At 32.7% G+C, this 67,879-nt stretch overlaps 4 protein-coding genes across 4 annotated transcripts; 3 read left to right on the top strand and 1 right to left on the bottom strand.

Annotated features, from left to right (window-relative positions):
* Window positions 1–14,464: 14,464 nt before the first annotated feature.
* LOC148554497 (putative F-box protein At1g60370) lies at window positions 14,465–15,754 on the top strand. The gene is made up of 2 exons (XM_088490348.1): window positions 14,465–14,502; window positions 14,599–15,754. The coding sequence occupies exons 1-2, from the start codon at window positions 14,498–14,500 to the stop codon at window positions 15,752–15,754; spliced, it is 1,161 nt and encodes a 386-aa protein (XP_088346474.1). The 5' UTR covers window positions 14,465–14,497.
* A 19,664-nt stretch (window positions 15,755–35,418) lies between these two features.
* LOC148554496 (uncharacterized) lies at window positions 35,419–45,257 on the bottom strand. Its single transcript, XM_088489629.1, has 3 exons — window positions 44,807–45,257; window positions 41,468–42,600; window positions 35,419–35,804 (listed from the first exon to the last, which is right to left on the bottom strand). The coding sequence occupies exon 2, from the start codon at window positions 42,591–42,593 to the stop codon at window positions 41,676–41,678; it is 918 nt and encodes a 305-aa protein (XP_088345755.1). The 5' UTR covers window positions 42,594–42,600; window positions 44,807–45,257; the 3' UTR covers window positions 35,419–35,804; window positions 41,468–41,675.
* Window positions 45,258–47,604: 2,347 nt separating this feature from the next.
* On the top strand, window positions 47,605–48,114 carry LOC148554495 (uncharacterized). The gene has a single exon (XM_088490347.1). The coding sequence runs from the start codon at window positions 47,605–47,607 to the stop codon at window positions 48,112–48,114; it is 510 nt and encodes a 169-aa protein (XP_088346473.1).
* A 10,523-nt stretch (window positions 48,115–58,637) lies between these two features.
* Window positions 58,638–60,417, top strand: LOC148554494 (uncharacterized). The gene is made up of 3 exons (XM_088489933.1): window positions 58,638–59,397; window positions 59,471–59,880; window positions 59,956–60,417. The coding sequence occupies exons 1-3, from the start codon at window positions 58,638–58,640 to the stop codon at window positions 60,415–60,417; spliced, it is 1,632 nt and encodes a 543-aa protein (XP_088346059.1).
* Window positions 60,418–67,879: the final 7,462 nt, after the last annotated feature.

Below are 67,879 nucleotides of genomic sequence, written 5' to 3'. Positions count from 1 at the left end.
TAAATCTTAATTTGGGCAAATCTATTAACCTTTGCATTGTCCTTTCCAGAGACAACCCTAAATCTGGACTTTTTGGCAGGAAATACTCCATCAACTCGTGTCTCCACATATCTTGGGGCCCCTGTCAATCCCAGTCTTTTAGGCCTTTTTCCAATCCTAGCAGTGCTGCAAATATAAATAAGGCAAGTTCTTAACAGGTTATGGAAGAATATAGTGAAAGGAGGAGAATAAGTGGAAGAATATTACTTAGTCAAATTTGCTGAGGGTTGTGAAGATTCATCAGTATGGTCTACAACACTTGCCCTCTTTAACTGCTCCCAATGTCATGCATCTATATAGGGGTGTTCGCGGTGCAGTTTGGTTCGGTTATTGGAGAAAAAGTCATCCGATCTAATTTTATATTTATTTTTTAGTTCGGTTTGGTTTGATTTTTTTATCAACACCAACCAAACCAAACCAAACCAATTGAAATCGGTTTGATTCGGTTCGATTTTTTCGGTTTTTCAAATAATTCAAAAAAATATCCCAATCTAAACTTCTATCCATACCCTAAAATCAAATACCAGAGCAGAACCCAAATCAAGAACAAATAATAAAAAACTAAAATAACATATGATTAGTAATCACAACCAAAGAAGTAATCAGATCCAAAATCCTAAGCAAAACTCAAAACAGAACATACAATCAAAATAAAGAAGTAATCAGATCCAAAATCCTAAGCAAAACTCAGAACAGAACATACAATCAAAATAAAGAAGTAATCAGATCCAAAACCCTAAATAAAACTCACAACCAAGAACAAATAATCAGTAATCAAAGCTAAAAATCAAAATAACAAATCAGAACGGATACAAGTATCAAATCAGAATCCAAAAACGAAACAACAACAAATAGTCAGATCCAACAAATTTAGAACTGCGATTCAGAGATGCGAAGAGCCAGCAAACTATTATTGAAAACGACGGTGTGGAGGACGACGCTGGGAGGACAATGGGAGGAAGACGATGGGAGCATATGGCGGCTTCTGTGCATGGAGGAGACGGCAGCTTCTGTGCGTGGAGGAAGGGCGGCTTCTGTGCGTGGAGGAAGGGCGGCTTCTGTGCGTGGAGAGGGAATCGCGATGAGGAAGAGAAGGAGAGAAAGGGCCACGCCGAGAAGAGGGAAGAACGAAGAGGAAGGCCACCGCGAGGGTGCTGTCCGGCGACGTCAGGGGATTAGAGGACGACGGCGTGTGAGGGTGGGATGTGGAAGTGGAAAAAAAGAGTGGAGAATGGGGAAGAGGAGAGATTTAGGGTTCATGAGTGGCGCTATATCTTGCTGAAAGGGGGTGGGGTTTGGTTTTTATATAGGGTTTTTTAGTAAACCGGTTCGGTTCGATTTGGTTAGGGTTTTTTCAAATTAAAAACAAAAATCGAACCGAACCGCAAAAAATTGCAAAATATCATTTTTTCGATTTTTTTCGATTTTCGGTTATTCGGTTATCGATTTTTTGGCTTGGTTGGTCGATTTTGTTCGGATTGGATCGGTTTTGAACACCCCTACATCTATATACGTGAGAATTTTTTTCCTCCACAGACATTTCAGTACTAGTTGTCGGTGTGAAAAGTAATTATTCTACGAAACTTTAAACTATTCTACAGCTATACACGGTTGCGCAGTGTTAGAATAGTAGAATAAACTAGAGCAATATGAAAATAACAAATATTTTATACTCATAGACTATTTCAGTCACAAGCTTGCATAACGAACATCTTAGTTTGAAGATAACTCTAACTAACTGCTATAACAATCAAACCCGAGCAGTTGTCATAGCTGCTAAGTGATAACTCTTAGCAGTGAGTTCAACTAGACAATAACCAACTATTTCTAACTGGAAACATTAGGATACAATCTGGTTTCAATTGTAGGTTACTATAATCACACTAATTGAACTCTTGAATAGAGATGCAGAATCCAGGTGCACAGAAAGTAAGCTGAGGAGGAGGTTATTGGGAAAGAACTTACCCTAAGTTTAGACGGTGTCTTTCTTTTAGCCATGGATCTGGATTTTAAAGGCACAGAGCCAATTCCAAGTGAGCTAGGAGGCACGGAACTCGCCGTAGCCACTTTTGCCATCCCTTATTTCAGAGAAGCTCCACCGCCGGCGCCACTGCAACTACTTCACCGACCAAAACACATCGAAGAGACCGTAGATTTAGTAAGAATGCAAGAATTTCAATTAGATTTGAGGAAATTAGAACTCGAACAATCAAATTTTCTGATGTAATTTGGGTGTATGAACTAGGATTAGTTCCCCTTGCCAAGTTGGGTTAGCACTTGGTGAGAATTGAATCTGTGTAGATTCCCCTTCCAAGTTGGGATAGCACTTTGGGGTTGCTAAGTTTTGGTGAAGAAAGCTTAAGGGTAGATACTAGTTGAATTAGGGAGTAATTCAATAAGTATTGGTGTATGTAATCTGAGGATTATAGTGAAAATTCCACCATGGTTTGTGGTGGAGACTGGATGTAGGATTCATGGTACTGAAAATCCAAACCAGGATACATGCTGGCCCCTTTCTCTTCTTCTCTGCTCTTTTAATGTTCTGCGTATGAAATAATTTCAAATAATCTCCTGCAACTTAAGCTTCCACTGCAACAGAGTTTGAAACTCTAAATTTTAAGCTAACTTGATTCAACCCCCCTTCTCAAGTTCATCTAGAACCATCATATATAAATATAAATCCTAGCAACACACAAATATTCAAAATTTTAATAGCAAGAATATTGTTAGATTAGGAATGATTTTATTTAAAAATTTAAAATATATAACAACCTAAATAAACAATAAGTTATAATGTATAAATAAAATTTTAAAATTTTCTAGTGAAGACATCTAAATAAATTCTTCCCAAACTTAATGTATGAACGTCATGTCAGTATAAGAACTTTCCATTTGTAGCTAGGATTTTTTAAACTTGATTAACTATAATTTGAATTAAATTTGCAGAGAATATATATATATATATTATAACAAATATTCAAAGTTTCAAATATAGCAGTTAAATTTAAATTAAATTTGTAAATAAAATAAATATATAAATATATTTAGAATATAAATTCTAACTAACACAAATATTCAAAGTTTCAAACGCAAGAATATTGTTAGATTAGGAATATTATTAGATTAAGAATGATTTTATTTAAAAAGTATTTAAAATTTTAAAATATATAACAACCTAAGCATTTAAGTTATAATTTATAAATAAAATTTTAAAATTTTTAATGACGATACTTAAGTAAAATTTTTTCAAATTCAATGTATATCAGCATAAAAGCTTCTCATTTGTATTACTATTTATATTTATATTATATAAAAGCTTTTCATTTGTATTACTATTTATATTTATATTCATATTTATATTTCTATTTGTAATTGTATTTATATTTATATTACTATAAAGATAAAGATAAAGATAAAAATAAAAATAAAAATTTAATTTAATTTTGAATTATACACACTAACAACCGACTAACTTAACATTATAGATTTTTCAAAAATTAAAGAAATTAATTGTAACTTTGATTTAAATTTGAATTATAAACCCTAACAAACAACTAACTTAACACTATAAAAACCATGGGATATTTATTATCTTTCTATTTAGTTTTTTAAATAAAAGAGTAATGTTATTATAATAAAATTAAAACATAACTACAATTTAAAAATTAAAAATAACAACTTAAGTAAATAATTTATAATTTATAAATAATTTTTTAAATTAGTTCAATAATATTAAAATCTAAATATCTAATAACCTAAAAAATTATATTTAAAAATAACAAAAATAAAATATAATTACAATTTAAAAATTAAAAAGTAACAACCTAAGCAAATAATTTATAATTTATAAATAATCTTTTTAAATTAATTCAATAATTTTATAAACTAAATATCTAATAATCTAAAAAAGTATATTTGAAAATTTAAAAAGTAACAACTTAAGTATATAATTTAATTTATAATTTATAAATAAAATTTTAAAATTTCTAATAACAATACATAAGTAAATAATTTCCAAATTCAATATACGAGTGCCATATCAACATAAGAACTTTCTATTTATATTACTATAAAAATAAAAATTTAATTTAAATTTAAATTATAAACTCTAACAACTAACTAAATTAACACTATAGATTTTTCAAAAATCAAAGAGATTAATTGTAACTTTAATTTAAATTTAAATTATAAACCCTAACAAGTAACAACTAACTAACTTAACACTATAAAAATCATGGATATTTATTATCTTTCTATTTAGTTTTTAAATAAAATTATTATTGTTGTTAAACTACATACGAAAACTTATTATTACCCTTTTTTAAAATAAAAAAAGTAATGTTATTATAAAATTAAAATATATCTTAATTTAAAAATTAAAAAATAATAATCTAAGCAAATAATTTATAATTTATAAATAATTTTTTTAAATTAGTTTAACAATATTAAAATTGAAATATCTAACAACCTAAAAAAGTGCATTTAAAAATAATAAAAATAAAACGTAACTACAATTTAAAAATAAAAAATTAATAACTTAAGTAAATAATTTATAATTTATAAATAACTTTTTTAAATTAATTCAATAATTTTAAAAATTAAATATCTAACAATTTAAGAAAGTTTATTTAAAAAATTAAAAAGCAACTACCTAAGCAAATAATTTATTTTATAATTTATAAATAAAATTTTAAAAATTTCTAATGATGACACCTAAATGAATAATCCCCAAATTTAATATTTGAGTACCATATCAGCATAAGAACTTCCAATTTATATTTATATTACTATTATTATTACTATAAAGATAAAGATAAAAATAAAAATATGTTATTATTTTAATTTAAAATATTTTTTTGATATAAATGTAATATAATATTTATTAAATTATATCACTACTTTTATTTCAAATTAACCTGGTTTATCTAATTTGTTTTTAAGTAAATTTAGAATTGAGTTAAATTTGTTGAGATAGACTCGGTATACACTAGCCTTTGTAGAGGGAATTGAAAGTTTAGTTATCATGTACAATTTGTTAATTTTATTATTTATGATTATTAGTGTCAACAATTAGTCACTGACTCTATTATTGTATTATTTTATATATATATATATATATATATATATAAAATTGTTCCTTATTGTCACGTTTTATGTGTTCATAGATAAGCTTGAGTTTTTCATTCTCCTTTTATATCTAAAATATGATATTGACTATCATTTATAGAAATTAAAGAAGAGACAATACATCAAAGATCAAATATCCTATAAATTAAATTCTCAGTTTGGTTTCGGCTTTTATTCTTCTACTTCATTTAATATTTTGTTTTACAATTTTATAAAAACAAAAGAAAAAATAAAAAGTAGAATTTTATTATTTTTATTATTCTTTTTACAAAATTTTGAAAATAAAAAATATTAAAAGTAAATAATAAAAACGCAAATTAAATACGCAATAATAATGATAAGATACATTCCATTATTCATTCAAAAATTAAAATCAAAAGCTAAAAACTCTAACAGAATTCTCTCTCCTTACTTTTAAATTTTAATGTTATTGACCTTCAATAGTAGTAGTGGAAATGAGCTAAAGAATAATTCGTTCCAGATTCAAAGCCTTTATTCTAAGGATATTTCACAACACAAAGAGACTTTAATTTTGGATCAATAGGGTTCTCAATTATTCAATAAGCAATACGATCATACGATAATATATTGGATTAGAGCTGATACCAATAATAGATTCTCAAAATATTAAAAATTTTGTAAAAATCAGCAAAGTTCACCTTTAAAAGCATCAATTTCGCTTGTTTCAATCACCGGTGGCTGCCTTCTCTCAACAATCATTGCTTGCTAAGTGAGAGTGATGATTAAAATGATTAAATTTTTCTTTCAATGCTTCTTTACACGCTGGGTGAGATAAGTCATGTTTTATTTTTTCATGGATTAACACAAAACAATATCGTGAATTTCTTATTTTTCTTTCTCTGAATTATATTGTGCTTAATGCCAGGAAATACCAAATACGAAGGTCTTGTTTTGCCAGCCTTCCAGTCGATATAATTACTGATATTTTTGTTAGACTTCCCATAAAGTCTGTTCTGATTTGCAGATGTGTTTGCAAGCATTGGAATACATTTATTTCTGATCCAAACTTTGCCAAATTACTCTTTACTTATACACTTCTTGCTCCCATGATCCGACCCTTCCTTTCAAGAATCTTTCACCTGGTTGAATATGACCGAATTGAATGGCATGAAAAGAGAAATAATCCATTTGTGTTTGAGGTTCTGAATCCCAATAGTAGCAACAGCATAAAACTTGATCCTAAATTTGAGATTCCTCTCCCTCATCCTAAATCAATCCTGAGTAATGTGCTTTCTTGTAATGGTCTTTTTTACTTGAGTGATTCAGTGTATATAAACATTTCACTTGTTTGCAACCCAATAAGCGGTGAGTTCATAAAACTTCCAAAAAACCCTCCAATCCTGAAACTCTGCAAGCAAATAAGTTGGGGTTTTGGTTTCCACCCAAAAACAAACCAATACAAAGTAATGAGAATATGTATCTTTAAACATGATCATAGTATAGGTGTTGAAATGCACACACTTGGAGCATCGACATGGATAAATATTGAGGTAGATTATCCCAAGAATTTGATAAATTTGTATAATTATTGTACTTATTTAAATGGGGCATTTCACTGGACTGGTAAGGATGTTGATGGAAATGTCTCAATATGGGCTTTTAATTTTGACACGGAGAGGTTCCAATCCTTCTCTATGGCGCCCATAGATCAAGGTACAAGACTCACCTTATTCGAATTCAGGGGTTCGCTTTGCTTGATATATTTTAATGAGCTGCTTGTCACATTGTGGAGGATGGAAAGATATGGAGTTCGAGAATCATGGACTCCCATTTTTCAGTATTCTGCAAGTTCCAACGAAAATACTAATTCTTTCATAACTACATCTCAATTACATGGTTGCATTGCCTACCATGATCCTGAAAATCAAGAATTTAGGATTTTGTTGACTCCTTGGTATGATGGCAATTTTCAAATAGTTCACCATGTTCCTTCTCTCATTCCATTGAAGGATATTATCATGGGAGATAATGTTTGGGTACAGAGTATTTACTCAAATTGAAGTTTTACTATTTGTTAGTTTTAGAAAAAAAAATATTTATTTCGATATTTTTTTATTAATAGAAAATTTTTGCTTAATTGTTTTAGATTCACGTATGATACTCACATCTTATTTGGTTGCTTAATTATTGTCTCAAACTATATAGTAATGTTTGAAATGTAATTTAAATTAATTCAATTCATTTTGTATTCCTTGTTTTAATTTTATTGGTTTAATCATCTTTGACAAAATAAAATTTTAAATTTTAAATATTAAAAAATAAATTAAAGAACTAATATATATATATTTTTCTATTAAATAATTAATTATTAGAATAGTCAAATTTATTTACAGCAATATAAAAAAAATTGTTTTATGAAATGCAAAATATGTTTTTTTTTATATAAAATGATTAATTAGGAACTAATTTTTAGTATATTTATAACATGATTGAAGAATTATATATTGACTACGACATCGTTTGTAACGTACACATTAAAATTCAAACATAGAATTAATAAAGAATGAGTTACAACAAATTAAGAATAAGAGGATCATTACTAAACCAAGAACTAGGGGTGTGCATGGGTCGGGTGAAATCAGGTTTGATGTGACCCAGACCCGATCCGAAATATATACCTCGCCTATTTGTTAGATTCGAATCCGACCCTAGATCCGATGAAATATATACACTTTCGGGCCACGATTATACTGGGTGAAAACCAGGCCGTTAACATTATATTACCTTGATACCTTCTTGTAAGTTAGCATGTAAAAATATCCAAATTTTCAAGACTCCAATCATTATTTGACATGGTAAAATCCACTTAGAAAAATATAATAAGAACCAACTCTTCTCTAAAATTAAAGCGTATCCATAATCAATACTAATATTGCCTAATAACACCAAATATTTAAATCAATACAAATAACACAAGATTATGCATTAGTCTAAAGTCTTATGCATTTTAAACATAAAATATTAACTTATAGTCTTATATATAATGACTAATAACACAAAATATTAAGGTTTACAACACTTAAATTTCACATAATAATAGCCATCATCCATCACTAATAACACAAAACATTAATTATGTATGATAACCGGGTCACCGGGCCGATTTCGGGTGACCCGAGCTATGGCCCGGATCCGACCCAAAATAATGACCGGGTCTATTTTTTAGACCCATACCCGGCCCTAAACCCAATAAAATCACACCAAATTAATTCTTAAAGTGTTCGGGACCGGGTCGGGTCTTCGGAACCGGGCCGGGCCATGCACACCCTACCAAGAACTAGGCATCAATCTACTGTCCTTCCATGTGTAAGTACATATTAACAAAGGTGTATGTTGATAATTGAGTAACAGTATAATGGTACTGGTGCTGGTGGCCTGGTGCTAATAAGAGATGGCTTATAGTCTACTTTTTTTTTTGTAATAATCTTGACGTAGAAAGAAAAAAAGGTTGTTTAATTTGTTGGCACACACAGATTGATTTACTGGTGTTTAACGAAAATATCAAAAATATTTTGTGATCTCTAGGTGAGTATGGAGTAATTATACCATTTGATCTATAATTTGTTGGCGATTAATTCAATGTTGACACAGATCAGGTTATACATGCTTTTAGTATTTTTCAATTTATTTTGATGATTGTTGCTAATTAGTGCATCTTCTAAATGTGAGTTAGCGTGCTTACTTGTTCCAGTAGTGTGTTCTGTAGAAAAAAATTGTTTTTTACGGTTTGAGTTATGAATTATTAGTGTGTTGCTCAGTTTCCTGCCTGGTGGAAATACAGTGATTAGAGAGAATATAAAAAAGTTGGCGTGTGGTTGGTCAAACTTGATCCAATGAATTGTTGTATTTCATTCATTGTTTCAGTTTGTGGGACTCGTTATATTGTAATAACTTTTTTTTTTTTGTTAAATGTTGCTATTATACATTTATAAAAGCTTATTAATAGTCTGTGTTTTTGTGTTCCCCAGGTGAGAAATAGAATAATCAGGAAGAAAATTCATGTGCATGTAGAGCACGTTATGCCTTCGAGGTGCACTGAGTTCTGCCTCAGGAAGATCAACAATGACAAATTTAAGGCTGAGGCAAAGGCTAATGGACAAAAGATCATTACCAAGAGACAGCCTGAGGGGCCTAAACCTGGATTCATGGTTGAAGGTGCCACATTAGAGACTGTGACTCCCATTCCATATGATGTTGTCAATGATCTTAAAGGAGGGTATTAGGTTGTTGTTTCTTATTTTTTTGGAATTTCCTTATTTGGTTTGGATAGAGTTCTCTTTCCTTTTTGCATTGGAAAGCCATATATTTTTATGAACAATCAAACTCTGAGTTTTGTCTTGTTTATTTAACTCTAAATGCAAGGTTATGTGTTTTTATTCTCTTTAATATGTGCTTTGTTTTCAATTATTTCATATGCTGAGCGCCAAGTGGAGTACCTGTTCTTGATAGTCAAAAGTAATATAACTTCAATTACTATTATGAAATTTAAGAGATAAAATTATAAATAGAGCCTCACAATTGTTGATAACAAAACCTATAAGTTTCTTATGCCAAATTCGTCAATCGTCAAGCATGGCAATCTTCTATATGAACCTGAAGTGGACCTCCGAGCTTGGTTTTAAGCTGTTGTTACAACATGATACTGCTGTTTTAAATTACTAGCAAAATCAACACAGTTGCTAATTTCTAGTTTTCGTAATTGTAATGCTTTAATTTTTTAAACGCGACATAAAAGCAAAATGTAATAATTTTGGAATGGATGCATATGCATCAGGACTATCTTTTCTGGTCATTCCAAGTGCCTAGAGTATCCGATATCTTTCTATAAACATGTAGTTAGGTATTCAATTCATTTCACCAGAAATTCAGAAATCATCCAATTTACCAACAAACATAATTTTTCAACCATAGCAAAAAATCATTCATATTACAGACATTTATCCATTTGCATTAATTTACTAAACTCATCAAATATTCAATCTTAAAATATTTTTAATTTTTAAAACAATCCCCTATCTAGAGAAATCAAATCGGCAGCGACTTTAACGCAATAAATCTCTTTCTCTCTCGGCCCGCAACAGCGGCGGCTGCATCCACAGCTCTGTTTACTTCCGCAACAACAGAAACAATTTTTATTTCAACATGCAATTTCGATAACTCAATCCTAAAACATCAATGCCACGAAATTCTTAATAACATAACAGAATACTAACGACAAGGGTTTTTAAGCAGAAAAACTTACTGCAACAAAGAAACGGAATAGCAACGACCTCTAAACCGATCTGACCGGCAGCTACCTCCAGTGACGGCGGCTACCAAAAGCTCTGTTGGTGGATTTCCGATGACCAGAGGCGCAAGGACACAGCTGTAATGGAAGTCAATGACAACAATATTTCCAGAAGTTAAAGAAAATGGAAATTAGAGGGAAGAACGCCCTTACCGGTAGTGGATCCCGGCGACGCAACCCACAACGACGGCGACGGATGGGTAGTGACGGAGCTCTCACAAAGCTCCCTGTTCTCTCTCCTATTCGCGACCAAGCTCGATGACGGTGGAAGCTCGCACAGCAACGGCGACGGTTCGGTTGAGGGCGACGAGGCTTACCGCTCCACACGACGGTTCAGCAACAGCGGCAGTGGCTCCTCGTCCTCTCTTCCCTTCGCTTTTCCTCTCCCTCAGCTCAGATCAGCAGCGGATTCGACCCCACCAGCGATGGCAAAGGCTCGCGCCGAGGACGACGGCGGCGAGGCTCGAGGCGACGGTGGTGGCTTCGCACAGCAGGGCGGCGTGATGGTGGTACGACGACAACGACAGAACACAGCTCCTCTCCCTTCTCGCGTTCTGTTCAACGACGCTCTCACTCCCTCTTCCCTTCGACGGCGACGGCGAAAAGCACGGCGCTAGGACGCGACGACCTCCCCTCTTCATCTCCTCTGCCGCGTGACTTCTTCATCTTTTTCGACGTCTCCTCCTCCCTGATAGCGACACGACGGCGCAGCGGCAGTGATGCCCGCCGGCGCCGTTTTCCCTCTTCTCTTCTCCTTCTTCTCCTTCTTCTCCATTTATCTTTCCCTTTCTCTTTCTATGTTTCTTTCTTTCTTTCTTTTTGAACGAGAGATGGCACCTTGGAGAGGGTTTAGGGTTAGTGTGCATGTGTTTTTTGAGATGTTAGGGTTAACGTTAAATTTGAGAATATTTAAATTAATTAGGATTTGATAATTTTAATTAAATTAGGGTATAAAGTATTAATTTAAAATTTAATTTAATTTTTAAAATTATTTTTAAAATGTTATTATTTATCAATAATTTATTAATTAATTTTTAATCAATTATTTTAATTATTTAAATTAAATTATATAAAATTTTTATTATTTTATAACTACTAAATTTTATAATTTAAATATAAAAAATTATTTAATAATTATAAAATTAAATAAAATTTTTAATTTAATTATCGAAACTTGATTGAATTATTTTTAATAAAATAATTTTTAAAAATAAAGTCTTTTAATGAATAATTAATTTGAATTAGCTCTTAATAAGATTTTTTAAAAGTTTTGGGTCATACATTCTCTCCACTTTATAAAGATTTTCGTCCTAAAAATTTATTTAGATATAAAAAGTTTCATAGTTTTAACTTATGGTAAAACAGAAAAAAGAGGACATAACGAGGTACAAAAATCTCAAAATAAGCTCAATGGATTTGTGTTAAGATAATATGGGTGGTGTTACTCACTCTTATTCGTTTAACAAATAAAAAATTTTACTGCTTCCAAACTTGCTTATCACTCTATTCTAAAATCATTCGAATATCCAACATTATTTCCAACCTTTTATCTTACATGAAAAAGCTCCTCAACTTCTATCCCTTTCGAATTCTCATATTTATCTACGTTCAACTGTTAACTTTGACTTCCAACAAAGTCAATCAAGATTTTAAACTCACTCATCATCAAGTAGCAGTCTAATCAATCGATCTTATTATTTATCGCGAGTCGTCATCCTACAAGCATTGAGCTACTGAAAAATCGAGCATCCTCTTAATGACATTTCTTTGCCGAACTCGTGTCCTAATTTACGGCTTCTCAAACTTATAAGGTTCACCTCCTTATTCACCAGACATTCCCTGAAGAGCTAACGCATCAGCTTCTATCTCTAGGGACCACGCGTGACATTGGGATAAGCGCGAGTATGTTCAAAGCGATACAAATTTTGAGAAGGAAAAAAATAAACAACAAAGATAAGATTCACATAAATTTGGAAGGAGACGTAAGGTCGCAGCTAGGCAACAATGTACAGGCACAAAGAAATGCTCTAGAAAGAATCATTTCGCATCTTAATGAGAAATATTGAATCTAAAAACTCTAAAAGAGACAAGAAAAGGATAGTGATAAATTAGATTAAAATAAACTGAAATCAAATCAGAGGAGCACAAAGTTTACAAGAATATGAAGGAATGGTTCGAGTCACCAACTAATAAGGATGGTCAAAAGTCATAAAGTGTGCCAGAAAAAAAAATTAAAATGCAAATAGAAAAGAATTTTGATTTCAAAGAACTTCAATAAAAATCATAGAGGAGAACCAAGAAATTGTTACAAAATTCAAAAGAATTAGTAAAAACGTAAATATTGCGTTATATTAAAACAAATTCAAGTCAAACTAGATTATGTAAGATTTATAAAATGAAAAATTAGTTAGGCTAAGGATAAAATATTTTATCAAAAACCTTAAAAGATACTTTAAGTACATAATAAAAAGAATTTGAATAAAAACAACAGCAAGGTTGGTAGGGAATCAAGTTGTAATTCTAAGAAAGAATTTTGAATTTAAGAACTTCGATAAGAATAACAAGAGGAAGAACGGTGCAATCATTTGAACAAATTCTGAACTGAATTGAAAAGAATACTAAAAGTCAATGGTAGCATTCACAAAGAACAGATAAACTAAAAAAAAAATGAATTCATTTTTTCGAAAGAAATACTAAAAGTTTAAATAAAGTATTGCATCAGAATAACTCAAATTAAAATTAAATATGTAAAGTTTATAAAATAAAATTTAATTTTTTTTTTGTGACAAAATAGAACTTAATTGAACTATGAACAAAAATATTTAGATCCTTTAAAAAATTTTAATATTTTTCTAGAGTATACATAATTTTATCAAAATAATCTTATTTTTCATGAGTATATATAATGGTATAAGATAAATTTCATTTTTATTATGAATATCTTTCCTAGCATTTTGAATATTTGTAAACAAAGATAATAATTTATCCATAAACAAAAACCAATTGCAACAAATCCATACACATTCCTCAACAACTTTTCCTATTATTTTACACCCACCTTCACGCATGTTCCCTATTATTTAGCTTCAGTAACCCGCCCTCAATTTTCTTTATCCAAATTACTACCCATTGCACCACTTCTTGGCATAACCGGTACTTCCTTGAAAATCCAAGCAAGCATAACAACCCTATTTAACATGTTTTCTGGTGAGCCTCAGGTTAGTCTATATATTTTTTCACTTGCTATGGTATTTAATTTTAGTTTAGGTTAGTTTATACTTTTTAGTTTTTACTCGTTATGATATTTAATTTAATTTAACATATTTTTAATTTAATTAAAAGATTGGATTTTATATTAGACTTGATGATGATTATATATATAGGTCGAGATGGAGCGTAAGGAAACTATACCTAAATGCATAACTATTTTGTAACAACCCATATCATTCTTAACCTTTTTTATTATTATTGCATACAGTACCTATTATACTCTTATCATTTTATAGTAGATTTAAGTTATTATCATTAAGCTATTTCATTTATTTCATGCATTATATATCTATATATATGAACATAAAATGAGTAAACTTTATTATTATTTTTTTTTACTTTCATTTAGTCTTGTATTAACTCATGTTAGTTTTATATTTTGTTTTTAAAGAAAAAATTTAAAATTTAAAAGGTTTATATAATAATTAAATTTAAAAATAAAATCAAAATCCAACTAATTTGATTTGAAGTTTGAATTACTTCCTAAAAAATTGAAGCAGCCTAAGAACCCTATTGTTTGTGGTTTTTTAAAAAGTTTATTTAAAAGTTTTTTTATAAATTATATTCGTACTTCGTAACTGATTTTCACATTCAACTAGCATAGTTATTATAAAAATCAATAAACTCTCCTTAAAAGCATCAACTTTATTTGCTTCAATCATCAGGTGCTTGTCTTCTCCTAACAATTATTGCCACGTGAGAGTGATGGAAAAATTGATCAAATCTCTCTTCCAATGCTTCTTTACACGACGAATGAGGTAAGTTATATTTTGTTTTTCTATGGAGTAACACAAAATAGCACCGAGAATTTTTCCTTTCTCATTTTTTTAAATTGTTTTATACTTAATTGTCAGGAAATCTCAAATACGAAAGTCTTGTTTTGCCAGTCTTCCGGTGGATGTAATTACTGACATCTTTGTCAGACTTCCTATAAAATCTGTTCTCATTTGTAGATGTGTTTGCAAGCATTGGAACACATTTATTTCTGATCCAAATTTTGCCAAGTTACTCTTTACTTATACACCTCCTGCTATCATGATCCGACGGCGCTGTTATTCAAGAATCTTTCATCTTGTTGAATATGACCGAATTGAATGGCATGAAAGGAGAAACAATCTATTCTGCCTCAGTTTGTTTGAAGTCCTGGAACCCAATAATAATAGCAGCATAAAACTTGATCCTAAATTTGAGATTTTTCTCCCTAATCCCAAATCAACTCAGAGTAGAAGAGTTCCTCCTCTTCATGTGCGTTCTTGTAATGGTCTTTTTTTCATGAGTTCTTCAAAGGAAAGTGACTTTTCATTTGTTTGCAACCCAATAACAGGTGAGTTCGTAAGACTTCCAAAACAACCTCCAATCTTGACACCCTGCGAGCAAATATATTGGAGTTTTGGTTTTCACCCAAAAACAAACCAATACAAGGCAATGAGAATCCATATTTTTAAACAAGATCATCGTATGGTTATTGAAATGCACACAGTTGGAACATCGACATGGATAAATATTGAGGTAGATTATCCCAAGTATTTGACACATGTGTTCAAACATCCTACTTATTTTAATGGGGCACTTCATTGGATTTGTAGAGATGCTGATAGAAATGCCTCAATATGGGCTTTCGATTTTGACACAGAACAGTTCCAATTCTTTTCTAACACGCCCAAGGGTCAAAGCAAAGGCACAATATTAAAATTTAGGGATTCTCTTTGCTTCATAGATTTTAATGATCAGCTTATTTCAATGTGGATGATGAAAAGATATGGAGTTGGAGAATCTTGGATTCCCATTTTCCAGTATTCCGTAATCACAGCTCAGTTACCTGGTTGCATGGCGTACCTTGATCGTGAAAATCAAGAGTTTATGATTTTTGGGACTCCTTGGCATGATTTCAAGGTTCATGGCAAGTTTCAAGTGCTTGGCCATGTTCCTACCCTTATCCCACTGAAAAATATTATCATCGGAGATAATGTGGAGGTGCAGAATATTTATTCATTGGATAATCCAAATTGAGGAGTTTTACTATTTGTTAGTTGTATTTGATTTTTCTTTATTAATAGCAAATTTCTGCCTCATTGCTTTAGATTCACATTATAATATTCACATCTTATTTGGTTGCTTAATTATTGTTTTAGTTATTTAATAGTAAAATTTTTTTCTAAACTATTATAATTTAAAATATAATTTAAATTAATTCAATTTAATTTATAATCACTGTCCTAATTTTATTGGTTTAATCACCTTTCACGAAAAAAAATTTTGAATATTAAAAAAATAAAGAACTAATTTAAATTCACAAACTAATTTTTTTAAAAAAAAGCAATTTAATGTTTTTACAAAATATTTTTTTACAACAATGCACTCTCTACACTAAAAATCAATTTTTATGTATTTGTATATGTAGATACATTTTTTTTATTAAATAATCAGTTATCAAAATAATCAAATTTATTTACGAACATTATGATGAAATTATTTTATAAAATGTAAAATTTGTATTTTAATATAAAATAGTTAATTAGAGATTGATTTTTAGTATATTGATAGCATGATTATATAATTATATGTTGACCGCCATTATTATAAGATTAAAATATAAAATATAAAAATGTTAGATGCACAATAAAATTTGATCACCAAATTAATTATCATATATTTATATATAATATAATATATATATAAATATGTTGTTCAACTCATTTTTAATGCATATTATATATATATATTATAAATAATTTTTTTAAACTGATTTTTTATAAACTAATTAATTAAATTTTATTTTATTAGGCTGTTCTAGGATTTGGATCCTTTGACAACTTTTAATATTTTTTTAGAGTATACCTAATTTTATCAAAATAATCATATTTTTAATGAATATATATAATGGTATAAGATAAATTTTATTTTTATTAGAATACCTTTACTAGCATTTGGATATTTGTAAACAAAGATAATAATTTATCCATAAACAAAAACCAATTGCAACAAATCCATACACATTCCTCAACAACTTTTCCTACCTTCACGCATGTTCCCTATTCTTTAGCTTCAGTAACCCGCCCTCAATTTTCCTTGTTGGCGCACAATCCTTTATCCAAATTACTACCCATTGCACCACTTCTATCTTGGCATAACCGGCACTTCCTTGAAAATCCAAGCAGGCATAACAACCCTATTTAACATGTTTTCTGGTGAGCCTCAGGTTAGTATATATATTTTTTTACTTGCTATGGTATTAATTTTAGTTTAGGTTAGTTTATACTTTTTACTCGTTATGATATTTAATTTAATTTAACATATTTTTAATTTAATTAAAAGATTGGATTTTATATTAGACTTGATGATGATGATATATATAGGTCGAGATGGAGCGTAAGGAAACTATACCTAAATGCATAACTATTTTGTAACAACCGATATCACTCTTAACCTTTTTTTTTTATTATTGCATACAGTATCTATTATACCCTTATCACTTTATAGTAGATTTAAGTTATTATCATTAAGCTGTTTCATTTATTTCATGCATTATATATCTATATTTATAAAACATAAAATGAGTAAACTTGAATTTTTTTGTTTACTTTTATTTAGTCTTGTATTAACTCATGTTAGTTTTATATTTTTTTAAAGAAAAAATTTAAAATTTAAAAGATTTATATAATAATTAAATTTAAAAATAAAATCAAAATTAAGTAATTTGATTTGAAGTTTGAATTACTTCCTAAAAAATCGAAGCAGCCTAAGAATCGTATTGTTTGTGGTTTTTTAAAAAGTTTATTTAAAAGTTTTTTTACAAATTATATTCGTACTTCGTAACTAATTTTTACATTCAACTAGCATAGTTGTTATAAAAATTGAAAGCATCAACTTTATTTGCTTCAATCATTAAGTGTTTGTCTTCTCCCAACAATCATTGCCACGTGAGAATGATGGAAAAATTGATCAAATCTCTCTTCCAATGCTTCTTTGTACGACGGGTGAGGTAAGTTATATTTTGTTTTTCCATGGAGTAACACAAAATAATACCGAGAATTTTTTCTTTCTCTTTCTCTAAATTATTTTATACTTAATTGTCAGAAAATCTCAAATACAAAGGTCTTGTTTTGCCAACCTTCCGATCGATATAATTATTGACATCTTTGTCAGACTTCTCATAAAATCTATTCTTATTTGTAGATGTATTTGCAAGTATTGGAACACATTTATTTCTGATACAAATTTTGCTAAGTTACTCTTTACTTATACACCTCCTACTATGATGATCGGACGCTGGAATTCAAGAATCTTTCATCTTGTTGAATATGACCGAATTGAATGGCATGAAAAGAGAAATAATCTATTCTGCCTCAGTTTGTTTGAAGTCCTGAAACCCAATAATAGTAGCAGTATAAAATTTGATCCTAAATTTGAGATTTTTCTCCCTAATCCCAAATCAATTCAGAGTAGAAGAGTTCCTCTTCATGTGCGTTCTTGTAATGGTCTTTTTTTCATGAGTTCTTTAAAGGAAGGTGACTTTTCATTTGTTTCCAACCCAATAACAGGTGAGTTCATAAGACTTCCAAAACAACCTCCAATCTTGACACCCTGCGAGCAAATATCTTGGTGTTTTGGTTTTTACCCAAAAACAAACCAATACAAGGTAATGAGAATCCATATCTTTAAACATGATCATCGGATGGTTGTTGAAATGCACACAGTTGGAACATCGACATGGATAAATATTGAGGTAGATTATCCCAAGTATTTGACACATGTGTTCAAACATCCTACTTATTTTGATGGGGCACTTCATTAGATTTGTAGAGATGGTGATAGAAATTACTCAATATGGGCTTTCGATTTTGACACAGAGCAGTTCCAATTCTTCTCTTACACGCCCAAGAGTCAAGATAAAGGCACCATATTAAAATTTAGGGGTTCTCTTTGCTTCATGTATTTTAATGAGCTACTTATCTCAATGTGGACGATGAAAAGATATAGAGTTGGAGAATCTTGGACTCCCATTTTCCAGTATTCCATAATCATATCTCAGTTATCTAGTTGCATGGCCTACCTTGATCGTGAAAATCAAGAATTTATTATTTTTGGGACTCCTTGGTATGATTTCAAGATTCATGGCAAGTTTCAAGTGCTTGGCCATGTTCCTACCCTTATTCCACTGGAAAACATTATCATCGGAGATAATGTGGAGGTGCAGAATATTTATTCATTGGATAAAAAAAAATCTTTTAAATTGAGTTTTATTTTTTGTTAGTTGTAAAAAAAATCTTTTATTTTGATTTTTTTTATTAACAGTAAATTTATGCTTAATTGTTTTAGATTCACACTATAATGCTCACATCTTATTTTGGTTGCTTAATTATTGTTTCTAGTTACTCAATAGTGTTTGCAAATTTGTTAGTAAAATTCTTTTTTTTAAACTATTATAATTTAAAATATAATTTAAATTAATTCAATGTAACTTGTAATTTCTGTTTTAATTTTATTGGTTTAATCATCTTTAACGAAATAAAATTTTAAATTTTAAAAAATAAAAAACTAAATAATTAAGTTACTAGGATAATCAAATTTATTTACAGCAATATAAAAGAATGTTTTATAAAATGCAAAATATGTATTTGTATATAAAATGGTTAATTAGAGACTAATTTTTAATATATTTATAATTTGATTGAATAATTATATATTAACTACTATCGTTTACTACATGCACATTAAAATTCAATCATCGAATTAATAAAGAATGAGGTACAAGAAATTAAGAGTAAGAGATTCATTACTAAATCAAGAACTAGGCATCAATCTACTATCCTTCCATATTAAGTACATACTCCATAATAATCTGATTTATATAGCTAGATACATATTATTGTAATAATTGTATTATACCGAGTCAAAATAATTAAAAGAAATTAACGAAGATGTATCTTGATAATTGAGTACCAGAATAATAGTACTGGTCGATGCTAATAAGAGATGGCTTAAAGTCAATCATTTTTTGTTAATAATCTTGAAAATTAAGGAAACAGCTAATTAAGCTAGTGTTATAAATAATTTGAGTATGGTTAAATTTTTTTTTTTTTGTTAAACAAGGATTACTAATCACTAACGAAAATGTGGCACGCAACCTAGGCCTAAGGCTCTCAAGTGAAGATGAAAAGGATGAATAAAAGGAAAGCCCTTTGGTAGTGTTTGAAAGAGAAATTCTTACTGAAAAATAAAAATTAGAAGATTGAAATTGAAATAAATTTTTGTATTGCGTTTGGTGTAAAATGAATAAAATTGAATTATGTTTTAATATCCTATTTGATTTGAAATAAAAGTAGAGACCGAAATACATAAAATGACTAAATTACTTTTATTATTTTAAATAAAAAATACAAAAAAAAAAAGAACAGAATCTTAGTTTCTCTTTCTTTTTTTCCTTCTCCATCTCTTTCGTTTAGGGCTGGCAATGGGTAGGATAAGGCAGGGTTTAGATTCTATCCTAATCTTACTCGCGAGTTGAAAACTTTCTTAAAACTCTACTCTACCCTACCTACGGATTGAGAATCTCTCAACCCTAACCCTACTCGACCCGCACCCTAAAGTTCTAAACCCTACCCTACTTGCAAAAACAAAATTTTTTTTAAATAAATATAAAATTCAACCATTCCGAATTTCATATATATTAATAAAATAGAAAATAAAAAACTAAGTTCAAATTAAAAATAATAAAATATTAAAAAAATCCAACATAAAATTACAAATAATATGATCATCAACTAACTTAGTGATTATTTCAAGTTTTTATAAGAAGATTGTGAGTACAAGACTCACTTTCTTCACTACATACATAACTTTTACATATATATTATATAATATATTAAGGGTTCGGGTGGGGTAGGGTAGGGTATTTCCTAAACCCGTACCCTACCCTACCCGCAGGCAAATTTGCATCACCCTACCCGGAACGGGTCAGATAGACAACCCTATCCGAACGGGTTGGTCTGGATTGAGTAGGCGCAGGTAGGGTATATATTGTCAACCCTACTTTCGCCTTTCTCATTTTCGAATTTCAGTGGTTCTCCGTCGTATCACCCCATCTCGTCGGTGCCACTCTCCTCCTTGGCATCGACTTCACCTCCGACGATGAGGAAGCCCACAAAAAATCAACACCAACAGTAATAATTACAGCAAACCAGCAAGAATCACAATAATAACTACACCTAAATCAACTTTATAATTACAATCACAACAACAGCAAAATAGAACATTAATTAGCTTATCAAAATTTTAAAACCTAAATCAACTTTATTATTAAAATTATAGCAAATTGGCAAATTAATTAATTGGATGAAGAAGGCAAGAAATTGTGAATGAGAAAATTGGAAAAGAGGGAACAAGGACTCACAATCACTAACCACATCGAGGAGCAGCCACAGGAGGCGAGATGGCGACGTCGACAAGAAAAAACAGCAATAGCAAGGGCAAGAGATGACAATGACGCACGAACCTGGGCAAGTCGCTGGCTACTTTTTCTTGACTGAGCTGTCGACGATGAGGCCACAAAAGTTGCAACACACGACCACGAGATTGTGGTGGTCCTGACGGCAGCGATAAGACAGTGTCTTCCGTTAGGGCTCTTTGATGGTGATACAGACTCCTGAGCTACACCACGCTGGTTCTGTGCGTCCCTGGTTCTCAGTGGAGGGGTGGTTGGCTATGAAGGAAATGTGCTAGATGGAGGCTAGCGATGATGATGATGATGATGATGATGATGATGGTGATGATGATGATGATGATGAGTGACCGTGTGTTGAAAGAGGGAGTGAAATGTGTTATTAAAATTTTAGTCTCTGTTGTCATATAAAATTTCAGTCTCATATGTTCCTATCTTTTGGAGATATTAAGGTAGCGTTTGTTTTGAGGTACTGAGACAGAGACTGAGAGACTGAGACTCAGTATCATGTTTGTTAGTTCAGAGACTTACTAAAATTTCTGTCTCTATATCAAAAATTTCAGTATTTCAGTACCTCCAAAAAGTAAAGACACAGGGGACTAAAATTTTTAGAGATGGAGACTGAAACTTTAATAACATTTTATACCTAAAATACCCTCATTTTAATTAATTAATTTCAATTTTATCCTTTGTGCAAATTAAATTAGAGTTTCATTTTTATTTCAATTTTTGTTTTCTATTTTGCACCAAACAGAATACTGAGATTTATTTCAATCTCTATCTCTTAGTTTCTATCTCTTAGTCTCAGTCTTTTCGTCTCTGTCTCTCCATCAAACGCTACCTAAAATACTGAAATTTTAAAGACGAAGACTGAAATTTTAATACTAATCTTTAAACCAGTAAATATAATATTGAATTTTACTTCTCCAATTTTCGTCTCAATATCTCAAAAACAAATGCTACCTTTAACATTAGATTTAGGGATCTTACAGTTATTATCATTCGATATATTATTTAGACCAATTCTAATACTTAAATATCTTAAAAATATATTATTAACATATAAATAATATTTTTTAAATTATTTAAATTTTTTAATATAAATAATTTAATATTATATGGGCCAAAAAAATTAAAAAATAAAATTAATATTTCTTCTAAAAATGATTATCATCAAAATTATAAATACATGATAAAAACTTAGAATACATTAAAATAGTATCATAATAAAAATAATTCAAACATTAAATTAATAGTATAAATTTATTAAGTGAATAATTCTTAATCATAATACACTGCATTATAGATATATGTAATATATTATATTAGAAATAATTGAAGTTTTACTAAATATGAATTAAAGCTTTTAAAAAATAATAGTTTATATTCACCAATGTTATTACCATTCTATTTGTTACTTGAACCAGCTCTACTATTGTTATGAATATCAGAATGTTTAAAAAGTAATATATTATTAGTATGAGATTAATATATTTTAAATTTTACAAAAAAATTAAGTAATTTTTTATATAAATCATAGCTACTAAGAATAATAAAAGTATAATAATTAAAACATAGATCTAAACGAAAAATTATTACTTATAGATTACAACATTATATATTACCATAGTAACCTCGTATTTGGTTTTTGTACCATTAACTAGTGTATGTTCCCGTACTCTATACGGGATAATACATAAAATCAAGCACGAATATATCGGAGAGCGAGTGGAGGTCTCGGACCCCAACTTTTTTTTAAAAAAAATTAATAGTAATAAGTCATTAAGTATGATTTAATTTTTTAAAAAATTTATTTAATATTTAGTCTAGTATAAATAAAAGTCTAGTCCAACCTAAATATTAATGATTTCTAATATCTAAAAACTAAAAAGTAAGTAATAATATTAAATTTTTTTTAAAAAGATATTATTACTAATACTTTTTACTTAAATAAAATCTTTCAAATTCCATAAAGTGGATTCTTTTTCTTCTTGTGACCGTCCTTCTTGATTTGTTTGGTATTAATTTTTTCTGTTTCAACTGAGAATTTATTTAGTTATGAATATTATGAAGAATAACTCAGAAACAAAATTAAAGATGAATGTCTTACTAATTGTCTTTTAATTATATTGAAAAGAAACCTCATAACTCTCGTCATCGTCGTTGCTGAGCCCATCGCGTCTACCCCTTCATAACTCTCATCTTCTTTCACAGCTCATGTCGCCATCGCTGCTTATCCCGTTACCATTGCTGTTGAGTCCGTCGCCATCTTTCTCCTGTCGAGTCCCTTTTCTCTAGGTAAATCTCTCTCTCTCTCTCTCTCTCTCTCTTCTCTCTCTCTCTCTCTCTTATTGTGAGTCTGTTAAGTTCTTCTCTTCTTCTTCTACAGACTCATCACGTAGTTGCCGTCGCTATAAGCCCGAGCATTGCCGTTGCAGTTTCATCTGAGTCTGTCATCGGATAAAATAAAATTTTTATTTAAGTTGGACCAGTTGAAAATAGGCATACATGAGATCATTTTTGCATGTAATTTTTGAATTTTCTCATATAAATTTGATCTATGTGGTTGAGTATTTTAGTATGGCGATCATTGTAGTTTCGTTGCGACATTAATGTGATAAAAACTGTGGTAATTTCATAACTAATATATGAGACAGACCAGATTATTAAAGTAATCAGGAAAATAACATTCAGATGTGTGCATAAAATTTATAAGATTTGATTATCTCAGGAAAATATATATGTATAGTCCAAGTAGAAGATTGTTAGGAAATTATTATCTACTTAATATACTAAAACTGGGTTTTCTCCCAACTAATGAAGGTGACGTGTCGATCTCTCATGACTCCATTTTTCCTCCAAAATGAACTTTCCTATTCTCTATTCTAAATTATTTTATAAAAAATATATTTATTATAATTATATTATAATTAATATTTAATGAATAATACATAATTATACTAATTTATGAACATATCTTTATTTTTAGAAAGTACTATTTTCATGTAATTAAAGCACTCTTCTCTCTTCTAAAATTATTTTTAGAAAAATATCTTTATTATAATTATATTACAATTAGCATTTAATAAATAATGCATGATTATACTAATTTAGAAAAATATCTTTATTTTTAAAAAGTGCTATTCTCGTGTAATGAAAGCACTATTCTCTCTTCTAAAATTATTTTTAGAAAAATATCTTTATTATAATTATATTACATTAACATTTAACGAATAATACATAATTATACCAATTTAGAAAAATATCTTTATTATAATTATATAAAATAATCTACTTAATATTCTAAAATTGGATTTTTCTCAACTAATGAAAGTAAGGTGTCAATTTCTCATGAATTTATTTTCTTTTCAAAATAAAGGCACTATTCTCTCTTCTAAATTTATTTTAAAAAATATCTTTATTAGAATTATATTACAATTCGCATTTAATGAATAATGCATAATTATACTGATTTAAAAAATATCTTAATTATAATTATATAAAAAGTTAAACATAAATTTATAATTCTAATTGCTATAAATATGATACTAACTTCATAGTGGTAAATTGATATTGCAATAATTAATTTTTATAATTATTTTTGTACTACTAAAGGCTACATATAGTGTTTCTTTGTGGTTAGTGAGTCTAAATCTAAGAATCAAAGCATTTTTTTTCTAATCTGTTATTCTTTTTTGATTGGGTAATTGTTTCTAAGGAGCTTTGTAAGTCAAGTTCAAGTCATATCCCATCTACGTTTGTCCAAAAATATTTGAAGTGGAGCATATAATGAGATCTAATTTTCTCAATTTAAGTTCAATTTTGAAAAATTCGTGCCAACCTTGAAGATGCAATTCAAAGATTGGTACTATATTTAAATTTTTTTCTCTTAAGCTTTTTGTATTAAAAATAATTTTATAACATATTGTATTTTTTGAAAAACTACCGGTCTTTTGGTGCATTAATGCAATGCCATTGAAGAGAATAAAAGTCAATTTAATTTGACAATTTTAACAAAAAGATAGTCTGAATTTGTACCGATTCTAAGTATTCGATCTTATGATGTTATTTCGGTTGGTTGTTACGAGAATGACTCTAATCTATACGTATCTAAGGATTAGAATAGAATAGATTAAATATTATTTAAATAATTTAGTTCTAATATTGGTAGTTGATTAAATTAGTTTTAGAGAAATTTAAATTGTTGTCTCCATTTATATATTATGACTATTCTTTATGGATATGTTATTTTTTAAATTTTTAATATGATTTTTTTAAGTTTGTTTTCTTTTTTGATATATGTATCACCTTTTTTTTTGTATTTCAGATTAGTAATGCAATTATTAAGAGAAATGTAATTCATCAATAAATTAGAATGATTAAAAGTTTAATTAAGATTAACTAACATCTGTTTTGGACACAAGATTGATTAATTAAAATTAAGGCGCGAAAAAGGAAAAAGAGTCACAATACGTGATTTTGCTTTCTTGCTAATATATAAAAATACGTGAAAGAAAAAATTAAAATATCACCATTTAAAAAAAATTGTTAATCATACATATGAAAATGGATTGAGGAATATGCATGGATATAAAAAATAAAAAATTATTACTTGATTGTAGAATAAAAGATAATCATATATATATATATATATATATATATAAACAAATATTTAGAATTATTTAACAAAATTAATATATATGTATAGATAAATAAAGAAATTATTATAATTTATAAAAAGTACACATACGATGATATTAATAATAAAAAATAAAAAAATTATTGAATGATTGTAGACTCAAAAAAATTTAATTATGATAAAAAAAATTAATTAATATATACGATTTAAATATATTTACATACAATTAATATATATATATATATATATATATATATATATATATATATATATATATATATACTACATAAAGAAGTATTTAGAATTATTTAAAATAATAAATATATTATAAAAATAAAAAAATTATTAACTAAACAATTGATATATATATACATATAAATAAATATGGAAATTAGTATGATTTATGAATATTATTACGCATACGATGGTATTAATTGTAGGCTAAAAAAATTATTTATAATCAAAAGATCAAAAAATAATTAATATATGTGACTTGATATATGTGTACTTAAATAAGGAAAGATTTAAAATTATTTAAACAAAATAAATAAATATATCCTACGAATAAAAAAATCATTGACTAGTCGATTAATATATACTGGTAGTATAAATAAAAAACCATTAAATAAAAAAGAAATAGTATGTTTTCAATTTTGGGAATAAAACGTAAATAATTATAATATAATAATTTGTTTAATTATTAATATTTATAATTGTTATTTTGAATCATAAATTTAGAGAAAAAAAAGTAGATTAACAAAAACGATTAATAATTATATTAGAGTTGATACACATAACACTAGATTAAGAAAAAATAAACGCAATTACTACAATTTAAATTAATTTTAATAAAATAATTTAAAATTATAATTTCAAACTTATCATGTACATAGTATGAATTATTGAACAATTTATTATCATATACATGGCACAGATTATTAAACAATTTCTCATGTGTTTTTTTTCAAAATAAAAATACTATTTTTACTTATAATTATTATTCTTTATCAACTCTTTCATTTAAACGCTAATATTATTTATTAATTTTTTTATTTTTATTCCTCACATTTATTAAAATTTCTTTTTCAATAATTTAGGTATTAATTGTTGTTATTTAATTAACTTATTTTAGGTATTTACTTATTAAAATTTTAAGTATTAATTATATATCAATTACGGTATTAAGACTTTGAACATAATTTCAATTTAATTTTGGACAATATCAAAAATAAATAAATATATATATATATATATATATATATATATATATATATATATATATATATATATATGATATTTTAGGTATTAATTATTATTATCTATTAACTTATTTTAGGTTTTTAATTATTAAAATATTAGATATTAATTATATTCTATTTACCATGTTAAGTCTTTAGACATAATCCCAATTTAATTTTAGACAATGTAAGAAGCAAAAATATATATATATATATATATATATATATATATATATATATATATATATATATATATATAATATTAAATTAGAAGAGTAGATTTTAATTTTACATAAAATAATATAATAGATATAGAGTATGAATAAATTTACTTGACAAATATAATTATTCATAGTATGATATTTTATTACGATAACATATCTTTGTGCATTGACTCCCTATATAGCAATATATATATATATATATGAGGAGTGCTACACATACAAGTCTTTTTGACTTACAAGTCTTATAAGTTACTAGGCTTTTTAATGCGTTATTCAACGTTTCTATTTTCAAGGCACTACCAGAACGGCTTCTTCTATTCTTCTTCCTCTTCCTCTTCCTCTTCCTCTTCCTCTTCCTCTTCTTCTTCTTCTTCGTTTTTTTTTTCAATTTTCATGGTTTCTGAAATTAAGCTTTGAAATCGTTTTGAAGAAGAAGAAACAGCAGAAGATGAGGAGAAAGAGAAAGAGTTCTGAATTATGCAACGAATTTTGGGTGTATTTTTCGTAATCCTTTGGGTGTATTTTTGTAATCCTTTTGAAGATAATGGAACTTCAGAAATATACCCAAACGATTACAGAAGTACACCCAAAATGATTACAGAAATACACCCAAAGGATTACAGAAATACACCCAAACGGTTATAGGAATTCACCCAAACGATTATAGAAATACACCCAAACGATTACAGAAAATACATCCAAAGGATTTAAAGAAATACACCCAAAATTCGTTGAAGTACATCTTATGCATAATTCAGAACTCTTTCTCCTCCTTATCTTCTGATGCTTCTTCTTCTTCAAAAACGATTTCACCATGAAAAATCGAAAAAAAAAAAGAGAAAACAGAGAGAAAAGAACGTAAATGAAGAAGAAGAGGAAGACGAGGAAGAAGAACATGCAGAAATGAAAGAAAAGAAGAAGAACGTGCAGCAAGAAGAAGAAGAAGGAGAAAGAGAAGGCAAGAAACGAAAGAAAAGAAGAAGGAGAAGACGAAGAGGAAGAAGAATGGTTCGAAGCGCGTTTTGAGCGTTTGTTTTAATTGAACTTGTAAAGCTTACAAGCTTTAATCGCTTGTATGCGAAGAATTACTCATATATATATATATATATATATAGTTTGTTATTTTTCCATTACATGATATATTTATTATTATATTTATTATTACATGACATAAAATGAAAAAAAAAACATGGGAACATTCTAAACATGACTACCACTAATCTTTTTTTCTTTAATTTTTAAATATATTATTTATTTTATTTATTTAGAGTAATAACTAAATTTATTATAACTATAGTAAAATTATCTTTAAACTATTAGTATATATATATAATAAGCAGTAAATTTTCTTTCATGTTTATTATTTAAAAAATTTATAATTTTTACATAGTCTTTATTCTATTTTTTTCCATACCTAATGATTATTGACTATGATCCTATTAATAGTATCACTTATAGTATATTATACGAAGAGAAGGTATGAAAAATAAAGACAAGAATTATAAGGCTATAAAAAATTCCATTCAAGTTTGACAAGAATAAGACGGTTTACATAGAAATAGTTCTAATAGATGATAAGATTCATTGATTCATTTACTAGATTTTTTCAAGTAATGCTAAGTTCAATTTATAAATAGAGTTTAATTTTGATGCACTGACAGTGTAAAGCGTTTTACATAGTCGTGCAATCACATCCGTTCTTTTGGATGACCATTCACGCGGTCAATGTGAAATGTATTTATTTTTATTGATGTATCATTACGTAATTGAATACACGTGTAAAACTACTTTACACTGTCAGTGCATCAAAATTAAATTCTTATAAATATTTGTAGTTCATATTTTAAGTTAATTTTATAAGTACACCATTTCACAAGTCAAAGACAATTCTTTTTAATAGCTTTGTAAATGCTAATAGTTTTTATATTTAATTTATTTTGCAATACGATAAAATTCATTGTTCAATCATGTCAAAGACAATTCTTTTTAATAGCTTTGTAAATGCTAATAGCTTTTATATTTAATTTGTTTTGCAATACGATAAAATTCAATGTTCAATCAAGAATTATTTGACAAAAATATTTGAGAATGAATTGGTAGAAAGGAAAGTCTACGTCTTCTCAAATTTTGAGATCGAGAAATCAAGCGAAATATATCTTCTGATTGTACACACGTGCAAAATATCTTTTAAGATGGAGTCAGGTATAGTACATTTGGTCGATGATCGTAAAATTCTGGATAATCATTTTAATTTGCTTGCTCATGCTGATATATTGAAACAAACAAATGAACGATTCTACTTATTTGATACGTAATTAATTTATATTAATCCACACAAAATTATTTTCCTTTTGATTTTAAGTTTTGCCAAAAAATTGTATAATAGCATCATTTTATCGATAACAAAAATTTTAACAGTTTATTTATGAAAATATTTGAAATTGTATTGTGACTTTTTTTTAAAGGTATATCCTTTTATTAATATACTATTGTTAGTTTTATCGTTTAATATAAAATAAATCAGTAAATTCTTTTTATTTTATACACGTTTAAAGTTATAATTTCTTATATTATTCACTCATTTGTCCTTAATTTGGTACTTTTAATTCATTTTTTTGTTCAATTAGATGTTATTAGATTCTTGATTAGAAAATAAAAACGCATATCATGGTCAAAAATAGAGAGAAGTGACCAGTACATTATGATTGATCTTCATGATTTGCAGTATGTAAAATTTTAATATGAATATTTCTTTAGGTTATAATTATGTGTTGTGATGCAAATTTTTTTTCTTTATATATTACTACTTACTCCCTTAATTCTCGCTTTCATTCAAAAATGAGAAAAAAATAAGATATACACTATGAGATCAATTTACAATCCAATTACTTGATCATCTATGTGATCACCAAGCAACCAAATACATAATTTATTCTCTAATTTATAAAATTTAACAAAGGCATTGGTAAACATATTGGTTTCGCATTTATTTATATATTTTATTTATTTATGTTATATTTGTAATTATATTATATCTATTTTTATCAATATATTTTTTTAAAAAATATCGTTAGTGTTAGCACATTGTGTATTAAATAAATTAAATGATAGAAATACGTAACTATTTTCTTTTTCAGTCAAGATTAAGTAAAATACTGTAATTTAGACTTACAATATCAACATATTAATAGCAAAATGAAGAAAAAAAAATGTAATATTATATCAAAAAAAAATTTAAATCATAATTGTAATTTATGATTGAAATCATAATTTAAATATTTTAAACGGAATAATTTCATTTAGAGAATTCATAATTCAAACATAATTTTTATACACTTAATAGCTACATTCGAGTTAATACATTTAATACTATATTTAAAGAAACACGAATAATGCACATCATATTATTTATTTATTAATTAAATTATTACAATTCAAATTAATTTTAATAGAATAATTTAAAATTAAAATTTCAGTTTTATCACGTGCATGGTACGGGTTATTACACTTGTTTCTTAATATATTTATGGGCAATACATATATTAATTATAATCGCAAATAAAGTAATTTCACATTAAATGACTTATATAACGGTGATCTCATTTATTGTCATAAATATTGAATTAAATAAGTCATTATTATTTTTGATTTGGATAAATGAGATTATAACCAAAGATACTATTTTATTTGAGTTTTAGGGTTTAATGAGTGTCACACTCAAATATAAATAATGACTTCAGGATTTTGGTCTCTAACACATCAAACTCACCTCCGTAACTCTTTTTCCACAATGGAGTTGTGATTCAGCCCTACCAGAGATGTAGAAGTTTTGGTTGACGAAGATCAAAGAAACGCAAGAGTCAAGCTCTCTGATCTCAATCATGCTCTCAAATGAAGGGACGCTTCTGCGCTCTCAGTTATATTTCTTAATAATTTAACATGGATGATCTTGAGGTTGAAAAATCCTAAAATTTTCAGATAAAATAAAATTTTTATTCAATCAAATAATGATAAATAATTTTTATTAAATTATATTATATTAATGTGATCATTGGATGATAAAGAATGCTAGAAAAAATAAATAAATAATATTTTAAGAGTTTAAAAATATTAAATTGTCATTTCAATTTACTTTTTTTAATCAATGACAATAAATATATTGAATTAATTAAATTTTTACAAAAAATTATATACCTAAAATTATTTCATTTTTTCAAAAATCTTTTGAATATACAATGGTTCCATGAGAGGTTGACTATTGAAAATTGAATATAATATTTTTAAATTTATATTTTCAATAAAAAAATGTACTTAATTCTATCTAAAATAATTCTATATTCACTATTACTTATCCATCTAAATAATTCTAACATTGATAGAATATTATTTTTAGATACAAAAAATTTAAAATATATTTATTCTATTTCAAAAATCAATATTCATATTTAACTTAGAATTTTAAAAAAATATGGCAAAAAATATTATATTTTTTAGTTAAAAAAGTAAAATATCCATAAATATATTTTTGTACTTTAGCTTTAGATTTTTTTTTTAAAAAAATTGACAAGTTAATGGGATCAAATCATATGTCTATAACATATATAAGAATGTATATTACACATAAATAAAATTGAAGTTGGGGTTCGAACCCCCTCATCAAGAAAAAACATGATACTCACAACCACCAAGTTGTTAAGTTTGTTATCAAAATATATATATATATATATATATATATATATATATCTTTCAGTAAATAATTTACTTTAATTTAACTCATTCATTCTTAAATTAATTATATTTTTTATTTAACAATAATTATAAATTCACTTATTTTTTATAATTATATAATATCTATTAATATTATTTTTCAATAAATACTTGTATTATATAATAGTATAATAGATATAAACTAATTAATAAATTATTAAAATTCGAAAATAATAGTTATTTTAATATAAAAATAAAATAAAAATATTTATGATAGAGTAAAATTAACAAAATACTTATTGTTCCTATTTCATCTTGTTTTAGAATAGCTATATATTTTTAAAATGTTAGTAAAAATATGTATTTTAAATTTTAATTTTAAATTTTTGACTATATTTTATTTTTTATTTACATAGGACCGGATCAATCGGTTCAACCAGTGACCCACCGGTTGAACCAATGACCTAGTGACCTAATGACCTAACCGGTTCGATCACCGGTTCGGTTCTGACAACTATACTCACAAGGAAGTATTTCTATCCTAATACCACTACCACTTCTAACCCAAACATTAGAACCCAACATTTCAACAGCTTCCCTGTCACTAAATTGCGAAGCATAACCCCTAACCCTAGCATCAACCCAGCCATAGAGGTCACCTTCACTGACACCAGCTTTTTCCTCTTCCATGCAACAAAATCAAGAAAATCAAATAAGAAAGAAAGAAGAAGCAGAAGCACAGATTAATACTCACCTTTTTTGCTCATTTTTTCATAAACAAAGAATTCCCAAATAACAAAAACCAAAGGTTGCAAGCACGTTTATTACAAATGACTAGAGTAGTTACATATGAAGCGTTACTTTTCAATCTCAGCCATCAAAGAGACCCACGATCAAAATTCCTTCAATCACACGGTCAAGGGCACCTTGAAATTCGCAGCGCAAATCAAATCAATCATTCATTAAAGTGCGAAGAACAAAGCAAAAATTAAATGCAGCAAACATTTCAAATCGATGCACAGAACTAAGTCGAGTTTGGGGGCTGCAGGACACGGACGCAACAACAAATCCATGGCCGAGGTATATGACACTACCAATAAAAAAACTCGCCTTTGTCCTGTCCAAACCAAGGCAAGCTTGGGGCTATGATACGTAACCAATACTTCGGCCACCCACAAAGCCCAGAACGAAAACGATAAGGTCGGGCCCGCATACTTGAATATAAGAAACGTGTTCAACAAAATCTGATCACCTAAAATAGAACACAATAACCAACCTACAACTTCGAACTTATCCGCAACAAACAAGTGAAACAACACCTATAAAACCAAGTACATATCCTCGGCTAAGGATCAGGTTCTACTTTCAGTTTTATATTCGCTTGATATACTCACTAAAACTCCTTATTGACTTGAGCGTCGGAGTATCTTTTGCAAGTATTCCCACCACGGTGTTCAGTTCTGGCCAACGTATAGCTCTCCCTCTCTCACGGAACCCTGCTCGGAGTCGCTATAGCTCGGCCGCCCCAGTGCACGGACGAATCAATTACTATTCTATCATTTGTCTCTAAAATAATGATAATGTTCTCCTAAACACGTATTTCCTGAACAGCTATCACTAACAACCCTATTTAACATGTTTTGTGGTGAGCCGCAAGTTAGTTTATATTTTAACTTGTTATAATATTTAATTTTGGTTTAGGTTAGTTTATATTTTTACTTGTTATGATATTTAATTTAATTTAATCTATTTTTTATTTGTTTAGTATATTTTTATTTAGATAAAGGATTCGTATCTGACACAGTTGGATGAGAATCCATATCTTTAAACATGATCATCGGATGGTTGTTGAAATGCACACAGTTGGAACATCGACATGGATAAATATTGAGGTAGATTATCCCAAGTATTTGACACATGTGTTCAAACATCCTACTTATTTTAATGGGGCACTTCATTGGATTTGTAGAGATGCTGATAGAAATGCCTCAATATGGGCTTTCGATTTTGACACAGAACAGTTCCAATTTTTTTCTAACACGCCCAAGGGTCAAAGCAAAGGCACAATATTAAAATTCAGGGATTCTCTTTGCTTCATAGATTTTAATGAACTGCTTATCTCACCGTGGATATGAAAAAATATGGAGTTGGAGAATCTTGGATTCCCATTTTTCAGTATTCCGTAATCACAGCTCAGTTACCTGGTTGCATGGCGTACCTTGATCGTGAAAATCAAGAGTTTATGATTTTTGGGACTCCTTGGCATGATTTCAAGGTTCATGGCAAGTTTCAAGTGCTTGGCCATGTTCCTACCCTTATCCCACTGAAAAATATTATCGGAGATAATGTGGAGGTGCAGAATATTTACTCATTGGATAATCCAAATTGAGGAGTTTTACTGTTTGTTAGTTGTAGATTTTTTTTATTAATAGCAAATTTCTGCCTCATTGCTTTAGATTCACATTATAATATTCACATCTTATCTGGTTGCTTAATTATTGTTTCTAGTTATTTAATAGTAAATTTTTTTTCTAAACTATTATAATTTAAAATATAATTTAAATTAATTCAATTTAATTTATAATCACTGTCCTAATTTTATTGGTTTAATCACCTTTCACGAAACAAAATTTTGAATATTAAAAAAATAAAGAACTAATTTAAATTCACAAACTAATTTTTTTAAAAAAAAGCAATTTAATGTTTTTACAAAATATTTTTTTACAACAATGCACTCTCTACACTAAAAATCAATTTTTATGTATTTGTATATGTAGATACATTTTTTTTTATTAAATAATCAGTTATCAAAATAATCAAATTTATTTACGAACATTATGATGAAATTATTTTATAAAATGTAAAATTTGTATTTTAATATAAGATAGTTAATTAGAGATTGATCTTTAGTATATTGATAGCATGATTATATAATTATATGTTGACCGCCATTATTATAAGATTAAAATATAAAATATAAAAATGTTAGATGCACAATAAAATTTGATCACCAAATTAATTACCATATATTTATATATATATATATATAATATGCATTAAAAATGAGTTTAAATGAGTTGAACAATATATATATATATATATATATATATATATATATATATAATAAATAATTTTTTTAAATTGATTTTTTATAAATTGAATTTTTATAAACTAATTAATTAAATTTTATTTTATTAGGCTGTTTTAGGATTTGGATCCTTTGACAACTTTTAATATTTTCTTAGAGTATACATAATTTTATCAAAATAATCATATTTTTAATGAATATATATAATGTAACACCCTACCACACAAAGCTTTACGCTTAAGTCGTAAAACAAAGGTGATGTGGTATTACGACCTCTAAAATAAAATAAGTACATATAATAGCAGAAGAGTTATAATATGCTAGGAGCCTTGAAGGATAGGGAAAATAAAAATCGCGAGATAAAAGCGCAACGCTCAAGGAACGAGTTAACTTGCATGCTAAGAAAACTGTAACTGTCAAACATAAGATAACAGAAGTAGGAATAGAGTGCCAAAGATACAAAATATCAAGCTCCTAACTCAGCCTGCGAAGTCAAGACTGGCCAGAGAATATTTACACATATATATACATACATATCCAAAACCCAAAAGTACATATACACAATCCTGCCTCTCCATAAACCTCTAAGAGGATCAAAAAGAATAAGTCATGCGGAGAGAAAACTAAGTACATATATATATATATCATAGCATAACAAAATATCCCAGTAACCACTCCGCTTCAAGAGTCCAGACGCCTAACGAGATGCCTCTCGACCTGCATCTGAAAATTAACAACATAGTATGGAATGTGAACCAGAGGTTCTCAGTATGGTAAAGGTGCCACACACATAATATATAAGGTCCTGGGAATGCCAGAGGCAATCCTAGAACGCCGACACTCAGATTGTAGAGCTTAAAGTATTAAACAGAAGCCATAAAAGGTGGTTTCCTAGAAATATTTAATCCTAACTTAACTTAACCTTAAATCTAAATCCTATACTGCCATTCCTCCATACCTCCAATTCCATCATGCATTTTCACAGACAAATAAACAGATAAAGGCAAACACAAGAAAGTTACAACTACTGCAGGTAACAAATACACATTTAGCATGGCAAATACAGATAGGCACACCCAATTAGAGCACAAGCAAGTAATTCAAGTAATATGCATATGATGCATGCCTGTCCTATGGCTGATGAGGCTCATCTGTCGGTTATCCAGCCAACCCGACAAGTCTGAATTGTCCTTAGACTGTCCCCCGACGTGCATCCCCAAGAGTCTATGCATAGATTTTTCTCAAATAATCTATATTGCTCAATGGGGGTAACATTCCCGGGAATTTATATAGTGCCCGGTCACACTTACGTCGTAGGGTCAACAGAGTATCGAGTTTTCAACCTGGTACACGTGGTGGCAAGCCACGGCACTTAATCCAGGGAATCTCGTATCTCAGATTATTCAAATTCATAAGCCATATAAATAATTCAATTATAATTCATCAACATCCACATCATTCCCAATTGCATCTCATTCATCATCATACATTAAACATATTCAATCCTTATCCTTCATTATATCACCTCCCATTCCATCCATCAATAGTTTCAATTCAAAGCATAATTCATTCTTTTCTAAGAATCAAACTTCAAACTTAAAACATACTCACTATCTTAATAACTCAAAATCAAACCATATAACCCTTAAATCTAAATCTCTTTTAAATAATCATCTAAATAAAATCTCTAATTTTTTATAAAATTTCGGCAGCATCTCCTCTAAAACTCAGACTTTGCCACCCTTTTCGGGTCCAAACCTGCTTTCTTTTCAATTCAACATACCCTTCCTCATCATCATAACAATCACCACAATAAATCTACTTCAAATCAACAATTAAACTCATACAATATTCAAATCCAACAACCAAAATTCAACTAAGGATCATAGTTCACAAATCCTAGGCTTTTAACACAAAATACCTCATTATCACAACAACCTCCACAATAGTTATACCTCAAATCAATAATTCACCAAATCATTAGTTAATCAACAATAACATTCAACCATAATTCTCTCCAAATTAACATAACAACATTCACCATCCAAAATTAAAAACTAATTATCCAATAAACTTCAACCAAATATATTCATCGATAAATTACTAAACATTAAACATACACCTGCATTCCAACTTATCCAATGGTCATCTAGCCTAAGTTTTCACAGAACATTATATATTAAATGCAAGAAACCTAAACCATACCTTAGCCGATTTCCACGTAACGACCAAAGCTATTTATTCAAAACCAAAACAGCCCCTCAAAACTCAACTAATCCGCTTCCTCCAAGTTCCAGTATTCACAATTTCAAGCTCCAATTATTTATTTTCAACCTAATACACATTCATAATACATATATACCCAATTTAATACTCAAAGCTCAAATTTAATGAAATTAAAATAGAATTATCATATCCTCACCTTACCCAAGCTTCACATAAGCAAGAGTGAACGTTTCTCTCAAGCTAATTGGATCCTAAAACATCAGAAATCAAAGAAATTCAATATTCCCACTTAAAATTCGAAAATTGGGGGAAGATGAAGCTGAGAGTGAAATAGCAAGTTACCTATGAAATTGTTCCGGTAGAAATGTAGAGCTCGACGCGGTGAACGCGTGGCCGCAAACGGTGCGGCGATCGGAGCTCGAACGGAGGAGTTACGGGAAATTGAATTTCACGTAAACGAATTTCTCTTCTTCTCTTCCCTGGGAGGCTTGCTGCGTCGCTGAGGGAAATGAAGAGAAAATGAGCCCGTGGCTCTTTTTAATGGGCTGGTCCGGTTGAACCGACAGCCCGGTTCGGGTCCGATTCAACCGGTTCGGTCCTTTCGGTCCATTCTTGGACCGTTTTCTTCAAAATTAGTGTCAAAATTCTCGTTTCGATGAGCTCTACCCTATTTTGATATAATATTTGCATTTCTAATCCTCCTTATTAAAAAATAATTTATTAACTAATTATCTACTAATTTAACCGGGGTTTACATTCTACCCACCTAATAAAGAATTTTGCCCTCAAAATTCAAATATAGTTACCTGAAAAGAGATGTGGATAGTCCTTTCGCATATCTGATTCGAGTTCCCAGGTATGTTCCTCGATACCAGCTCGTCTCCAAGCTACTTTTACCAATGATACTTCCCTTCCTCGTAATCGTTTAACACTGGTGTCATCAATCCTCACCGGAATTACTGGGAGTGTTAGATCTTCTCTCACTTGGATTGGTTCTGGTTCTAGAACATGACTTGCGTCAGGATTATACTTCCGAAGCTGTGACACATGGAACACATCGTGCAAATTCGAAAGGTATGGCGGTAAGGCAATTCTATAAGCCACTGGTCCAATTCTTTTCAGAATCTCAAACGGTCCAATATAACGGGGATTCAGTTTCTTGGTCTTAATAGCTCTTCCCACTCCAGTGGTTGGTGTAACTTTCAAAAAGACATGTTCTCCTTCTTCGAACTCCAAAGGCTTTCGCCTCTGGTCAGCATAGCTCTTTTGGCGGCTTTGGGCTATAAGCATTCGACTACGAATCTTCTTTATCTGCTCAGTCGTTTCGGCTATCATCTCAGGCCCTAATAAACTCCTTTCTCCAGTTTCATACCAACACAATGGAGATTGACATTTCCTGCCATACAGAGCCTCATATGGAGCCATTCCGATGCTCGCATGATAGCTATTATTATAAGCAAACTCTACTAATGGCATATACCGGTCCCAGCTCGCCTGTTGGTCCAAAACACAAGCTCTTAGCATATCTTCCAAGGTCTGAATAGTTCTTTCTGACTGACCATCTGTCTGAGGGTGATACGCAGTACTCAAGCTTAACTGAGTCCCAAATGCACGCTGAAAAGCTCCCCAGAACCTTGATGTGAAACGAGGATCTCTGTCAGATATGATAGTAGAAGGCACACCATGCAACCTGACAATCTCTTTGATATACATTCGAGCCAATTCCTCCATTGTGCAACTTATTCGGATAGGAAGAAAGTGAGCTGATTTTGTCAGTCGATCCACAACCACCCAAATAGCGTCACAACCAGATCGGGTTCTAGGCAAACCTATCACAAAATCCATTGCGATACTCTCCCATTTCCATTGTGGAATCTCCAAAGGCTGAAGGGTCCCTGATGGTCTCTGATGCTCAATCTTAACCTTCTGACACGTTAAACATTTAGATACATGCAATGCCACATCATTCTTCATACCTGGCCACCAGAACATCGCTTTCAGATCCTGATACATTTTAGTGCTCCCTGGGTGAATTGAAAACCCGCTCTTGTGAGCTTCCTTCAAGATACTTTGTCGTAGGTCTCCAACATCAGGCACAATAATCCGGTTCTTGAACCTCCATAAACCATCCTGACCTTTTGACATTCTCCATTGTTTTCCCTGTTCAACTGCTGGTAATACCTTACGTAACGCTTCACTATCTTGATGAGCCTTCAGAAGTTTTGATTTAAAATCACTTGAAATCTGTAACTGACTCAAACACAAAATTCCAAATTCTTCTCTAACTCCCAAATTCAAACCTTGAAATGCCTTTAGTAACTCTTCCTCCCATAGCATCATCCAAGCTGCATATAAAGACTTCCGACTCAAAGCGTCCGCCACAACGTTCGCTTTTCCTGGATGATAATTCAATTCAAAATCATAATCTTTCAGAAGCTCCATCCACCTCCTCTGACGCATATTCAACTCTTTCTGCTCAAAAAGATACTTCAAACTCTTATGGTCTGAGAAAACATGAAACTTAACGCCATAGAGGTAGTGCCTCCAAATCTTTAAAGCAAACACAACAGCAGCAAGTTCTAAATCATGTGTCGGGTAGTTCATCTCATGCGGCCTTAACTGCCGTGAGGCGTATGCTACAACATTCTGGTGCTGCATCAAAACACACCCCAACCCTTTCAGAGATGCATCACAATACACTTCAAACGATTCACTTGGTTCAGGTAATACCAATACAGGTGCAGTAGTCAACCTGTGCTTCAATGCCTGGAAACTCTCTTCACATCCCGGAGTCCAGATAAAAGGTGTATCCTTCCTAGTCAACTTAGTTAAAGGTAAGGCGAGCTGTGAAAATCCCTTAATGAATCTGCGATAATACCCTGCCAAACCTAAGAAACTCCTGATCTCTGTCACTGAAGTTGGTCGCTCCCAATTCATCACTGCTTCCACCTTAGCAGGATCCACAGCTACCCCCTGCTTACTCACCACGTGGCCAAGAAACTTCACTTCACTCTTCCAGAACTCACATTTAGATAGCTTAGCATATAACTTCCTGTCTCTCAGAATTTGCAGCACAGTTCGCAAATGATCAGCATGTTCCTCTTCAGTCTTAGAATAAACAAGAATGTCATCAATGAAGACAATAACAAACTTGTCCAGATACGGTCGAAAAATCCTGTTCATATAATCCATAAATACTGCCGGGGCATTAGTTAACCCGAAAGACATCACTGTATACTCATAATGACCATAACGGGTTTTGAAAGCAGTTTTCGGAATATCCTCGTCTCTAACCCTTATCTGATGATATCCGGATCGCAGGTCAATCTTAGAAAACACACTGGCACCCTGTAGCTGATCCATTAGATCATCGATTCTAGGCAACGGATATTTATTCTTCACAGTGATCTTATTCAATTGCCGATAATCGACACACAGCCGCATACTCCCATCCTTCTTCTTTACCAGTAACACTGGCGCTCCCCACGGAGAAACACTTGGTCGGATAAAATGCTTACCCAACAGATCTTCCAGCTGAGCTTTCAGTTCAGCCATTTCTAAAGGCGACATCCTATAAGGAGTAATTGAAATTGGACCGGATCCAGGTACCAACTCAATTGCAAATTCAACCTCTCGGTTAGGTGGGAATTCATTAATATCATCCGGAAACACATTTGGAAATTCACATACAACCGGAATTTGCTCTAAACTCTGATCATCACCTGATACTCCCGCAGTTAATAACATAATACCCTGACATTCGGTTCCAGAACAGTTTACTATCATAGAGTTCAAATAGTAACTATTCACCACAACCGGTGCTTCTGACCCTTCTGGCATAAACTGTACTGACTTCTCAGAACAATCAAGCAAAACATGATTCTTGGATAACCAATCCAATCCCAAAATGAGATCAAGACCAGTCATAGGCAAACAAATCAAATCATGCACAAATTCACGCTGTTGTACTCGAAAAGGAACTTGTGGACATTCTATCCTAGTCACCATAGCTTCATGAGTAGCATTATATACTTTCAAATCATAACCTAGAACCACCATTCTCAATCCTAATTCATGGGCCTTTTCAAATGCAATAAATGAATGACTTGCTCCTGAATCAAATAAAGCATTTAAGATTTTACCAGCTATTTCACAATTACCTCTAATCAGTGTCTCAGATCCCTCAGCACCAATAGTAGAAGTAGTGTATACTCTCCCCGGCTGTTGCACCCTACCAGTCTCATACTTCTTCTTCTCAGGGCAATTACTGGCTATATGCCCGGGATGTCCACAGGAATAGCACACTCCAAGTCCTAATCTACACGGAACTCCAGGATGATATTTTCCACACTTCTGACAATTCAGATCCTACTGTGGCTGCTTCCCAAACCTTTTTCCTTGATTAGCAGTAATATTCGGCCTTCTATAATTACCCTGACCCTGAGTCTGCTGCAGAACAAAGCCTCCACGCTTGAAATTCCTACCTCTCGGAGCAAAGTTCCTCCCTGTAGGCCTCTGAAAAGGCATCCTCAAACTCCCTTTCTCTGCTGCCGCCTTCCTCACACAATCCTCAGCCACCCTACTCTTATTCACCAATTCAGAAAATACCCTGATCTCCATTGGGGCAACGAAGCTCAGAATATCGCTCCGAAGACCTCCCTCATATTTAATACACTTCCATTCAGCAAAATCTTCAGGCGCACCTTGACAGATACGAGAAAAGCGACATAACTCCTCAAATTTGCTGGTATACTCAGCAACAGTCATTTGTCCCTGCTTTAACTGCATTAATTCAAGTTCCTTGGCATTTCTAGCTGAATTAGGAAAGTATTTTTTATAGAACTCTGTCCGGAAAACCTCCCAAGGAATCGCAGCACCATCAGGCTGCAGGATACGTCGTGTTCCCTGCCACCAATACTGAGCTTCACCTTGCAACTGATAAGTCCCAAATTCAACCCATTGCTCTTCAGGAACCTGTTGTGCCTGTAACGCCCTTTCCATAGCCTGAATCCAATTATCTGCATCAGTTGGATTTGAGGTTCCCCTAAAAGTCGGAGGGCGAACTTTCAGAAATGTAGCAAGTGTCATAGGACCGTCCTCATCATTATTGTTCCCATGATTACCCTGATTTATCTGATTACCCAGTGCCTCAGCTGTTGCCTGCATAGCTGCAGCCATATTTCCCAAGGCAGCCATAAAGTCTACTGGATCAGTCCCTGTGGGTACAGGAGTAACGGTGCCTGTCCTACCTCTACCTCGCCCGCGACCGCGTCCGCGAGTCGACATCTGGTCCCTATACACACCAAACAAGTGATATTAAGTTGATCAGTCTCAATATCGCAGGTCTAATGCTTTAAGTTCCAAATGCATGCTCACAAACGTTTATACCATATATATCAATCAGATATCCTAATAGCACATAAACACATATACAGAGAATGCACAGAAGCACAATCAGTCCATCTTTCAGGCTCTATAGGAACGAACTGCTCTGATACCATAATGTAACACCCTACCACACAAAGCTTTACGCTTAAGTCGTAAAACAAAGGTGATGTGGTATTACGACCTCTAAAATAAAATAAGTACATATAATAGCAGAAGAGTTATAATATGCTAGGAGCCTTGAAGGATAGGGAAAATAAAAATCGCGAGATAAAAGCGCAACGCTCAAGGAACGAGTTAACTTGCATGCTAAGAAAACTGTAACTGTCAAACATAAGATAACAGAAGTAGGAATAGAGTGCCAAAGATACAAAATATCAAGCTCCTAACTCAGCCTGCGAAGTCAAGACTGGCCGGAGAATATTTACACATATATATACATACATATCCAAAACCCAAAAGTACATATACACAATCCTGCCTCTCCATAAACCTCTAAGAGGATCAAAAAGAATAAGTCATGCGGAGAGAAAACTAAGTACATATATATATATCATAGCATAACAAAATATCCCAGTAACCACTCCACTTCAAGAGTCCAGACGCCTAACGAGATGCCTCTCGACCTGCATCTAAAAATTAACAACATAGTATGGAATGAGAACCAGAGGTTCTCAGTATGGTAAAGGTGCCACACACATAATATATAAGGTCCTGGGAATGCCAGAGGCAATCCTAGAACGCCGACACTCAGATTGTAGAGCTTAAAGTATTAAACAGAAGCCATAAAAGGTGGTTTCCTAGAAATATTTAATCCTAACTTAACTTAACCTTAAATCTAAGTCCTATACTGCCATTCCTCCATACCTCCAATTCCATCATGCATTTTCACAGACAAATAAACAGATAAAGGCAAACACAAGAAAGTTACAACTACTGCAGGTAACAAATACACATTTAGCATGGCAAATACAGATAGGCACACCCAATTAGAGCACAAGCAAGTAATTAAAGTAATATGCATATGATGCATGCCTGTCCTATGGCTGATGAGGCTCATCTGTCGGTTATCCAGCCAACCCGACAAGTCTGAATTGTCCTTAGACTGTCCCCCGACGTGCATCCCCAAGAGTCTATGCATAGATTTTTCTCAAATAATCAATATTGCTCAATGGGGATAACATTCCCGGGAATTTATATAGTGCCCGGTCACACTTACGTCGTAGGGTCAACAGAGTATCGAGTTTTCAACCTGGTACACGTGGTGGCAAGCCACGGCACTTAATCCAGGGAATCTCGTATCTCAGATTATTCAAATTCATAAGCCATATAAATAATTCAATTATAATTCATCAACATCCACATCATTCCCAATTGCATCTCATTCATCATCATACATTAAACATATTCAATCCTTATCCTTCATTATATCACCTCCCATTCCATCCATCAATAGTTTCAATTCAAAGCATAATTCATTCTTTTCTAAGAATCAAACTTCAAACTTAAAACATACTCACTATCTTAATAACTCAAAATCAAACCATATAACCCTTAAATCTAAATCTCTTTTAAATAATCATCTAAATAAAATCTCTAATTTTTTATAAAATTTCGGCAGCATCTCCTCTAAAACTCAGACTTTGCCACCCTTTTCGGGTCCAAACCTGCTTTCTTTTCAATTCAACATACCCTTCCTCATCATCATAACAATCACCACAATAAATCTACTTCAAATCAACAATTAAACTCATACAATATTCAAATCCAACAACCAAAATTCAACTAAGGATCATAGTTCACAAATCCTAGGCTTTTAACACAAAATACCTCATTATCACAACAACCTCCACAATAGTTATACCTCAAATCAATAATTCACCAAATCATTAGTTAATCAACAATAACATTCAACCATAATTCTCTCCAAATTAACATAACAACATTCACCATCCAAAATTAAAAACTAATTATCCAATAAACTTCAACCAAATATATTCATCGATAAATTACTAAACATTAAACATACACCTGCATTCCAACTTATCCAATGGTCATCTAGCCTAAGTTTTCACAGAACATTATATATTAAATGCAAGAAACCTAAACCATACCTTAGCCGATTTCCACGTAACGACCAAAGCTATTTATTCAAAACCAAAACAGCCCCTCAAAACTCAACTAATCCGCTTCCTCCAAGTTCCAGTATTCACAATTTCAAGCTCCAATTATTTATTTTCAACCTAATACACATTCATAATACATATATACCCAATTTAATACTCAAAGCTCAAATTTAATGAAATTAAAATAGAATTATCATATCCTCACCTTACCCAAGCTTCACATAAGCAAGAGTGAACGTTTCTCTCAAGCTAATTGGATCCTAAAACATCAGAAATCAAAGAAATTCAATATTCCCACTTAAAATTCGAAAATTGGGGGAAGATGAAGCTGAGAGTGAAATAGCAAGTTACCTATGAAATTGTTCCGGTAGAAATGTAGAGCTCGACGCGGTGAACGCGTGGCCGCAAACGGTGCGGCGATCGGAGCTCGAACGGAGGAGTTACGGGAAATTGAATTTCACGTAAACGAATTTCTCTTCTTCTCTTCCCTGGGAGGCTTGCTGCGTCGCTGAGGGAAATGAAGAGAAAATGAGCCCGTGGCTCTTTTTAATGGGCTGGTCCGGTTGAACCGACAGCCCGGTTCGGGTCCGGTTCAACCGGTTCGGTCCTTTCGGTCCATTCTTGGACCGTTTTCTTCAAAATTAGTGTCAAAATTCTCGTTTCGATGAGCTCTACCCTATTTTGATATAATATTCGCATTTCTAATCCTCCTTATTAAAAAATAATTTATTAACTAATTATCTACTAATTTAACCGGGGTTTACATATAATGGTATAAGATAAATTTTATTTTTATTAGAATACCTTTACTAGCATTTGGATATTTGTAAACAAAGATAATAATTTATCCATAAACAAAAACCAATTGCAACAAATCCATACACATTCCTCAACAACTTTTCCTACCTTCACGCATGTTCCCTACTCTTTAGCTTCAGTAACCCGCCCTCAATTTTCTTTGTTGGCGCACATTCCTTGATCCAAATTGCTACCAGTACCCATTGCACCACTTCTTGGCATGACCGGTACTTCCTTGAAAATCGAAGCAAGCATAGAGCCTCAGGTTAGTCTATATATTTTTTTACTTGTTATAGTATTTAATGTTAGTTTAGGTTAGTTTATACTTTTTACTTGTTATGAATTTAATTTAATTTAATATTTTTAATTTAATTAAAAGATGTATATATATATATATATATATATATATACATCCAGATGGAGCGTAAGGAAACTATATACCTATTATACCCTTATCACTTTATAGTAGATTTAAGTTATTATCTTTAAGCTGTTTCATTTATTTCATGCATTATATATATGAACATAAAAGGAGTAAACTTGATTTTTTTTACTTTTATTTAGTCTTGTATTAACTCATGTTAGTTTTATATTTTTTTTAAAGAAAAAATTGAAAATTTAAAAGGATTATATAATAATTAAATTAAAAATAAAATCAAAATCAAGTAGTCTGGTTTGAAGTTTGAATTACTTCCTAAAAAATCCAAGCAGCCTAAGAATCCTATTTAACATACTTTTTTGAATTTTATATTTATAGGTTTAGGTTTATGATTAGATTTTCTCTCAAATAATTTTTTTTTTTTAAATTAGGAATGAAATTCGAATATGCAACTTCTATATAAATATGGGAAGATTATGTTATTTGAGGTAAAATAATTTTTTTCTATCCAATTTTATTTTATTTTTATTTTGATTTACTTCATTGTTTTTATTTTAGTGTTTGGCATTTGTATATATCCTTGATCTAAGGTTAGTCCAATCTTATTCTTATTTGATTAATGAAAACAGAAAATAATGTGGCCGATGCTATTGTTTGTGGTTTTTTAAAAAGTTTATTTAAAAGTTTCTTACAAATTATATTCGGAATTCGTAACTGATTTTCACATTTAACTAGCATGGTTACGTTGTTATAAAAATCAATACACTCCCCTTGAAAGCATCAACTTTACTTGCTTCAATCATCAGGTGCTGCCTGCCTTCTCCTAACAATCATTGCCACGTGAGAGTGATTGGAAAAATGATCAAATCTCTCTTCCAATGCTTCTTTGCACGACGGGTGAGGTAACCTATATTTTGTTTCTCCATGGAGTAACACAAAACAACACCGAGAATTTCTCCTTTCTCTTTCTCTAAAATATTTTATACTTAATTGTCAGGAAATCTCAAATACGAAGGTCTTATTTTGCCAGTCTTCCGGTCGATATAATTACTGACATCTTTGTCAGACTTCCCATAAAATTTGTTCTCATTTGTAGATGTGTTTGCAAGCATTGGAATACATTCATTTCTAATCCAAATTTTGCCAAATTACTCTTTACTTATACACCTCCTGCTATCATGATCCGACGCTGAAATTCAAGAGTCTTTCATCTTGTTGAATATGGCCGAATTGAATGGCATGAAAGGAGAAACAATCTATTCTGCCTCAGTTTATTTGAGGTCCTGAAACCCAATAATAGTAGCAGCATAAAACTTGATCCTAAATTTGAGATTTCTCTCCCTAATCCCAAATCAATTCAGAATAGAAGAGTTCTTCTTCATGTGCATTCTTGTAATGGTCTTTTTTTCATGACTTCTTCAAAGGAAAGTGACTTTTTATTTGTTTGCAACCCAATAACAAGTGAGTTCATAAGACTTGCAAAACAACCTCCAATCTTGACACCCTGCGAGCAAATATATTAGAGTTTTGGTTTTCACCCAAAAACAAACCAATACAAAGCAATGAGAATCCATATCTTTAAACAAGATCATCGTATGTGGTTGTTGAAATGCACACAGTTGGAACATCGACATGGATAAATATTGAGCTAGATTATCCTAAGAATTTGACATATTTGTTCAAACATCCTACTTATTTTAATGGGGCACTTCATTGGATTGGTAGAAATGTTGATAGAAATCACTCAATATGGGCTTTCGATTTTGACACAGAGCAGTTCCAATTCTTCTCTGACGCGCCCAAGGGTCAAGGTACAGGCGCCATATTAGAATTCAAGGGTTCTCTTTACTTCATGTATTTTAATGAGCTGCTTATCTCAACGTGGATGATGAAAAGATATGGAATTGGAGAATCTTGGACTCTCATTTTTCAATATTCCATAACCACATCTCAATTACCTGGTTGCATGGCCTACCTTGATCGTGTAAATCAAGAATTTATGATTTTTGGGACTCCTTGGTATGATTTCAAGGTTCATGGCAAGTTTCAAGTTGTTGGCCATGTTCCTACCCTTATGCCACTGAAAAACATTATCATCGGAGATAATGTGGAGGTGTAGAATAATTACTCATTGGATAATTCAAATTGAGTTCTACTCTTATATTTGATTTTTTTTTATTAACAGCAAATTTATGCTTAATTGTTTTAAATTCACACTATAATGCTCACATTTTATTTTGGTTGCTTAATTATTGTTTTTAGTTATTCAATAGTGTTTGCAAAACTGTTAGTAAAATTTTTTTTCCTAAATTATTATAATTTGAAATATAATTTAAATTAATTCAATGTCATTTGTAATTTGTAATTCCTATTTTAATTTTATTAGTTTAATCATCTTGAATGAAATAAAATTTTAAATTTTAAAAAATAAAAAACTAAATAATTAAGTTACTAGAATAATCATATTTGTTTACAACAATATAAAAAAATGTTTTATAAAATGTAAAATATGTATTTGTATATAAAATAGTTAATTAGCGACTAATTTTTAATATATTTATAACATGATTGAATAATTATATATTAATTACTGTCATTTACTACATGCACATTAAAATTCAATCATCAAATTAATAAAGAATGAGGTACAAGAAATTAATAGTAAGAGATTTATTACTAAATCAAGAACTAGGCATCAATCTACTATCCTTCCATATTAAGTACATACTCCATAATAATCTGATTTATATAGCTAGATACATATTAATAATATTATTGTAATAATTGCATTATACCGAGTCAAAATAATTAAAAGAAATTAACGAAGATGTATCTTGATAATTGAGTACCAGAATAATAGTACTGGTCGGTGCTAATAAGAGATGGCTTAAAGTCAATCATTTTTTGTTAACAATCTTGAAAATTAAGGAAACAGCTAATTAAGCTAGTGTTATAAATAATTTGAGTATGATTTAAATTTTTTTTTTTGGTTAAACAAGGATTACTAATCACTAACGAGAATGTGGCACGCAACCTAGGCCTAAGGCTCTCAAGTGAAGATGAAAAGGATGAATAAAAGGAAAGCGCTTTAGTAGTGTTTTAGGAAATTGAGACTGAAATAAATTTTTGTATTGTGTTTGACGTAAAATAAACAGAATTGAGTTATGCTTTAATATTTTATTTGATTTAAAATAAGAGGACTGCTACACATTTAAGTTTTTTTGGTTTACAAGTCTTACAAGTTGGCACAAGTCCAACAAAACATACGCATTACACTCCCACATTCAAGAGTAAATAAACGCACGTTATTCAACCACTTCCTGTTTCCAAAACGCACTACTCGCCATGTATTATGAACGACTCTTTTCTTTCTTCCTCCATGAAAACGAGGTTCTTGCCAAATTTGAAGATAATAGAACTTCAGAAATACATCCAAACGATTACAGACCCAAAGGATTACAGAAATACACCCAAACGGTTACAGGAATTCACCCAAACGATTATAGAAATGCACCCAAAGAATTACAAAACTACACCCAAAGGATTTAAGAAATACACCCAAAATTCGTTGAAGTACACCTTATGCATAATTTAGAACTCTTTCTCTTTCTCCTCCCCATCTTCTGCTTCTTCTTCTTCAAAAACGATTTCAGAGCTTGATATAAAAAAAACAATGGAAATCGAGAATAACGAAGAAAGAAAACAGAGAGAAAAACACGTAAATGAAGAAGGAGAAAGAGAAGGCAAGAAACGAAAGAAAAGAAGAAGAGGAAGAAGAACGTACAGTAAGAAGAAGAATGTGTAGTGAAAACGTGCAGTACAATTCGAAGCGCGTTAATATAAATGACTTGTAAAAGACTTGTATAAAAAAACACTTGTATGTGGAGAATTATTCTTAAAATAAAAGTAGAGATTGAAAAACATAAAATGACTAAACTATCTTTATTATTTTAAATTAAAAATATACAAAAAAAAGAGAATAGAATCCTAGTTCCCCTCTCCCTTTTTTCTTCCCCATCTCTTTCGCTTAGGGTTGGCAATGGGTAGGGTAAGGTAGGGTTTATATTTTACCCTAATCTTACCCGCGGGTTGAAAACTTTCTCAAAACTCTATCTTACCCTATCTGCGGATTCAGAATCTCTCAACCCTAACCCTACCCGCATCCTAAAGTTCTAAACCTTACCCTACCCGCAGAAACAAAAAAAAAAAATTCAAATAAATATAAAATTCAACCGTTCCAAATTTCATACATATTAATAAAATAAAAAATAAAAAACTAAGTTCAAATTAAAAACAATAAAATCTTAAAAAATTTAACATACAAATAATATGATCATCAACTAATTTAGTGATTATTTCAAGTTTTTATAAGATTGTGAGTACAAGACTCAATTTCTTCACTGCATACATAACTTTTACATATATATTATATAATATATTAAGAATTCGGATGGGATAGAATAAGGTATTCCCTAAACCCGTACCCTACCCTACCCTAAGGCAAATTTACACCCTATCCTGTTCTACCCAAAGCGGGTAGGGTAGACAACCCTACCCGAACGAGTTAGTCCGGATTGGATACGCGCGGGTAGGATATATATTGCCAGCCCTACTTTTACCTTTCTCATTTTCGAATTCCAGTAGTTCTCCATCGTGCCACCCCATCTCGTTGGTACCACTCCCCTCCTTGGCATCGACTTCACCTCCGACGATGAGGAAGCCCACCAAAAATCAACTGCAACAGTAATAATTACAGCAAACCAGCAACAATAGCAGCAACAATCACAACAACAACTACACCTAAATCAACTTTATAATTACAATCACAACTATAGCAAAATAGAAAATTAATTAGCTTATCAAAATTTCAAAACCTAAATAAACTTTATTATTAAAATTATAACAAACTGGCAAATTAATTAATTGGGTGAAGAATTGGCAAGAAACTGTGAATGAGAAGATTGGAAAAGAGGGAACAAAGACTCACAATCGCTAACCACATCGAGGAGCAGCCACGGGAGGCGAGATGGCGACGTCGACGAGCAAACAACAGCAATAGCAAGGGCAAGAAGAGACGACAATGACGCACGAACCTGGGCGAGTCGCTGGCTACTTTTGTTTGACTGAGCTGGCGACAATGAGGACATAAAAGTTGCAGCACACGAACCACGAGGTTGTGGTGGTCCTGACGGCAGCGACAAGACAGCGTCTTCCGCTAGGGCTCTTCGATGGTGATACAGACTCCTGAGCTGCACCACGCTGGTTTTGTGCGTCACTGGTTCTCAGTGGAGGGGTGGTTGGCTATGAAGGAAAGGTGGCAGATGGAGGCTAGCCATGATGATGATGATGATGATGATGATGATGATGATGATGATGAGTGACGGTGTGTTGAAAGAGGGAGTGAAAGAAGAAGAAAGTGTGAAAGGTGTGATAATTAAAGGCATTTTAAGAATAAAATATTATTAAAATTTTAGTTTCTATCATATTAAATTTTAGTATCATATGTTCCTATTTTTTGAAGATATTAAAATATTGAAATTTTAAAAACAGAAACTGAAATTTAATATTAATCTTTGAACTAATAAATATGATATTAAATTTTATTTCTCCAATTTTGGTCTCAGTATCTCCAAAACAAACGCTACCTTTAACATTAGATTTTGTATAAGCTAAGACGCATTAGAATTCTTTAATTTGTTTATTATTATAGCTAGTTTCAAAATCCTCGATAAGGATCTCTTTTCACCTATATATATATATGGGTATGTATGTGTGCATGATTCTATTTACATTATATTGCATGACAAAGAAATATTATTAGCTGCAATATGGCTGGTTATTAGGTAATAATTGTAAAAAGAAATATTCAAGTTCATGCAATGTTAAATTGTTATTAGTTGAATATGAAATGATACACAGAATTAATAATTAAATAGAGGATCTTCTGTCTTTTTTTCCTTGCCAAGTTAGTTTTTGCTTAATTAAACCATTATATACGACTGATTAATCACGTAAATGACATGTATTGCTAGAAAAATGTACATACATATTATCTTTTTTATTAGAAAGAATGCAAGCTCTTATAAAAAATGTAGCAGAGGTGGAAATTCTGCTATAGAAATAGAAAAAGAGAAGTATAGAGAAGAGTACTTTGTATATATTGAGATAATCAGAGATGCAGTAATTAGAATTGAAATATCTATCTATCTTTTCTAACTTGCAGTGTGTGAGCAAGCATATTTATACATGAGTTTTGGAGGCCTTAATCCTCAAGAAAGCACCTAACAATATAATTGAATTGTATAATAACTTGAGACTTGGCTTTCTTGATTTTCTTGAATTATGTCTAACCACATTTCGTTTTGTCTAGTTTATTGTGATGCTTAACACCTCCCCCCCCCCTTCTCTCTCTCAAACTTAGGGTGATTTGAGGAACTACTCTGAGTTTGAATCTGAAATTGTAAAATAGAATATAGGAGAGGGACTTGGTTAAAATGTCAGCTATTTATGAATCTGCTGGTATATAAACAACATGCAACTGTCCTTTGTGTACTCGATCTTGGACATAATGCAGGTCAATTTTGAAATGCTTGCTTTGGTTATGAAGAATTACGTTTGGCAAAAACCATGATAGAACTCAAATTGTCACAGAAAATAGTGGGAGCTACTGGTTGAGAGATTCCTAGCTCAGTCAGCAATTTTTGAATCCATAAAACTTCTGCTTCTGCATCTGCCATAGTGCCAAGCATCTAAATTCAGCTTACAGCAATTTGTTTTTCTGCTGCACCAAAAAACTGGATTGTTTACAAGAAGAACGCAATAACCACTAGTTGAGTGACGATTCTCAATGTCATTGGCCCAATCAGCATCTGCAAACACATAAACACGAAAATAAACTCATTTAGTAAAGAGAAGACCATGACTGTGAGCACCGAAGAGGTATCGAAGTATGAGTTTGAGAGCTTTGAAGTGATGTTGCTTAAGATCCTTCATAAATTGACTAACTTTCACAGAAAAAGCAATTTTTGGATGAGTCAGGATTGCATATTGCAATCCTCCTATTAATGATCTGTAGAGACTAGGATCTTCAAAGTTATCACTGCCTTGAGAAACAAGTTTGAGTGAAGACAGCATGGGAGTTGAAACTGGTTTGGAGCTGTTCATGCCTGCACGCTTTAGAATATCTAAGATGTATTTCAATTGAGATAAATGAAGATCCCTAGAGGGTAGTTGGTTAAATTCAAGACCAAGGAAATAACGCAAGCCACCTAAATCCTTTAAAAAGAATTTGGAATGCAATTGAGTAATTAGATTTTCAATTTCATTTTTATCATTTCCAGTTATAACAATATCATCTACATAAGCAAGAAGGTAAGTGGTAAAGGAATTAGTAACACTAATGAACAAAGAGGTATCAGCTTTAGTGTTTTTAAAACCAAAAATAAAAAAAAGTAGAGTTGAGTTTTGCAAATCATGCACGTGGAGCCTACTTCAAACCATAGATAGCTTTGTGCAATTTGCAAATTGAATTTGAATGACCAATCTCAAAGCCAGGGGGTTGAAGCATGTATACATTCTTATCTAAAATACCATTTAAAAACGCATTGTTAAAATCAAATTGGCCCAAAGGCCAACCCTTAGAAACAGTCATGGTTAGAACAATCCTAATGGTAGAGGGTCTAATAGCAGGACTATAGATTTGTGTAAAATCGATTCCTTCGATTTGGTGGCACTCTTTATTGAAAATACTACACGTTTGATTTCATCCTCACTAACCAGTTTTGCCCAATTCTGATTGGTGGTGGCTGAAACCTTTCTTTTAAGCGCTCCGAACTCATCTGATGGGTCCCGTGATAGAACCATCGTGAAGAGCTCCTTAAAATACCGTTTAGCTCTCTCTCCAATGGCCTCGGATGTAGTACACTAATTACCTTCTTCATCTTCAAGTTGCCATATTTTATTCTTCCTATTCCGCTGCTGGTTTTTTGAGTGAAAGAAAGGGGGTATTTTGATCACCCCATTTCAACCAACTCACTCGTGATTTTTCCTTCCAGAAGCGTTCCTCTTGAAGATAAGCATCAGTTAAATCCTCTTTCAGCACTAATATTTCTTCTTTGTCTGCTGTCCTCGATGAACTTTTCAGCATCTCCAACCTGTTTTCAATTCTTTCCATGGCCTTCCTAGCATTTCCAGCACCAGTTGCTTGCCAAGAGACTAGCTCCGACCTGCATTTTTTTAATTTTTGGAACAATTGAAAGATAATAGTACCTTCAAATGTCATTGCCTAAGTGTCCTTAACTATTCTATCAACTGATTTTACCCCACACCACCTTTTTTGAAATCGGAACCTTCTCTTACATTTTGTATGTGCTGAATTAGTAGAGAGGAGCAAAGGTCGATGATCAGAGCCCTTGTCTTCCATATGTGTAACAGTCGTCATAGGGTATTCATGTCGGGTTTTGGGAGATATTAGAGCCCAGTCTAACCTTTTTCTAACTAATCTCTCTTTACAACTCCGATTCCACCATGTGAATTTCTCCCATATGTAACCCATGTCATCAAGTTTTCTTCACTATAGAAATTGATGAAATTCTCAATTGACTAAGCTGGTTTTTCTCTCTCCCTCTCCCCCCTCCTCTTTCTCATGTGCTGCCATGATAGCGTTATAATCCCCAATAGCTAAGTATCTTTTTCCTAGTTGTGAAATCAGCTGAAAAATCTCCTCATATTGACTGGACCAGATCCTATCTGAGTTATGAAAATGAACACCTAGCACTTTTTAGACTGTTTGATTCTCCTGCTCTTCTATTGTAAAATAAATGTAGAAATCTACTTTACTTTTGACCTCCACCTGCATCTTTCCTTCCATGCCAACGCCAAACCCTTGGATAACCCAATAGGATCAATACAATCATACTCATTAAACCTTCACCTTCTCAATCTTTCCTCCAAAAACGAGGTTTGATGTTTGGTTTCACACAAGAACATAACCTCGGAAGAATTAGATTTCTGAATCTCTTTTATGTTGTGAATTACCAGAAATTTTCCCAATCCCAGCAGTTCCACAGTAACATTCTCATGGCTCTGTGGGTGTCTTTGATGGAATGGCACCCTGTCCCCAATCAGCATTCACCAGATCAGCCCCCTTTTGTTCATCCAGAAAACCTCCTCCCTCGCACTCCTCAGTCCTCCTTTTCACTCCAATGACACTATTGTTGTTCTCACCTAGTTGAGGGTTCCTTGCTAGGTGTTTATTCTTTGGTTTCTTCTTTTTATTTCCAAAGTTTTCTTCTGTTGCACCCATTTGGAAACCATCAAACTTTACCATCTTTCCTTTTGCATCTCGTTCAGGGGTGGACATGACATTGTTTTTGTTTACTGTGGAAGTCAGCGTAGTCTTATCTCATTGTTGGCTTCGGTCAGTAGTATTTTGAAGAGCAACACTCTCCACATTTGTATCGAACTCTGAATCTTATTCCTGTCTGAGATTGATAGTTTAGCAAAATTATGTAAAAGACTTACTGCGGTTGGTCTCTTACCAAATTGATAAGCTCTTCCCTTGCTTCTTTCAGAGTTTGGATTGTTGTTCTCCTTGGCTTCTTCTACTCTCGAGTCCATGCTTGTTGCCTTCAGATCACTCCTCCACCTCATGTGGCTTGATCCGAAAACCTTCAGGATGGTTCCAAATTACAGTAAAGGCTCCTTCCAATGTTCCAATGCCCAAACCTTTATCCGCAACAATTCGCCCTATCAAACTTCTTGAGCAGTCCTCCAAACCCTCCTTAACATCCTCTTCCTCCGCTATCACCAAGTCCTCCTCCACGTTAACAGGTGGATTCAGATCTCTCTATTCCTCGTTTTCTTTTGTAGACGTTGTGTAGTCACTCACTATTTTTCTAGATCACAAAATTGACTTTTCATGCACTAGGATTCACACACACTCAAATACAAAATTCTAGCTGGGCACAATTCTATTTGTATTTGTATTATTGTTATTATAAAGATAAAGATATAATTAAATATTAGGAAATAAAAAGTACAATAGAAAATATTTTTTTTTTAAATATATATACTAATATGAATTTTTTTTTATTATTACTCAACATAGAAAAGAAAAATCTTCATATTTATTTATCTCGTATTTCAACAATATTATAGTTGGCTTTGCAAATGAACAAATTTAACCAAATTTTATTTTATGGGTGTTTTTTTAAGATTCGGATCATTTGAAAACTTGGTGTTTTTTTAGAATGTGCATAATTTTATCACAGTAATCTTATTTTACATGGATATAACCTATGAAGCACGGATTCTCCTATGGTGCCGGCATATCCGTGTCGGACACGAATCCGACACCGACACTCGACGGATACTTCAAACGAGCGTATCGGTGACATGTCTTCTTGCGGTGTAGAATTTTGGTGAAGCTGTCACGAATCCGAACGAGTCCGATCCAATTTAGAGCTGAAAATTTGGTATATGTTCGTACTAATCTCCGACTTTTATCTAGAATGAGTGAAGATTATAAAAAAGGAGATACCAGCATGTGGGACTTCAGAGTTGATGACAACAGTCCAGATCTGAGTGAAGTTTTGTATTTATCTTTAGATGAACCAAACATAGAAGCTGTGGTATTTGCGGATGATGGACTTGGAGGAGAAGACATTGATACATTTTCTGTTAGCGAGATGGCAAGAGTAGATTAAAATTTTTTATTTTTTTAATAATTACATAATTTTTAGACTTTTTTATGCAACTATATTTCCTCTTATATTTACAATATGATATTTTATTAATTTAATATATTATTTAAATTTTAATTCACAACTTATCCTAAACGTGTCGTATCCAATTTTTTATAAAAAGAACGTGTCGGCGTATCCGTGTCGTGTCGTGTCCGTATCGCGTGTCGTAACGGTGCTTCCTAGGATATAACGGTATAAAGTAAATTTCCTCCTTAACATCCTTCTTGAGCAGTCTCTTGTTATTTTTTGTCTTTCAAAAAAAGATATTAAGATATATATGGCTGAGACCGAGCATAAATAACCAAGTATGCAGCAATATAAGGAAACTCTCCCTAGCTTCATAACTGCCTGGTAACAATCGGTACGGCGCTTAATCTTTTTCTATTATTGCAGTACCTATTATACCCTTATCACTGTATAATAGATCTAAGTTGTCATCGTTACGTTGTTTCATTTATTTCATATCTTATATATTTGTTTGAGTGCTATTAAGTTAAAAGAAAAAAAAATTAATAAAAAATAATTTTTTTAATATATTTGATAAATTTTTAACAGTAAAAATAAAAATATTTAAAAAATATTTTTTTTGAAAAGTTATAATTTATATTTTTTTATTTTTTTTTTAAATATTTTTTATGTAATAAATAAACAAAAACTTTTATACTATTATATCTAAATATAATTGATAAATAAAAAGATTTTTTTACATGAGATATTCAAATATAAAACTACTTTTATCTTTTTAAAAGATATTTTAAAAAAAAAACTCAAAAAAATATCTTTCTTAAAAATTCACACACATATATATATATATATATATATATATATATTTTAAGGAAAAATTGAAAATTTAAAAGGTTTATATAATTTAAATTAAATTTAAAAATAAAATCAAACAAATTAAAATCAAGTAATTTGAAGTTTGAATTGAAGTAATACTTCCTTGAAAATCGAAACAAGCTTAACAACCCTATTCAATATGTTTTTCGGCCAGCCTCAGTTTAGGTTAGTTTATGATCTTGCCTGGGAAATAGGTCGGCTTCAACTCCTCGAGATCAGCCGAGCTATATGCTATGAGGTTAAACGTCCGCTCCTCTGGGTCCGAGTTCCTTATGTTCGTTGTAGATGTGAGAGTGCGAGCAATACAAAGGGGGTGGAGTGTACTTGCAAAGACACTCCAATGCTTAAGTCAGTTATGATGTCCAGTTCAGAATTGTTTCTTAAAAAATACACTTTACCTTTCTTTTATAGATATATGTTCGTCCGTTACATTCTAGGTGATAAAATTGATTTCGTAACCGATTTTACCTTTCCGTTTGGGACGTCGGTTATGATAATATTAATGCCACCGAGTTATAGCTCATAAGGGCCGAGCAATAACGGCAAATGGCGAGTTATGGTGATGGACAGTAACGGTTATGAGATCGAGTTATAGCTCGTATTAATGGTGACCATATCATAGCCCCCAAGCTTAGCCTGAAGAAAGTTTTTTAATGAAGCAGGTTGAGCTTTTGTAATGAGTTATAACTCGGTAAAGTGGGTTACTGAGTGAGCCCCCAGTTCAACGTACTTCATTAAAGTAACTTCCCATCTGCGCCACGTGGGAAATTGTGTGCGCTTTTTATTCAGGAGAGAGAAGGAGTGGGTGCTTCATTAATGTGTTGATGGTTTCCAATGCCTCTTTCGTCGTTTGGTGTGACTGAGGTAGGTTTGATATTTGGAACGTTCTTGGTTGCGATTAATTTTTTCTGCTGATTGAAATTTTGGGCATTTTTGGTTTTCTGCTTCTTGTCTGGAGGATGAGCAAGAGAGGTATGGTCACGCTTGTGTTCTTCTAATTCGTTTCTTCTCTCATCTTCTTTGTATTTCTTGGTTGCATGTTTGTTTACTGTTTCTGATGGGATTTGAGAAGGAGAAGAAAGGTGAAATAGACTGGTCTTATGACTGGGTTGGGGATGACGTGAGGTCTCGGGTGTCATTGTTCTATGATGAAGCTGTTGTTAAGGAGGTGGATGCTAGTAGGGTGGTGAGGCAGGATTCTGGGATTGGGGTTGAGTTACTGCCCTGTAGTGTTAATGATAGGGTTTATCACCGGGGCAGTGATTTTGAATTTTTCTATATGCACAGCTGCGTTCTTGAGGAGTTGAGAGTTAGATTACCTTTCACTGATTTCGAATGTCAGGTCTTGAGGCAGTTAAACTGCGCTCCGTCGCAGCTTCATCCAAATGGGTGGGCGTTTCTCCGTTCGTTTGAAATTTTAATGGAGTTTCTGGAAGTCGTGCCTTCTGTTGATCTTTTCTTTTCTTTATTTCAAGCCAAAGGGGTGTGGAAAGGTGGTTGGATAAACTTCAATAGCACCCCTGATTTTGGCATTTTCAAATTGTACAAATCTTCTTTTAAAGATTTTAAAGAGATGTATTTAAAGGTTAGGGCTTTGGAAAAAGATTTTCCATTTTTCGTGGATGAAAATCTGGCTGAGAGGTTCCCGTTGTATTGGTGCTCGGAACCTCAGAATATCCTCGGTCCTGAGGTTATCTCCCCGAGGAATGTTTGTGTGATTGAGTTTCTTGTTGAAAATATCGGTCGAGGAGACCTGATTTCAATGTATGAGCTTCTGAAGTGGGAAGAGGATAAAGATGCTGTGGTAGCCTATTTGGGTGAGTTATAGGGTTTTTCCTAAGGTGTTTATTGCTTCTTGTCGTATTTCTGATGTGTTTGTTGTTTTCGCAGGTGGTAAATATCCTGGTGTTTCAGCTGCGTCTCTGAGGACGCGCTTCAAGAATAAGAATCTGGAGAAGGAGGTATCGTCGTCTAATGCTGAGAAAGTTGCTGGTGTTGGCGAGGTTACTCAGCCTCGTCAAGGTCGGAGGAAGGTGATTGCGAAGAAGAGAAAGAAGTCCGACCTTGTTGATTTGTCAGATGATTCTGATGATAAGGAAATAGGGGTTCCTCTGGAAGAGATACATGCCTTTATGGGCAATCAAAAAAGGCTTCATGAAATTTCGGAACAAAGTGAGGCATTTTCGGTGTGGGGAAAGGAGTATCCGTATATGGCTGTGGTGGACGAGTATTGCCAGTCGTCGGCTGATGTTACTCTTGCAAAGGAAGTCGGGGACATGGCTATTGGGCAATATATGCAGGTAATGACTTTTAATGGTTTTTCCTTACTCTTCCTCTGGGAGTCTTATGGATTGTGGTGTTATTTCTTTCTTCAGGTTGTTGGCCTTCATCTTGCAAGTCTTGGGCGTAGCCAAGAGTTGAAAAATAAGAGGGTTGTTGCAGAGAAAGGAGAGGTTTCTGTTTTGAAGGAGGAGTTGGTGAAGAGTAAGAGTGTTGCTGCTGAGCTTCAAGGCCGTTTGACTGAGACCGAGAAGTTGTTGAAGGAGACTAAAGAAAGTTATGCTAGAGATGTGGAAGATTTGAAGAAAAAGGAAAGTGATTTGGTGAACATACAAACTCGTTTGATTGAGGTTACTGCTCAATTTAAGGAGATGGAGAAGAAAAAGGCGGATGAGATATTAGATTCGTTTGTTGAAGGTTTTGAAAGGGCGAGGTTACAAGTTAAGTTTTTGGTTCCAGATGCCGATCTCTCTGGCATGGATCCTGGAAAGATAGTTCGAGATGGTCAACTGATCGAAGATGATGGAGATGCAGAAGATGAAGCCGATAATGTTTAATGTGTTTTGTTAGAAACGTATTTGAATTTATTTTGCATATGTGATAGTTGGTTTGTTTTGTTTGAACTTTGTTGAATTTGACTTGTTTGAATTTTGAATGTGGTGCTTTTTATAAAAGCTGTTTGTTATTCGTCGGAAAGTGTTCCGAGCTTATTGGTATTTTTGTTGGTGTTGTTATCTGATAATGGCAGGTTGTAGCTTAGACGTGTATTGGGCTTTGTCTGAGCTGTATTGATAGAATTATATTTGATTGACAATATTAGTCGTATAGTTATCTGATAAAGAAGATAATATTTGTCTCCTACATATTCGGAGTTTTTATGAACCTTTTGAATACAAAGGTGCAGGTAGGCTAGCCTCGTTAAAACCTCTCCAAGCAAAACCCTTTGGGATAAAATCTTGGTAGTAGAAAAAAGAGTACAAGCCTGTCCCTGTCTTTTAACTATAAAATTTCTTTAAGGAGGATACATTCCATGTATTAGGCATGAGTTTACCATCTAGTGATTCTAGCTTGTATGCTCCTTGACCGAGTACTTTTGATATTCGGTATGGGCCGTCCCAATTGGCTGCGAGCTTTTCATGTGTTGGTGGTTTCCGAGCAGTTTCGGTTTTGCGGAGGACTAAGTCTCCTTTGACGAATGATCTGCTTCTGACTGACTTGTTGTACTATCGAGCAATTGCTTGCTGTGCTGCGCGTTGCTTCAAGGCGGCGATGTCTCTGATTTCTTTGATGATGTCCAGCTCGGATCTCCGAGCTTCGTCTTGGTTGTTGATGCAAGTTCGGATTGAGTTCTGGGAGATCTCCAGAGGGATCATGGCTTCCGATCCGTATACCAGCCTGAATGGCGTTTCTTTTGTTGATGTTTGTGGGGTGGTGTTGTATCCCCAAAGGACTTCAGGTATTAGTTCGGCCCAGAGTCCTTTGGCGTCATCTAGTTTCTTCTTTAGTGCATGCAGGATGACCTTATTTGCGGCCTCAGCTAGTCCGTTCGTTTGAGGGTGTTCAACAGAGGCGAAGTATTGGTTTATTTTGAGATTTTGCAAGAAAGATTGAAACTTTTGGTCGACAAACTGGCGACCGTTGTCAGTTGTGATATGTTGAGGTATGCCGAAACGGAAAATAATGTTTTTCCAAACGAAGGAAATCATTTGTTGAGATGTTATTCTTGCTAAAGGTTGGGCTTCCACCCATTTAGAGAAATAATCAATGCCGACAATAAGAAATTTTACCTGGCCCGGTGCCGTAGGGAACGGCCCGAGTATATCCAAACCCCATTGGTTAAATGGCCAGCTGATTTCTGAATGATGCATTTGCTCGGCAGGTATGTGTATCAGTGGTGCGTGTCTTTGGCAATTCTGGCATGACCTGATTTTTTGTTGGCTGTCCTGTTTCAACGTCGGCCAGAAGAATCCAGCTCGGAGGATCTTTGATGCTAGGCTCCGAGCTCCTGTATGTGTGCCACAGATTCCTTCATGTGTTTCTACTAATGCTATGTCAGCTTCTGACTTGTTGAGGCATTTGAGTAGGGGGCGAGTATATCCTCGTCGATACAATGTTCTGTTGAGTATTGTGAAGGAAGATGCTTGCCGTCGGAACCTTTTATCGTTTTCTACCCCTTCTGGTATATTACCTGTTTGTAAATAGTGTATAAAGTTGTCCCTCCAATCTTTTACCTGTGTAACACTTAACACATTTGTCAGAGTAACAGTGGGTGATGTTATTGTGAACTGTTGCAGTGTGGATAACTCGGATTGTGTACTGCCGAGTTTAGATAAGATATCTGCCCTTTGATTTTGTTCACGTGGTATATGTTCTATTTCAAATTTGACAAATTTTTTTTGATAATTTTTTTACTAATAGCAGGTATTTAGAGAGTAGAGGATCTTTTACCTGAAAAAGGTCGTTTACCTGCTGTACTACTAGCAAAGAATCACAATATACCTTGATCGTCGAGATTTGGAGATCTAAACAGAGTCGGAGTCCAGCGAGCAGTGCTTCATACTCGGATTGGTTATTGCTGGCTTTGAAGGCTAAGTGTATTGAGTGTTCAAGTATGAATCCGTCCTCGGCTTCCAGACGAATTCCTGCTCCACAGCTCCCATTATTGGAAGATCCGTCTACATATAAGATCCATTGTTTTGTATGATCTTCCTCGGATGGTGTAGTAAACTCGGCGATGAAATCTGCTAGAAATTGTGACTTGATCGGTCCCCTGGATTGGTATCTGATATCGAATTCAGACAGTTCGACTGCCCATTTTATGAGTCGTCCTGCGATTTCTGGTTTATGTAACACTTGTCTCAGTGGGTGATATGTTCTGACGTAGATAACGTGGCTCTGGAAGTAAGGTCGGAGACGTCTTGCCGAGAATATTAGTGCCAGTGCGAGCTTCTCAATCCTTGGGTAATTGAGTTCGGCATGTTAGAGAGTCTTACTGACAAAGTGTAAGACCCGGTTAATTAATGGCTAATTAACCCATAAATGAGAATTTATTCTAGAAAGCCAAAAATGTTATTTTTATGGCTAAATGTGATAGAGGAAATTGAAACGAGAATTTCGGTACCAATTTTATAGAAATCGGACCAAGATTGGACCGAACGGGCCAAACCGGACCAACCGGACCCAAAGTGGGCCCTTGGCCCAACATAACTAAACCAAAACCCTAGTTTTCAGCACTCTCTCTCCTCACACAACACCAAAACACGCTGAAAATTGAGATGGAAGGGGGAAGAACACTCTCTCAACTTCCTTCTCTCACTTGATCTTCAAACCACCATAACTTTTGATCTAGAGCTCCGATTGCCGCTCCGTTTGCGGCCACGCGTTCACCGCGGAGAGCTCTACAAAACCCATACAATCAATCTTGAGGTAAGCCACGTTTTACTGTTCGAAATTCCAGCCCTTGATTTCGAGTTTCATGAGCAAAAATGTTGAGATTTTGGGTTCTTTGATGTTATAGGACCCAACTCTCTTGAAGGAGAAGGTTAATCTTGTCTCCTTGGACCTTGGGTGTGGTAAGATTCTCAACCCTAGTATAATTTGTTGTTCTATGATGTTTGGGTATTGAGATGTTGTGTATGGGTATGATGATTGTGGCTTAGGTTGTGTATATGTGAATATTGGAGCTTGATTGGTGATTTTGGAAAGCTTGGAAGAGGGTTTTGTGTGATAAAATCTATTCTTGGAGGTGTTGATACCTTGAGAGCTTGTGGACAAGTGGTTTGGAAGTGCTCCGGTTGAGCTTGGGGAATCGGCTAAGGTATGGTTTTGGTTTCCCGTATCTAATATGTAATGTGGTAGGAAATACTTAGGCTAGAGGCCCTAAGATAGGCATTGAATTGTTGGTGTTGTTGAATGGTTGAAATATATGATGTGTTCATATATGTGATTATGAATATTGATGCCTTGATTGTGTGAAATATGAGAAATGCATGTTGTGATATATGCTTGATGGATGATTGAGGTTGAATTGATGGGTGGTACCATGTTGATGGTGAGTATGATGTTGATTATGTATAATGATGGTTAATTGGAAATGGTATTATTGGAAATTGGGATGAGGAAGGATGTATGACATGATATTGTGTTTGTCCTTTAGCCATTTGATTGAGAAGTGTTAAAATGGTTGGATGTGGTTTTGGAAACCTTGGTAAAGTGTCAATGTGTGAGTTGAGGATGGCTTGTTGTTGATTTTGGTACATTTTGAATGATTTCAAAGAGAAGGGTTGAAATTGGCATGTTTGATTGATTTTGAAAAGAGTTGAAAGTGGCTTGTTTTGAAAATGGCACCTTGTGGTTTTGTATGAAAACATGGTTTTTGGGCATACTTTGACGGGACATAACTTGGACTACGGATCTCTGATTTGTGCCAAATCTGTTTAGAAATGAAATTGGATCCGGGATGTCCATGCCGTTCAAAGAACGGGTGAAAAACGATTTAAAATGAGGGAGTTATGTCCGTCGGAAGATTGGGGTTTGAATCTGTAAATTCTGCAGCTTTTAACTTAGAAAATTTTTAGCAGAATGACCCCTCGCGCGTAGGCGCACTTGGTGCGTACGCGCCGTTCTTCGAGAAAGCGTCATCCACGCGTGCGCGTGGAGTGCGCGTACGCGTGGACCTGTTTTCATCCCAAAGTTGATTTTTGAGTTTTAAAAGCCAAATTTCATACTTCTAAGCCTCCGATCTCACCACTTATGTCTTAAATCATTATGATATGCCTAGCATGAGAAAAAGGGCTAGTGAATGTGGTAACTTGCGAGTGAAGCAAGGGAAAAATGAATGATCATTAAGGATCAAAGATGATTATGTGAGATGCGGAGAATGGCGGTGGAAGTGCTTGTTGTGCCATGGGCCGAAGGGCCGTAATTGTTAATGAATTGGCTGGTTATGGATTTAACCATGAGCCGGATGGCTAGATTATTGCCGTGTTACGGCGGAGCCATGTTTATGGCCAAGTATAAATGCATATATGATGTTGATTGAATTGTGAAGGTTTGCACTTCCACCATTGGAGATGAGGGTTTCCCTGGGTAGTAGCAATAGCTAGCCACCATGTGCTCCAGGTTGAGACTCGAAGCTCTTTTGACCCTATGTCGTAAGTGTGGCCGGGCACTGTGAAAGGCCCGGATGAGCTCGCCCCCATAAATATTCACCAGTGATGGTGATGGATAAATATTCACCAGTGAGGGTGATGGATATGGATCATGATTATGATCAAGTTTATGATGAGTATAACTCGAGTTGGGGATGCACGACAGAGGGACAGTCCAATGGCTAGCTACCAGGACTTGTCGGGTTGGCTCTATAACCGACAGATGATATCATCAGCCACTAGGGACAGGCATGCATCATAAGCATACTACATGAATTGTTTGAGATTGCCTATTTGACTGCATATTACTTGCTAATTGCCTAAATGCCTTATTTGTTCCTATTTGTAAATCTCTTGTCTGATATAACTGTGTTTGCTATATTATACTCCTGCTGGTTGTTGGGAGGTCTGAAGGAAGTAGAAAGGGAAGTATTAGTTAGACTGAAGGATCTTTAGTTAGTTGCCGCTTACGGTTTAGCTTGTTTATAAGCTTTGATATTTTCTGGAGGAAGTTCTAGGATTGCCTTCGGCTTTCCTCTATTATTACGTATTATATATGTGGAAGCTGTTACCGTACTGGGGACCTCTGGTTCTCACCCATGCGGATTTTGTGGTTTTCAGATGCAGGACGCGAGGCTTCTCGTTGAGGCATGCTGGGGACTTCTGGATTAGCGAAGATTCTTGTTCTTGGGACTCTATCTTGATTTATATATCTTGTTTAGATACTTTTATCTCCATTAAATAATACAAACTGTGATGACTCCTTCTAGAGGGGATTTTGGAGATTAGGTTTTCGGTATTTGTGTCCCTTTGGGTTTTCCTTGGGGTTTTCCTTATTTTATTATATGTATATATTGCTATGCTCGAACCGGTTACCTTCGCAGCCGGATTTTGAGTCTTGATATTCCTGTTTTTGATACTCTTTATATATATGATCTTGCGTTAGCTTATCCTTGCTCGTTGTGTTAGTGATCGGAGTGTTGCGCTTTTGAGTTGCGGTTTTTGTTTACCCCTTTTTTCCACAAGGCTCCTAGTTATAATCAATCATTCATACTACTATACGTACTAAATTTTTGTTTTAGAGGTCGTAATACCTTGCCATCTCTGAATTATGACTTAAGCATAAGTCTCTGTATGGTAGGGTGTTACATTATGGTATCAGAGCAGTTCGTTCCTGTAGAGCCTGAGGAATGGACTGACTATGCTTCTGTGCATTCTCTGTATGTGTGTTATGTGCTGTTAGTATATCTACTTGATATAGTTGGCATAAACGTTCATGAGCATGCATTTGGGACTTTAAAGTACTAAACTTCCGATATTGAGACTGATCAACTTAATATCGATTGTTTGGTGTGTATAGGAACCAGATGGCGCCTCGTGGACGCGGTAGAGGCCGTGGGAGAGGTCGTACTAATGCTCGTGCGCCGGAGACTAACCCTAATGACCCGGTGAACTTTATGACTGCGTTGGAGAATATGGCTGCTGCTATGCAAGCCACTGCTGAGGCTCTTGGTCAACAGATGAACAACCATGGTAATGACGGAAGTGGAGTTCAGGGCCCGATGACACTGGCGAACTTTTTGAAGGTTAATCCACCTAAGTTCAAGGGAACTACTAGCCCGACTGAGGCCGATACATGGTTTCAGGCTATAGAGCGAGCACTGCAAGCACAAGTGGTACCTGAAGGACAGCGTGTCGAGTTCGCTACCTATATGCTCACAGGTGAAGCGTCGCATTGGTGGCAAGGTATCCGTCGTCTTCTGCAGCAGGGTGATGATTATATCACCTGGGATGTCTTCCAAGAGGAGTTCTATAAGAAGTACTTTCCGACTTCTGCTAGGACGGCCAAGGAGCTTGAATTGTTGCAGCTGAAGCAGGGTACTATGTCCGTATCTGAGTATACTGACAAGTTTGAGGAGCTGTTCAGATTCTCTCGTATGTGTCAAGGGACTCCGGTGGAATATGAGGAATGGAAGTGTGTTAAGTACGAGGGAGGACTCCGGAGTGATATTTTCGGTTCGGTGGGGCCAATGGAGATTAGGACTTTCTCCGAATTGGTGAACAAGTGTAGGGTTGCTGAAGAGTGTGTGAAGAGGGCAGCCGCTGAGAAAGGAAGTCACAAAGGATCATTTCCACAGAACCGAGGGAAGAGCTTTGCACTTAGAGGTCTGTCTTTCAAGAGGGGAGGTTCTTTTAGGAGGCCCAACAACAACTACTCCCAAGGGAAAAGGTTTGGGAAGCAGCCTCAGAATGATCAAGCTTGTACTAGGTGTGGGAGTCACCATCCGGGAGTACCATGCAAGGCCGGATGGGGTTTGTGCTACAATTGTGGAAAGGCGGGGCATAAAGCCGCAAGTTGTCCAGAGAAGCAAAAGCAAGGTGCTGGGAAAGCACAACAGACTGGTCGGGTGTTCACCACCTCAGCTGTGGGTGCAGAAGGATCTGAGACACTCATTCGAGGTAACTGTGAAATGGTTGGTCAAACTTTAAATGCTTTATTTGATTCGGGAGCATCGCATTCATTTATTGCATTTGAGAAAGCCCATGAGTTAGGATTGAAGATCGTAACCTTAGGTTATGACCTAAAGGTACATAATGCTACCCATGAAGCCATGGTAACTAGGCTAGGATGCCCGAAAGTTTCGTTCAGGTTCAAGCAGCGTGATTTTGTCCATAATTTAATCTGCTTACCGATGATCGGTCTTGATCTTATCTTGGGATTGGACTGGTTATCTGAGAATCATGTCCTGCTTGATTGTTCTACAAAGTCGGTGTACTTTATGCCGGAAGATACAGAAGGGCCGGTCGTGGTGAATAATTATTACTTGAATTCGATGATGGTGAACTGTTCTGGAATCGAATGTCAGGG

This window comes from Arachis ipaensis, chromosome B6 (genome assembly GCF_059453495.1).
Source record: "Arachis ipaensis isolate K30076 ecotype BB chromosome B6, ASM5945349v1, whole genome shotgun sequence".
NCBI classification, from domain to species: domain Eukaryota; kingdom Viridiplantae; phylum Streptophyta; class Magnoliopsida; order Fabales; family Fabaceae; genus Arachis; species Arachis ipaensis.
Note: the sequence above shows the minus strand (reverse complement) of the source record. Positions and strands in the feature narration are given on the sequence as shown.

Bases quoted from the DNA above. Each gene is read 5' to 3' on its own strand.
- LOC148554496 (XM_088489629.1), bottom strand. From the start codon at position 42,593: ATGTCGACTCGCGGACGCGGTCGCGGGCGAGGTAGAGGTAGGACAGGC.
- LOC148554495 (XM_088490347.1), top strand. From the start codon at position 47,605: ATGCACACAGTTGGAACATCGACATGGATAAATATTGAGCTAGATTAT.
- LOC148554494 (XM_088489933.1), top strand. From the start codon at position 58,638: ATGGGATTTGAGAAGGAGAAGAAAGGTGAAATAGACTGGTCTTATGAC. The intron at 59,398-59,470 runs GTGAGTTATAGG...TTGTTTTCGCAG, and splicing joins TGCTGTGGTAGCCTATTTGG to GTGGTAAATATCCTGGTGTT. The intron at 59,881-59,955 runs GTAATGACTTTT...TTCTTTCTTCAG, and splicing joins CTATTGGGCAATATATGCAG to GTTGTTGGCCTTCATCTTGC.